Here is a 70,878-nt window from a genome sequence, read left to right as displayed (position 1 = left end):
GGAGGAGACACAACCCCAGTACCATCAGAAGCAATAATATGTCCACTGACCCTATCAGAGTCGTTAGATTTGGCAATGATGGAGGTTGCTTTGGATTTTGATGAGACTGAAGGTATGTAAGCACTACAGAAAGGGGTGATAGTGGGACCCCATTTCAGGGGCACTTAGGTTGCACACTTAGGGTTCTAGCAAGTGACTTAACACATCCTGTTTCCTCAGCTTTGTTAGGCTGCTTAAATTCTCTTATTAGAAATCCCTACCCTTGTTCTGATCACATCATGTCTAGACACAGGATGCCCAGTGTTTCCTCTCTGGAAAGCCACGGGAGCTACTTTGGGTTGAAAGGAACCCTTTTCCATTTTCTTTTATCTGCAGCAAAGCCAATGTTACAAGCTATAAAGCTCAAGTTCAAACCTCCAATGAGAACTAGCAACCTAGTAAGTGAGGGACAGATGCTGCAGTCAATCTTTGAATGACACACTGCAAAGTTGAACTCCATGGGGAGAGCTGCTTAAAACCTGAAGGAGCTCTATGGATTGGCTCCTGCACTAGTGGACTCGAAATGTGTGTCATTGACTTCAACTGCACTAAGATCGATATTCCCCAGTCTAGGTCCTAGACTTACTCACAGGGGCTACAAATCTGTAGGATTGGGTCCACAGTTATGGGTTTGGAAAGAGAAGGCCAGCTCCCTCCCAGACTACTGCACTGGGCAGCACAGAATGGGGAGGAGGTGAGCAGCCCTAAGTGCTGAAAAAACAGGTTCAGGACTATTTATAAAGACTATTTAGAAATGCACAAGTCCATGGGGCCAGATGCAATGCATTCGAGGGTGCTGAGGGAGTTGGCTGTTGTGATTGCAGAGCCTTTAGCCATTAACTTTGAAAACTTGTGGTGATGAGGGGAGGTCCCAGACAATTGGAAAAAAGGCAAATATGGTGCCTATCTTTTAAAAATGGAAGGAGGAGAATCCAGGGAACTACAGACCAGGCAGCCTCATCTCAGTCCTGGGAAAATTCATAGAGCAGGTCCTCAAGGAATCCATTTTGAAGCTCTTGGAGGAGAGGAAGGTGATCAGGAACAGTCAGCATGGATTCATGAAGGGCGAAGTCATACCTGACCAACCTGATTGCCTTCTGTGCCTCTGTGGATGTGGGAAAAGCAGTGGACATGATATACCTTGACTTCAGCAAAGCTTTTGATACAGTCTCCCACAGTATTGCCAGCAAGGTAAAGAAGTATGGGTTGAATGAATGGACTTCAAGGTAGATAGAAAGCTGGCTAGATCATTGGGTTTCCATGCACTGCTGCAGGTGGGGGACCGACTGGCTAAACATTACTTCTGCAGAAAAGAACCTGGGGGATACAGAGAATAAGAAGCTGGACATGTGCCCTTGTTGCCAAGAAGGTTAACGGCATATTGGGCTGTATTAGCAGGAGCATTGCCAGCAGATCGAGGGAGGTGGTTATTCCCCTCTATTTGGCATGGCTGAGGCCACATCTGGAGTATTTATGTCCAGTTTTGGGCTGCCCACTACAGAAAGGTTGTGGAAAATTGGAGAGAGTCCAGCAGAGGGCAACAAAAATGATTTGAGGAGAGGCTGAGGGAACTGGGTTTAATTAGTCTGCAGAAGAGAAGTGAGGGAGGATATGATAGCAGTCCTGAAAGGGGGTTCCAGGGAGGATGGAACTAGGCTGTTCTCAGTGGTGGCAGATGGCAAGGAGGAGCAATGGTCTCAAGTTGCAGTGGGGGAGGTCTAGATTAGATATTAGGGAAAACTTTTTCACTGGGAAGTGGTGAAACACTGGAATGGGTTACCTAGGAAGGTGGTGGAATCTCCATCCTTAAGAGATTTTTAAAGTGAAGTCCTGGCTGGGATGATTTAGTTGGGGTTTATCCTGCTTTGAGCAGGGGGTTGGACTAGAATAGATCATCTCATGAGGTCCCTTCCAACCCCAATCTTTGATTTTATGAAGTAATTGTTAAGAGTTGAAATATCATTCACTTTAATTTGTACTAACAGTTTTGCTTACGGTAAATATAAATGAAGGTAAATAAGTGTTTAGGGAGGATGGGGAACAAATCTAGCCACTGTACAGCTGTTCGAACTCGCAAAGGATGACTTCTTCGCTGTAGCCTGTATGTCAGGGGTGTCTTTTTAATCCGGCTGCCGAAAGTTTCTCTGCATTGCCACTTTAAGAGAGTCTGAAAGCGGCAATACCTTCCTCCGAGCATTGCTCCTAGAAACCCATTAAAGTGGCAAGATGCATGGCCCCTTTGAAGTACAGGTTCTGTGAATTTGGCCCGTCACAATCAGCAAGTTTGACACCCCTGCTCTATGTAATTCACATCAAACTATCCATGTTGAAGAGAAGCAATATATTCTTTACGTGGTTTTACGGCGGGGTGGTGGAGGGAGTCAGTTTGACAGAGAGGAAGCTGGTTGAATTACATCAATTATTTTGTCCTTCTGCCTCAATCCTGCCCTTCCTGGCTTCTTGTTTTCGTCGCGTTTCCCTCCAGCCCGCTAGTGCCCGGTGCTGCAATCCTTGCTTTGCACAACTGGAGGAGTGAAGCTAATCAGCTGCTAGTTAAAACAACAACCCAAAACTCGGATTTCCCTGGCAATCTCGTACAAAAATGTTGCACCTGCCGGCGTCTAATTTAAACACATTTATTTTCAGCGGGAAAAAAACCCCCAGTGTTAAGGTTTTAGCCCTGCTTTCATTTGCGTCTCGGATCCGTTTCCTGCGAGATTTTTTTAACAGCAGTCGTTGAACCACTGAAAGCGAGAGGCTGCAGATAATGACTTCGCCCCTGGTCTTTACAATGCTTTTGGCAGGGCACAGTAAGTTATAGGATCTGCCGGGCTTCAGATCAATGTGTTTCGGCTGCATTTATAGACCAGCGAATTGAACCAGTGCCGTTTATTGCCTGCAGAGATGCCCCCAAAATGCATGAAGCTGGAGAGGTTCCGTGTCCTTGCGTTGGACCTAAAATCCAGGCTAAAAGGTTTAAATGCTGCATTTGATAAACTATCCCTGGGTGTCCAGTAAAAAAATCCCTCTTCTTCATCGTGAGGCGATTTATATTAATGAGTAGCACCGCTGCGTTTCCAGCTGCGAAGAGAGATCCCGCTTGTACTCGTCTGCCTGTTTTTAGCTCAGCTCCCTGCCCCCTCTTAGCTCTGTTCTGAGTCCGTGCAGGGTCCTAGCCAAGAACATATGGAGGCAGGCTTGGCAGAGGCGGTGGCTGCTGCTGTTAAATTCCATGCTCAAAGAGCAAACATGCGATCTGGTCGGGCAGAAAGCACAGCCGCGGGCTAAGCCAAGAAAAACCGCAAACTGCCTGAGAGTTTGCGTGCCTCTCACGGTAAACATCCTGCAGAGCCGCTGCTCTCCACACTGCGGGGGCGGCGGGCTCCTTGCTTTTAAATCCAGGTAGCAGAAAACTGAACCCTAGTATCGTATTAAAGTTACAGAGTCCCAGACACGAGCGCAGTCCTTGGCCTTCCTGTGATGTCCTCAGGCCTGAAGCAGGACCCTGGTTTTTGGTGACCAGAGAGTGTATTTACATGTTTATGACAGACCCGTTGTGCTCGGAGCTGTACAGTAACAGCCAGATATTCAGCGACTTTAGCGCCTTTCATAAATCAGCAGCAGGGGTGCAGAGCGCCGAGGTTAATCCCTCACCTAGCATTTCAGCGACAGTCTAGTTGCCTTACCCCAGGGTGCCCCGATGCTGCTGCTGTGAAGGCTTTTGGCAAAGCTCCCGTGGATTTTAACGGTGCAGATCACTGACTGCAGATCACCGGGATTTTGCCTGTCGTCTGCGATCATCGACAGGCACGCGATGCTGCCAGCTGTGCCCTGCCCCTAAACAATTACTAACTCAACTGGCGTGAGTTCGGGTTTTCAAATCTAAACGTAACCCTTCTGCGTGTAATTAGGGTTCAGAGGTTTTAGCCCTGCGGAGTCTGTATTTCTTTAATTCGCACTTCTGGTGAAATCTGCATTAATCAGTTGGAGGAAAAGCGGCGCATTGGTAATGTGTACTGCATCCGGTTTATGAAAAGGCTCCCTGTACACTTGCTTCGACAATTACGCAATACACATGGGCAGCTTGGTTGCTTGTAGTTAGGTATGTATGAGGACGTAGCTATGCCGGTATAAGGTCCCTAGTATATCACGGCAGCAACCCCATCCAATGGTTACACTTCTTTGCCTATTAGTGCAGTAGGACTTGATCGAATTTTAAAATGATCGGCTGTAAACAGCTATACATCCAGCACGCATCTGGATTTGACTGTGGGATAGGGGTTGTTCGCCCACCCCCCTTCCCTGAATCGCTGTCGAACAAATACATCTAATGTCCCCGTTTCTGTTAATCTGCCCAGTTGCTGTGATTTTCAGAACAAAAGCCCAAATGCAAGGACACTAATCTTTGGACTTGTTGCAAGTGCATTGGAGCTGGGAAAGGAGGTGTGAACATCATGTAACCGTATAGGGCGCTCTCCCTACCTTACTAGCCAGGAATGTCAATGCTTTTCCCCCCAGCTGCCAAGAAAGTTAATCGGATTCTTTCGACTGACTTTGGAGAGAGCTGAATTCGTTCAGATCAGTCACTTAGAACATAAAAACGGCCATACTGGGTCAGACCAATGGTCCATCTAGCCCAGTGTCCTGTCTTCCAACAGTGGCCAATGCCAGGCCAATGCCTTTGCTTCAGAGGGAATGAATAGAACAGGTAATCATGATTGATCCCCTGACCCCCATTCCCAGCTTCTGGCAAACTGAGGCTAGGGATGCTTCAGAGCATGGTTTTGCAACCCTCCCCATCCTGGCCAACAGCCATTGACGGACCTGTTCTCCATGAACTTACCTAGTTCTTTTTTTAACCTGTTATAGTCTTGGCTTTCATAACATCATCTGGCAAAGAGTTCCACAGGTTGATTGTGCCTTGTGTGAAGAAATTCTTCTGTTTGTTTTAAACATGCTGCCTATTAATTTCATTAGGTGACACCCTAGCTCTTGTGTTATGAGGAGTAAATAACACTTATTTACTTTCTCCACATCAATCTATCATATCCCCCCATTAGCTGTCTCTTTTCCAAGATGAAAGATCCTAGTCTTATTAACCTCTTCTCACATGGAAGCTGTTCCACACCCCTAATCATTTTTGTTACCCTTCTCTGTACTTTTCCAATTCCAATCTATCTTTTTTTAGATGGGATGACGAGATCTGCACGCAGTATGCAAGGTGCGGGTGTACCATGGATTTATAAAGAGGCAATAGGATATTTTCTGTCTTATTATCTATCCCTTTCCTAATGATTCCTAACAGTCTGTTATCAATTTTGACTTTCTCCGCAGATTGAGTGGAAGTTTTCAGAGAAGTAGCCACAATGACTCCAAGATCTCTTTCTTGAGTGGTAACAGCTAATTTAGACCCCATCATTGTATATCTATAGTTTAGATTGTTTTTCAATGTGCATTATTTTGCATTTATCAACAGTGACTTTTATCTGCCATTTTGTTTCCCATTCATCCAGTATTGTGAGATCCCTTTGTAACTCTTCCCAATCTGCTTTGGACTTAATTATCTTGAGTAGTTTTGTATCATCTGCAAATTTTGCCACCTCACTGTTTACTCCTTTTCCCAGATCATTTATGAATATGTTGAACAGTGCTGCCCAGTACAGACCCCTGGGTGACACCACTATTTACCTCTCTCCATTCCGAAAACTGACCATTGATTCCTACCCTTTGTTTCCTATCTTTTAACCACTTACTGATCCAGGAAAAGACCTTCCCTCTTATCACATGACAGCTTACTTTGCTTACCAGCCTTGGGTAAGAGACCTTGTCAAAGGCTTTCTGAAAATCTAAGTACACTATATCCACTGGATCGCTCTTGTCCACATGCTTGTTGACCCCCTCAAAGAATTCTAATAGATCAGTGAGGCATGATTTCTCTTCACAAAAACTTCTCCTTTTCTCTTATCATTTGACTCTTTCAAGGTGCTACCCACTGCAGAGGGTCTCCTACACACAGCGCACGTGTGCGGAGAGCGTTCAGAATGTAAAGCACAGCAGTTTCATTAATGTTAGCTATTTCGGTATTGACTTGGTAGGGGAGTGCTAAAGGACTGGGTCCTAGAGAAAGGAACAGTAGCATCCCCAAATGACAGGGATTAAAAAAAATTCGACAACAAATACTTTCCAGCTATACAAACTGTGTTCCCCAGATTGACCCAGATGATAGCTGTTCATTAATCCTTTTGAAGTCATATGAAGCAGTTAGTGCCTGAACCTACTCCCACAGAAACTAGTAAAAAGCAGAATCGGGCCCCTTTTGTCTTTAAGACGTTCCTGCTGCTACTTTGTCTCTGTGAACAGAGCATGACGTGAGAGAATCTCTCCAGGGATGCATAAACCAGTCCCTTTTGGTTAATTTAATCTCGGGCTCCAAAATTTTGCCCAGCTGACAAATGTGTCAATTTCGGGCAAGGAATGTGCCCTGGGAAATGCTTCTTTATTTCTCGTCAAAGGGAGTAGCTGCTGTGGGTAAATATTAACACTACTCCTGCTAGAAACCCTGAACAACCAGAAGCAGTTATGCACATATAAAACACCGGGTGATTCTACACTTTAAACTGACCACAAACACAGAGGGAAGCAGGTGTGTGTGTGTGTGTGTGTGTGTGTTCTACACTTTAAACTGACCACAAACACAGAGGGAAGCAGGTGTGTGTGTGTGTGTGTGTGTGTCGGGGGTGTTCTAAAGATGAAAGCCCTGGCTGTGGATGTAGTTAACTAACTTTTAATAAAATGTTGGTACAATTTCCTAATAAATCTCCAAAATCTGTCAGACTAATAATTTCTTGGGGTATTTTGTTAATGACACATTTACAAAAAAATGAGTATTTGAGGACAATGATATAAAATGTTTTTCGCGCTTTCTGCGATTTTTTGGGGGGTAAACAATGTAAATAATCAATTCATCGCATTGCTACAAATTCTAGATCTCCCCTTGTAAAACGGCCTCTGTTGGGAGTCTGACCAATAGATTTACAACGGTCTTTTAATGTTCAATTTTGTCTCTGAAACGGAATTAATTGATCTATTTAATTTGAATGTCGGTAAGATTATTTTCAGAACGGAAGCAGTGCCATTGCTGAACTGTAGGATTATATTGTTCTCCATGTGTCTGTTAGGGATGAGGTTGCATGGCTGTCTGTCTAAAACAAAGATATTTTTCATGAAACACAAACGTATGCAGATTCATCATGTGGATTGACAAATGTCTGGACTGCGTAGTCTTATTTTTGCATCAGGTCCCAAAATCTGACACTGTGAGATTTCGTTTAGTCTTGACCATCACATAACGCTACCATAATAGATCAATTCAATAGCTTCTGTTGACGCTATTCTGTAGAAGAGGGGCGGCTGTTCTGTTCAGTGTCTGATTGTGATACCATGGAAATGTGCTGCTCATGTCTGGTTTCCTCAGTTAGCTTCTCAGATCTGGCGCTGTCCGTTGTGAATGATGTTTTTTCTGGGAAGGATTGGATCGTGGACTAGGTTAACAAACGCCAGCAGTGAAAGGTTTTGTTGCAGGTTTAGTTTCTTTGTGCGGATGAAGGGAAACAAATGGATTTCTGTTTTACATTTTAAAATGTGCGACCTGGTAAAATGACTCCAACGCAAGTATAAATAATCCTGATCCTCATCTTCTGTTCCAACACCTCGTGAATTTCTGTCAATTTCCTCGCTTTAATGCCCACACTACCAGCTCCTTTCTCAGCTAGAACTGAGACAGAGAGGATAAGTGAGGCGCCCCCAGGCATACAAAGTCTGTGGCAGAGAGGGGACTTGAACCCATCTCAGACCCCAACACCCCGGGCCATCCTCTCCCTCAGATAATCCTATGGCAGGGTGTAGACTATGATCTATGTAATATGGGACTTTCTCTTCTGAGAGGATTAACCTCGGCCCTTTTTGGAGAATAGGACTTTCCTGGTTCCTTTCTAGGAATTAATACAACAGTGCCCGCATGCACCGTCGTTTTTAGTGTGCAAGGCTGGCTTCCAGCTCTTGCCAATTTCTGTGTCATTGGGCATCTTGTGTGTGTGTGTGCGCGCGCGCGCCCGGACTCTCGGAGTTAATGCCATTCTGCTCTCTCCTTGTTCTGGACACGGGTTTCCATCCCGCGAGAGGGTTTGTTTTTCATCTGGGTGACCGCCCCACCCCCTTTTGCCCCACACGCGCCTCCAGGGCCGCTCCGGGGTGTCACGTTCAATCCCTCTGCAGCGAGTCACGCCCGGTCTGCTCACAGCCCGGCTCGGTCACAGCGCAGGCGCAGCAGCACCGAGCTGTGCGAGCTGAGCTGGGCAACGCGGCACCTGCTAGCCCGAGGGAAACGAGTCTGGCTCCTGCTTTGCCGGTGGCGGCGTGGAGCCGAGCCGAGCCAGGACGGCGGGTGGTCGGCTCCTTCCTCCGCCATGCGCTCTGCGGCCGGGCTGCTGGCGGCGCTGCTCTCAGGTGAGGGGCCGGGGCCGCTGGCGGGGCGGCGGGGATGCAGCCGGGGGAAGCCGCGGGAGGGTCCCACCCCTCAGGGGAGGGGCGCGTCGGACGACGAGCCTGGCGCTGGGGCCGGTCACTTTCTCGGCTGCAGTTGCGGAGGCGGAAGCCGGAGGAAGCTGGTTAACGGGACCTGCGCCCCTTCCCCCCTCCCCCCCCCCCGGCTCCCAGAGCTGGAAGTGCCCAGCGCCGAGCCTTCTCCAGGCCTCCAGGGCTCGGCTCGGCACGCCCCGCCAGCCACAGCCGGTAATTGCTGCCGTGCCTAGCACAGGTCAGGGATTGCTCGCCGCCTGTCTCCGGCATCCCCAGAACTTCTCCAAAGAGCTGAGTCTGAGGAAAGCCACCAGTGGCAGGAAAAGGAATGAAGGGAGAAAGGAGACCTGACCCCAGCCGTTCAGACAAGCCAGCCGCAGGCTAGCCAGGTGCCTCATGGCAGTGGGTGCGGGAATGCACGGGCTGCTGTGCTTGCCCAGGCTATACTTCTCGGCCTCTTGCTATTTAGTTTCTTGCAGTGTGGACGATGGTAGAGACTTGCATCTGCTGTGTGTTTGCAGGCCTCCCTCCAGAACTTTCGAAGCAGGGGACTGCTGGTGTAATGGGGGTTGGAGTGAGGCTGTGGGAATCTTTCAGCCTAGCGTCCCATATAAAATATGTGGTGGTGTCTTTCATGTCCTGAGATGTTGTCAAAGTTGCAATATCTGGTACCTTGTAAACACTGTTTTTCTTTAATATGCCAGTTAATAGAATGTTTTAATTTACCAATACCCAGAGAATGCTGGGTATACCATCTTCATCCTCCTTGATATATTGTCACTTTCCTCCTCTTACAAGAGCTCTGGAATAGTTAATTACAGTCAGCCTGTGTGTGTGCGCGCACATGCAGTCTTTACTCCTTTTCTTAGGAACAAGTGGAGAAAATCAGTTATTGAACTAGTTCAAGATTAATCTGCATTTGTACCTGTCTAAAGCTGTTCTTTGTTGAGATGGCTGCACCAAGAGCTCTATCCATCAGTACAGGCATGTCTGAAAATTTGTTATAGCCTCCAGCAAAGAGGGGTGGTGCTTGACAAGCATAGCTCTTTGCTAATTATATCATCGTGATTCAGTGTTAGAAGTTCCAACATGTCTTTGTGAGAAGTTTCTCAATCCTTCCTGACCAGCAATGGTCATGCAGTTACCCAATGTGTAACAGACTTGTATCAGGTCTGTCAGCTTTTTCGATGGGCTTTATGGAATTCTTTAGATGTTGTTCAGCAATTAATAGCTTCTAAAACAGTGGTTCTTAACCTTTCCAAACTACTGTACCCCTGAAGCCTGAGTCCCACCCCCACGGGGCTGAGGCATGTAACTTAGTTTCATGGCGCCCCTGTGGCTCCAGGCAATTGCCTTTCTTGCCACCCCCAATACCAGCTCTGCACTTGCGACCCCTCTAAAACCCCAGGTTAAGAATCTAAAATATGTGATCCTGCTTCATAAAAAAATGGCAAAGGTGTTAATCACACCCAGATATTTTGAATAAACCAAAACTTAAAGTTTCTAGGTCAAACTAACTTTTGAGAAATAGTATTACGACAAAGTAGTGGATTTTCTAAATGTGACTGGACTGCAGAAATTCTTCCAACTCCCCATTCTTCAGAAATGGTACCTAGGAATGGATCCAAAGCCCAATGAAATCAGCAGAATGATTGCCATTGGCATTAGTTGGCTTTGGATCAGGCCCAGAGATACTGTAATAGAGCTGCTTGTATTTCACCAATTTTTTTCTTCTGGCCAAAGACTATGGACATTTTCTTTTATTGCACCACACACATTACTGTTGGTTAAGCACAGTCAATGATTACATGCAAAATGTGATGCAAAAAATATCTTCTGAGGTGGGAAGGGGCATCTGAGGAGGGTTATCATGGAAGGCAGGTTACAACTTTAATTGAGGGGTGGCTTCTACTTCTTCATAGTAATTGAGTCTAAACTTAAATATTGCTATTCTGTTCTTGCAGTGGGGATTGTTTCTGCATGTCAATCTACTGGTCTTGCATCAACCGGAGACAGGATGGTTGGGGCCGTAGGCTGCACTGTGGTGTTCCCTGGACCAGATCACATTGACACCACTGGGACTGTACAATGGGAATATAAACCAAATGGAAATGACTCTCTGCCTGTCATACTTTATTATGTGTCACTATCGACACTGGACATCTTTCCAATATATAAGGATCGTGTTGTTTTTAACAAATCCAGCTGGTCCCTGGAACTGAAATTGCAACTGGGAGATCGAGGTTTGTACAGATTAAAGAGAGAAGATGAGGAGAAGAATGGCAAATGGATCCAGCTGGAGGTTCTAGGTAAGTGCCACATTCATTAATCTTTCCTCCACCTTTGTGCTAATTTCATGTAGGCTTTTCCCTACCTAAGAATGCACAGCAGCCATCCTGCATAGAGGCAATAGGGGTATGTTGTACATACTGACCCTGCACTATCCCTCATTGCATTCTCACACCATCTACATCACTGCAGGAGGTTAGAAGGATCCACAGAATGTGTCAGGTTTGATCTTTCTCCAACCTTTATCTCCCAAAAGGACTTCAGCACAGTATTGCTAGGAGTGGGAGAGGGGGAATTGTTGAACGTGTGAGACAGAGGGGAACTAATTTCTGGGGAATTTTTTGTTGGCTTTGGAACAGGACAAGGTCTAATTTTCACATGGCTACCTTTTTATAGTATCACCCCAAAAGTTCTTGTGAAATTTTGACTCACTAAATCTTGCTTCTAGATCCCAGCTCTGCCCATATTTTCCATTGTATTGATTAGTTTGAGGGGTGACATCAAAATGTGGTAACTGATTTTACTGGCACTTGGGTGTATTGTTTTAGTGCTCAGTGTCTTTCCTCAAAATACAAAGGCAGTTTTCAGATATGTAATTCTGCTTCGTGTTGAAATAGACAATGATCATGTGGCTACCTACTGGGTAAAGGAAGCACTTGGAAAAGTGTTTGCATCACCTCGGCTTTAGTTATTTTTAAACCTCCTCTTTTGATTTATATTTGAGTGTTGACTGTATGGGGAAGAGGGAGGGAGAGATTGGTCTCCTTCCTCTAAAGCATCCAAAATGGCCACATCTGGAGATGAGACGTTGGACTGTGTGGACCAGTGCTCTGAGGCGGCACTGAACATTCTCTCTCTAAGGTGCTTGCTGGTTGGTTCTTGCTCACATGCTGATTGATGGCCATATGTGGGGTCATGAAGGAATTTTCCTGCAGGGCAGATTGGTAGTGAGCTTGGGTGTTTTTCACCTTCCTTTGCAGCCTGTGGGTCACTTGCTAGGATTAACTGGGTATATTTCACTTCATTTTCCTGCCATTGTAGGAGCCTGGGGCACTAGTGGGCCTCGGTCTCTCTTTTTGTCCGTCTGTGGGATGTAACAATCTAGTCTCCTGTGGGCTGGAAATCTTTGGTCTGCTTTTGGTTGTTTGGTTTAGAATGCGGATAGTAGGCTGTGTTGGTGCCCTGTGATAGACAGGAGGTCAGACTAGGTCAACTGGTGGTCCCTTCTGGCCTGAAACTCTAACTCAACTTATTCCTGGAAGCCTATTTATACAAAATGTATAAGTTAGCAACAGCATCACTTATCCCAGAATTCCTGGAGCATTACACAGTTAATCTAAAACCACTATAACAGTGAAGAAGAAATAAACATTCCTTAAAGTGATGCTGTCTACCTTAAAAATCATGTTTCTTTCTTTCATTCCTATAGCAATGGTATAGATAGATTATTAAAAATGAGAATTTTTAAAAACAATGTACTGGTCCCAACTGTGTTTATTCTGTTTACTTTTTGCAATCATCTCAGCTAGGATATTGATATAAAGTTTGGCTTTCTGTTTTTCTAGTGCTGCTGTGTTTGGATTTCACACACTATAGAACAGGGGTGTCAAACATATGGCCCACGGGCCGCATCTGGCCCGCGAACCTTTTTGATCCGGCCGTGTCCGGCCAAAGTGAGGGCACTGGCATTTAAAGAGATTTCTCTGCCTACGGCATTGCCGGTTTAGGAATCCGTGAAATGTCTTAAATCGTTGATGCTGGACGCAGAGAAATCCCTTAAAGCAGCAATGCACTCAGTCCGGCAACACGGCCCCCGTGAAATCCCGCCGCCAAAAAGGGCTGATGTTCTGTGTCCAAATTGTGTCCACTTTAAATTCCCTGAGGTTTTCCTGGTTCTACTTGTAGGTGAGGGCTCTGTAAGAAAGTGTCTGATCAGAGTCAGTCTGCAGACAGACAATTTAGAAAGAGAGAGGGTGAATTGTGCCTTTGTGTTTTTCTAAGAAATAGCCGGCTGTGTGTGTGTCTGTTGTCTCTTGTGTGTTAGCATTCTGAATTCTAAGAAATAACTTAGTTTTAAGTTACACAACCTTCCAGCAAGAGCATTTTTTTTATCTAATTCTGTCTGTATGCAGTGAACATAACACTTGGGAATGTTACTTGTTTAAAATTATTTGTTAGATTTTTAAAAATAATTCTACTCGTTTTAGGCGGTATGCTTATTTTAAACAATGTAAAATATGGGTATAATTTAAATTGACAAGATAAAGAACTTCATAACATTTGACAGTAGCCAGATTTAGCAAATACTTATGAGAAATGTACTTTATTTCCAATAATATGCCTATGTAGGAATCATAGAATCAGAGTTGGAAGGGACCTCAGGAGGTCATGTAGTCCAACCCCCTGCTCAAAGCAGGACTAACCTCAGCTAAATAATCCCAGCCAGGGCTTTGTCAAGCCGCAGCTTAAAACCTCCAAAGATGGAGATTCCACCACCTCCCTAGGTAACCCATTCCAGTGTTTCACCACCCTCCTAGTGAAAATTTTTTCCTAATGTCCAACCTAGACCTCCCCCACTGCTGCTGGAGACCGTTGTTCCTTGTTCTGTCATCTGCCACCACTGAGAACAGCCTAGCTCTATCCTCCCTGGAACCTCCTTTCAGGTAGTTAAAGGCTGCTATCAAATCCCCCCTCATTCTTGTCTTCTGTAGACTAAACAAGCCTAGTTCCCTCAGTCTCTCCTCATAAGTCTTGTGCTCCAGCCCCCTAATAATTTTTGTTGCCCTCCGCTGGACTCTCTCCAACTTGTCCACATTCTTTTTATAGTGGGGGGCCCAAAACTGGACAACACTCCAAATGCGGCCTCACCAATGCCAAATAGAGGGGAATAATCACTTCCCGTGATCTGCTGGCAATGCTCCTCCTAATGCAGCCCAATATGCTATTAGCCTTCTTGGCAACAAGGGCACACTGTCCCCAGTCTGTAGCTGTGCATGGGATTCTTCCGTCCTAGGTGCAGGACTCTGCACTTGTCCTTGTTGAACCTCATCAGATTTCTTTTGGCCCAATCCTCCAGTTTGTTTAGATACTTCTGTATCCTATCCCTACCTTCCATGGGATCTACCACTCCCCCTAGCTTAGTGTCATCTGCAAACTTGCTGAGGGTGCAATCTACCCCATCCTCCAGATCATTAATGAAGATGTTGAACAAAAACAGCACCAGGACCGACCCCTGAGGCACTCCGCTTGTGACCGGCTGCCAGCTAGAGATGGAACCATTGATCACTTGTCGTTGAGCCCGATGATCTAGCCAGCTCTCTATCCATTTTATAGTCCATTCCTCCAACTCATACTTCTTTAACTTGCTGATAAGAATACTGTGAGAGATCGTATCAAAAGCTTTGCTAAAGTCAAGGTATATCAGGTCCACCGCTTTCCCCACATCCACAGAGCCAGTCACCTCTTCATAGAAGGCAATCAGGTTGGTCAGGCATGACTCCCTTGGTGAATCCATGTTGACTGTTCCTGATCACCTTCCTCTATTCCAAGTGCCTTAAAATGGATTCCTTGGACCTGCTCCATGATTTTTCCAGGGATTGAGGTGAGGCTGACCAATCTGTAGTTCCCTGGATCGTCTTTCCTCCCTTTCTTGAAGATTGGAAAAAGGCAAACATAGTGCCCATCATCAGGGACCTCCCCCTATTGCCACGAGCTTTCAAAGATAATAGCCAATGGCTCTGAAATCACATCAGCCAACTTCCTCAGCACCCTCGGGTGCATTGCATCTGGCCCCAAGGACTTGTGTATGTCCAATCTTTCAAAATAGTCTTGGACCTGTTCCTTCAGCACTGCGGGATGTTCACCTCCTTCCCATTCTGTGCCGCCCAGTGCAGCAGTCTGGGAGCTGACTTTGTCTGTGAAGACAAAGGCAAAAAAGGCATTGAGTACCTCAGCTTTCTCCACATTCTCTGTCACTAGGTTACCTCCCCCATTCTGTAAGGGGCCCACACTTTCCCTAATCTTCCTCTTGTTGGTAACATACCTGTAGAAATCATTCTTGTTCCCCTTCACGTCCCTTGCTAGCTGCAATTCTAATTGTGCTTTGGCCTTCCTGATTTCATTTGTAACCTCTTTTAACAAAGCAAACACATTGGTGCCAGGGTGGATAAACATCATGATTGTTAGACAATTTAAAAAATTAAAATAATTATATATTTACATAGTTAGTACCTTTCTTCCCGTTTTATAGTATTAAAATGCTAACATGGATTTTTTAAAACTTTTCTTTAATTAGCTTTGTAGCTGGAATCACTTAATTCCCGTTGAGTTCCTCAACTCGGACATTAATGCAGAAAAAGAGAGAGAGAACTGGGCTCTTTATTCTTCACCTGTTCATTTATCTTCTCAGAGTCTCAAGTGCCGTCTTCTAGCAGTCTCATGGTGGTAGGTGGGAGGAATTTTCTCACAAATGAAATCAAAGTTCTGATTCCTACAGCAAATGACTCCAAGCCACTTAGGAAGACAAAGTTGACATGTTCGGAACTGCAATATAACATACCATACTACAAGACAGGAGCATTGAGTATGGTATGGGAGCCATAATTGGAAAGGACTTGATTTACATTGTTTAAATCTCAATCATAATATTGCATTAGTAGGGATTTATTAATTTAGTGTACACTAATAAAGATTAATACTTTGTGCCATCCAGTGCTATTAAAATGTATTACTTTAAGACTGAAGATAGTTTCTATTAATAATTAACTGATATCTTTGTCATTCTTGGGGAATGCTGCTGCATTTTTAGTGTTTTAGGAATAATGGTAGCAAAATGTTCCCTCTCTTCCAGAGCCCTTATCCAAGCCGGAACTCTGGTGGAACTCTTCCTCGGTGGGCTCCACCATTGAAATGATCTGTAATGTGACAATAGGGATGGTGGATTCCTATCAGTGGGGAAAGGATGGTCAGCCTATCCCTAGGTACGGTCGGTACCAACTCTCTCGGAATAACAGTGTACTTCAGATACTGAATGCAACACTGTCTGACAGCGGCTGGTACTCCTGCAATGTTACCAATGAAATTAGTCAGAATGAAATCTTCAGGAAATTGATCATCAGTGGTAAGTGGGGAATTTCTCTTCGCAATGTTTTAAAATTATTTTAATTATGGGAATTAACTTCATGCTGTTTCGGAGTTTATGAAAGTGTGCGTGCGTGCATCTGTGTGCGCACGCACATGCAGAAAGTGATCAGAGTTTGTTCAATACTTTTGGGCTACACTTTCAAACATACACTGCGAGTTGATCTCAGATGCACATCTGAGTAATTTCAGAGTTTTGATGCCCTTAAGTGACTTTAGCAAATTTAGGAGGGATTGCACTCCTAAACAAGGGCCAACTGGTGCTGTCAGATTTCAGCTTAAAAATGGATGGTATAATATGACTCCAAGTTCCTACAAAAAATAATTGCCCAACAGAGAGCCCGGAAATAAGTGAGTTAAACAAATGGTCCTAGCCCAGGCTAAGAGTATAAATTCATCTCCAACTAGTTTGGCACCAGTAGTGGCCATCTGTACTTAGCTGATGCATTTGCATGTGAAAATAATTTGATATGATTAAAGTAGAAATTAGACCAAACACCCTCAACTATTGGAAAACTTGGATCCAACCCCAAATTTTGGAGTTGGGACTCATTTAAAATCTCAGTCAAGCTTTGTCTTCTATTGCTATAAAAGGAAGGAAGTAGGAAGTTGTCACCCTTCCTACAGGCCACTCTGCATGGCATGTTACCTGAAGACAGTTATACTTTGGCTTGCAAATAGAGAGAGATGCCAGTTTTAGAGAGAGACAGAACACAGCCTGGCTAGAATACAGCAGTAGCAGCACTAAAACAACAATCATAAGCCCTACCTTGGTCGTCGTCATACTAGTGCATTGTACCAGAAGTGAAAGGCACAAAGTGTTGGAAAAGGATGACTGTGGCAGAGCACAGAAGGACAATTGTTGTCCTGTCTGGTTGTACTGAAACTAGGTTAGTCTGGTTTAATGAAAACTACAGGATTCATAGGAAAATTAGGACATCTGGCCTTTCTGAACATGGATGACAGCAGGGTTGGTGGCAGCAAGGTTTACTGGTGTGAGAAAGACAACTTGCAACTCTTAATTAAAAAAAAAAAATTAAAAAAAATTAGAGAACAGCACTTAATATTAAAACTCAAGCTGGCAGATTGCAAAGTTCTTGTTTAAAGGAAAAAAAGCTGTTTCTCTGAGACATTTTCCACAAGTGAGAGTCTGATCTGAAAGTGTTGTTTACAGATTCTTCAGCTATGGTTTCAAATGGAGTCATTATGGGAGTTGCTGTCATAACTGCTGTCATAATTCTAGTAATAGGTAAGTAAAAGGATTGTCTGGTTTTGTAACTTTCTTCCCATTGATCACTGAACTGTATTTGGTTCATGGTGGATCTATGCTGTGGGTTATATAAAAAAGATGGGGGAGGCGTGACCCAAAATAACACTGAAGGTTTGCCTTCTAGAAACTGATCACAGCTGCACATATAAGTTTCTCTGTTTCACATATTTGTACCCAATGGGATTTAAAGCTGAAATCCTTGGAGAATTTTGCCATTGACTTCAGTTGGATCAGGATTTGGTTCTTAGAGTGAAAATGAACCTTCATAAAGGACAAAATTGGGCCTGGACCTCTTGTGGGTGTGCAGAAGGAAAGATGCAAGGAGCTTCCTCCCTCCAAAATAAACGACTGGCACAAGGCCCCCTCCTAAGAGGAGTGCAGGGACTGCTCCCTCCAAGACTGCTCTAGTAGGGGTGGGTAGGAAGCAGATATAAACCTCTCCCTTGCACTGGCCCATGTAGCTGGCTCGAGATCCCAGCACAATCCCTCCTCCAACTGTTCCTGGAACAACATAGCAATGTACCTTGCCCAACAGGGCCCAGTGACTCCAAAGCTGTATTTAGTGCAAAGCATGCTGGTGGTTCTTTATAAATAACATTGAGGTCTGCTGAATTAGCAAGCTGCGTTCTATGCTTGTGTTACAGCATTGGCATTACAGAGATAAAACCACTGAGCAGCTGTAACCACTCAAAGCAGCGATAGCTTGGCAAAGACATTCCAGCCTTCAGCACTTAATATATTTTTATATTTGCAGTCAGAGGTCAAACCAATATTCACTGTTAAGACAAAATATAACAGTGCTTGTTACGTTAAATAGCTGCTGTTACATATTTTATATGGAGAAAAGAACCCATGCTGATTACTGTTCCAGTAGACACTATCTTTACAAATGCTAACATTTCTCCTGCCAGGGCTCATTTTTTGGTAACAACTCCACTCTTCTTCACCTCTCTTCAACTGTCCTTACATATCAAACATTGTTTAAAGGGGCACTGTCAGCTAGAAACCTAGTGAATTTCAAAAGATGAGTTTCAGGTAGTTTCAAGGGCTATTCTTGTCGTAGGTCCCCCTGCCAGTTTGTGGTTTTACAAATATTTCCTTATTTTTTCCCAAATGCATTTCATGCTGCTTTTCCTGCATGAAAGATCCATGCAAAGAAGGGAAAGAGAGATCAATGCTCAGATCCTCAAAGATATTTAGGCAACTAACTCCCATTGAACTCTGGGGATCTGGCCCCAAATGACTAATACAGGAGAAACCATGAAACTGACTAGACACAAATTAATGTCAAAAGCTTAAAATAAACAAGCAAAAATAAGAGAAATTTTTTGCTAATCTCTTTCAGATATAGAATTTTTTTGTTACTTAGAAGTAGATACTTCTGCCTAAACAGGTTTTTTTATGTCCCTTTAATTTTTTTGCATCAATAAAATTTCTGATCAGTAGGTTAAATATTGGGCCGGTTCAGTGAGCTGAATATTTACGAATAAGTATCAGAAAATATATGGTGGCTGGATCATGAAAAGCCAGCATTGAAACCAAGGATTGGATTTGGAGTGAGATGCCTGGCAAAAGTATTCCAACTAATCAGTGGCTGGAATTAGCTCCTCTGTCATGTAATTAGTCACTTGTAATAAATTAAATCTGCCATTTTGTCACTGCTGTGACATTTCCATAGCAGGGTGGGTTCAAAATACTGACCTCCACAAGTATCTTGTGACTCATGGAAATTGTGTAATTATTTCCTCTAAGGTTCTGGTAACTCTCTCTAAATTTGCTGGAACCTCCTCAATAGAATAACCTTACAATCTAAGAACATAAGAACCATGGTTCATCTAGCCCATTATCCTGTCTTCTGACAGTGGCTGGTGCCAGATGCTTCAGAACGAATGAACAGAACAAGGCAATGTATCGAGCGACACATCCCTTATCAAGTCCCAGCTTCTGGTAGTCAGGGGTTTAGAGACACCCAGAGCATGGGGTTGCGTCACTGACCATTTTGGCTAATAGCCATTTTTGGATTTATCCTCTGTGAAAGTATCTAATTATTTTTTGAACCCAGTTATACTTTTGGCCTTCACAATATCTCATCGCAATGAGTTCCTCAAGTTGACTGTGCATTGTGTGAAGTACTTCCTTCTGTGTGTTTTAAATCTGCTACCTATTAATTCCACTGGGTTGACCGTTTGTTCTTGTGTTATGGGAAGGGGTAAATAAAACTTCCTTCTCTTTTTCCACACCAGTCATGATTTTATAGACCTCTATCGTATCCTCCCTTAGTCATCTCTTTCTAAACTGAACAGTCTCAGTCTTTTTAATCTCTCCTCATATGGGATCTATTCCATGCCCCTAATCATTTTTGTTCCCCTTCTCTATCCTTTTTCCAAATTCTAATATCTGTCTTTTGAGATGGGGCAAGCAGAACTGCATGCGGTATTCAAAGTGTGGGCATATATAACGGTATTATGGTATTTTCTGTCTTATCTATTCCTTTCCTAATGCATTATCTATATTAGCCTTTTATTGATTCTGTACCATAATGCACTCATTGCCTCTGGCTAAGGCCCCTTCAGGGAACCATCTGTGAATAATAGTCAGTGTCAAGTGTCAGGACTGTTTGGAACGTGGGCCTGGCATCAGCAACCACCAGAGCCAAAGGCAATGAATAAGTGCTGACTCGCTGATACTAATAGAAGATTTCCTTTCCTTCTCCATTAGCAGATGGGAACCTATACAGTGAATGAAATCTCTTCCGTGCCTTCATCTGAATGAAGAAACAATCCCAGTTTTCATCAGGGACATAAAGGAATGCAGTGTGCTTCTGCCCAGCAACAACCACTTCCTGTGGCAATTCAGTTTTGTTACCTGGCAGCTCTGTGTTCTTGGGGAACCAGGGTGCAAAACCCTGACTCTCTCTCTCTGGCTCACCTGAATCCCCCCCTCCCCAGGCTGCTTGAACCAGAAACCAAAGGCATTTCAATATGAAAAGGCAGTGGAAAACCCTCCCATCCAGCATGATACAACTCCCCATGCCTCATCTACATCAAAGATGTAAAAAGGGGACATACAGAAGCCTCATCTACATCAAAGATGGAACATGCACTGAACTCTGGGATTGGCAAAGCAGGGATGCTCTGAACTCTGGGATTGCTGAAGCAGGGAAGCACTGCATGTTGGGAGATCTCTGCGCTTGATGTAAATGAATTAACACCTGTGCACATCCAGCTCCGCAGTTATCAGACCATTCTAGTTATTGATGTGCAAAACACTGAATCCTGGTTGCATTGGGAGCGCTCCCTCAAGGAAAAATGCCCTTCCAGGAATGATCAGCTCCTTTTGTCCAGACATTGTTTATCCATAAACAAACCTGGCCTTTACAAAATCCCCTATCACAGTTCAAACCCCCGTTCTGATGCTTGGATCCAAAATGCTGCATCAGTTCCACTGTAACTTCCCCTCTTCCTGACTGTTCGTGCTGGGACTCTGCTAGACTAAAAGCACTCCAGACCATAAGCTGACAAGCCTGCTCCTGGGAACTTCTGTGCTGTATGGAGTGGTGAGACTGCACTGCCCTCTTCTTCCCCCAACACACTTTTTGTGTGTCCCTCTCTCTTAGTCCAGGTATAACCTTCTACTTTTGTAATCAAACCTGGGATAGCTTTCTCCAATATCCCAACTGTAATTATGTAGTATTGTAAACATTTGATTGTTTTTCTCTTCTTGTATGGTATTACTTTTAACATCATAAGTTTTATATACCTAGCAATAAAATAACTTATAATCAAGCTGGTTGCCACTTTCTCTCTCTAATTTTACTCCTTTGTGTTCTTGGTCCCTATCTTGCTCTGTAGCAACACTTCTCTTACCAAAGCCAAAGTTCTCTAGAGTGCCCAAAAATCCTATGGGGTTTGCTTATCAAGGGGTTACTGCTAGAACAATTGTGGTGTAAAGGGGCATATGAAGGGTATAGCTGAGAAGTGCTGCTCTGCCTAGTATATGGAGTCCAGGGGCAAATAATGGTGTGGCTGAAGGTGCTGTTTGACCCAGCCTGATTCAGTCCAGGGGCAATCAAGGGGAGTAGCCAAAAAGTGCTGTTTGGACCCAGCCTGTTCAAGAAGTGTGCTCTATTCTGGTGCGTGGTAAAGGGGCATATAAGGGTGGCCACTGAGTGTGGTGTCACCCAGCCTGCTGAGTTCAGGGACGCATAAGGTGTCAGCTGAGAGTGCTGATAGCCTGGTCCACTCAGACACATTTGGCTAATCTGGAATGTGTGTGTACACCTGTGGGGGCTTTATCTGAATCTCATGCTGGAGGAACCCAGCCCTGAAAAGCTTAGGTTCTGCAGGATAGCTCCATTGGGAGGGGGCTTGTAGCCTTATGAACATACAAGTAACACACACACAGTACATTAGTAGAATCACCCCCTCTTCCAGGAAGGTAACGCTAATAAATGAGCATACCCCAAGGTGAAGGGCAAATCTGGTAACAGTTTTGTAAGGCTTAAGACCATCACTCATCAGATCTCTTCCAAATCACCCCTACAATGTTGTATGCCTGAAAATGCTTCTAAAATCATCCACTTTATGGCTTTTGATTCTTTGACATGGTGTTGCCAATCACCTGTCCATGAACTGTACTAGCATTCAGAACTACTTTAAAAAATGCCTGCCCAGAGAAAAGGAGAGAGAGAGAACGGCATCTGAAAATTATAACTTAGCATTTCAAGATATTTAGAAACGTGTCTTAATTGAAACAAACACAATGCACAAAAAAGTAGACTTCTACAGTAGTGTTTAAAGGACAGGACAGCTGTTTCCTATAGAGCCTGGGTCTCAAACTCCTACTGGGCAAAGAGCTAAAGTCTGTTTTTAGTTATGGTCCAGGAAGCAGGGTATAAATATAGATCTCTAGGCATTACTTCTCTGGATCCACAGTAGGAACATGCCTGATGTTAATTGTAGGACTGCCTAAGGGTCAAAGATAAATATGGCTCTGTGTATTGTTGAATTCAGCATAACTCCACGGGAAACTCTGTTCAGACCACTGCTATTATTGCTTTTGTTCCTCCTCCTTTCCCTGTCTTTATGGCTCATTCACATGGCAAAATTGACTAGAATAGTTATTGTGGCATAAGCTCTTCTGCCATAGCTCTTCATGTGGGCACTATTTTGAAATTTATGGGCTCAAATTGCAGAATAAATCACGTTATTCCAGAATAAATATATCCTGGAATCGTGTCCCCCTGGGGAGCTATTTTGGTCTATTTCCCAAAGATTCATCTTTCCTTTCTGCAGCATCTCCCGTTTTCCCTTTTGTGGACTTGACTCCAACCTCTTACCATCTCATCTGCTAAACTGAGCAACAATGAAATAGTTGTCAATGAAGTGCTATAACACTGACAGAAGCAATGTGTGTACCCACTGTAACTCAAGCTTGTCTCTCACCAACAGAAGTTGGTCCAATAAAAGATATTACCCAGCCTGTCTCTAATATCCCAAGGCTGACAGTGTATACAATGTCAGCTTTGCTGTGTCCCCTTCCCTTTTGTATTTGCCATCCTTTCTTAACACTTATGGCAGCCAACAACACTTTTCAGCATAAGTGAAGTGTTGGAGCTGAAGACAAATCATAGACCTCTCTTCCAGGCTCACCTGAAGGAACAATCCAGCTCCTTTATGTAGTAAACACATCTGTAGGCTGTGAGGCTACCATCCAAGGCACCAGGGTGTGTGGCAGATAAATCGGGTGGGTCGAGAGGATTTCCTGGTTGCAGACATGGGCTGGAATATTTGGTTCGCAGTCAGTGTGTATTGGAGGCGGGAGTTGAGAGTGTGATCCGGGGAGGAAGCAGAGGCAGGCTCACTGGAGCAGTAGACTTAGGCAGTTTCCTTGCTCAGAAATCCCCGTTTCTTTGTTTCTACTGTGTTCCGGAAAACAGGACTGGGTACGTGGGATAAGTAAACAAGAATATCCTGGACTTATATAATTGATTTCTCATCCTAGGAGAAACAACCCGGCACGGCTAACAACTCAGGCCAAAGGGGCAACAATATATCTGTAAAAATAATTTGTATAATCAGCAATGTTTTACATTTATTTTTAATAAAAAATCTAGTAATTAAAATGTCACCATTAGGCTTGTTTTCTATGCCATCTCCATCCCCTATTGGTGTTACTGGGATTGAGGCCTTGTACCTGGCACTGTCTATCTTCACCCGTGAGTCTTGGGCCTGATATATATATATATATATATATATATATATAGATATATAAATAAATGGTGCTAGTGGAATCTTCTGTCCTGCTGTAGTGGGTTGCTTTTACTGCTATAACCATGCAAGAGAGAGTGTTTAATGCTTGCAGTTACTGCTTTAAAGTGTCTCTTTCAGCCTCTCAGGGACCATACTTTGCCTTTGAGGCAAAGGCAAGTAGTTTCTCTCCCATCCATTCTCCCATTGCTTCTGTTGCCTCAGACAAGTATTTCAGATTGTGGAACAACGCCTGAGAAGGAGTCAGATTTTGCATGATTGTCTTTATGGTAGGTAACTTAGTCTTCTCATTGACCCAGAATCTCCTTGGCAAGATTTTTGGGCCTAGAAGAGGGATTCCCCCATTGCTGGTTGCATGCCTGCAATGTGGAATAACAACTGCCTTATCATCGTTGGTCCCTTCATGAAGCATAGCATAGGCAGGACTCTGTACACACAAATGCAGGTGTAGTCTCCAGATCCTCTTCTCTGGAGCCTTACTTGAGATATTGCATGTCTTATTTGACAGCATACTCGTTACAGCTAGCCCTGGCTGCATCTTCAGCTCCCTTCCTTTCAGCAGTGAGGTAGTTTGTAGCCAGGGGGTGGCCAGAGGAGCCTGGGGAACAAGCTTTTGGGCCATTCTGGAACAGCAGATATGACACATAAAGGGTGTTTGCCATGGGGTCTTCGAGTGGTGGTTCTTAGAGGCCTTACAACAGGCAAGGGTACAGGATTTTCAGTGTCTATGAGGGACTCAAAAATACTTAGCGCTCTTACGTGCGTGTGCACACCTCCTCCCATACAGCGATGTCTGAATATCAGTGCAACAAGCTGCAAGATCACAGGAGCTTAGGGTATGTCTGCGCTACGGTAACACAGCTGGAGCTATGCTGCTGTAGTGTAGACACTTACTATGGAGGCAGAAGGGGGTTTTTCATCACTGTTGTAAATCCAGAGTGTAGCCTATAGAACTAGCCTGCTTGCTTGCATATATATCTTTTCTTATAGAGAAAAGTATTGTTGTTTTATTATAAGAGTCATAGATTCATATTAAAGTATTATAGCAGTAATGCAAGGTACCTTACAGGCCACATCCTGTATGAAAGCTAAGGCAATTGGCATACATGTGTTTGGGACCTTTGGCCCAGATAAGTAATGATGAGTTAAAGGATAAGACATATATGGGGATAACCTTTACCCTAGATAAGTCAGGAGGCATAAAAGGGAGGCTGTCACAGGTTATGCCCCAGGTAAATGTCACAGATACACCACAGAACCCACAAAAAGGGCCAGGAATAACAAAGGTGAGAAACTGTCTGGAAAGGATGTGGATATGTCATTAATATTCACAAACCTGCCTGCCTATAGAATATGTACCCTAATAATTTGGGGGTGAAGAATCCAAATTTGGACGTAGGAGGACCTCTATTGCTCAGAGTATAAGGGGCAAATCATGTTACGTGGGGCCATCGTCAGCTATTCCTTCTTGAAGCTTCTTTCAGTTAAGGTGTTAAGATTTTTGTTCTTCATTTATACTCAGTATTTATCTGTAGTGTTAGTCCTAGCCTTATAGCTCTTAGCCCTCGAGCATTGCCTACTCCACCCCTCTACTCAAGAGTTGAGCTACTGGATATCTCTCTCAACCAGGTCATCAGGGAAGGGTGAGAGTATATTAATCCAAAGCATACCGTAGATATGTACATATCACATGCGTCTCCACAATAAGACTGTAATCCTATCAATTATCCATGTGATTATTCATTTTCTTTTAATCAGTCATTTGTCTATCATTTTATGTTATCTTAATAAAAGCTTATAAAATTATACAAATTTGGCTATTACTGTAAGCCTTCCTGTAGTGCACCCCAGGGTCCCTATAAAACTCTTCTGGAGCCTGATTCTGGGACAAAAACCTTATCTTCTGATCAGATCAATTGGCATCCCTATAACCCCATTCAAATGACTAAAACACCCAAAATCAGATTACAAAAGCTTAAATTCAGCTAATATTCTGGTAAATATTTTCCCTTGACTCCAGCCTAATGCTGCTGTTTCTCAACCAGGGGCTGGCCCTTCGGGAGGCTGTGAGCCAGTTGCAGGGAGTCCACAGGGCCCCGCGACTTAAGCTTGGAGGGGGATGGGTGTGTCTGTCCATCCCCTCCAGGAAATACTCAATGAGAATTTAAGCCCTGAGTAAATCCAGCCTCTTAAAGGCATAGCTAGGTCAACAGAAGAACTCTTCCATCAGCCTAGGGGTATCTACACCAGGGCTTAGATCAGCTTAACTAAATCTTTCAGGGGTGTGAATCTTTCATACCCATAGCTAAGTCAACCTAAGTTTGAGGTGTAGACCAAGCCTTAGATCAAATACTTTAGTGCTACAATTGTTAATTTAATGTAAACTGTCCTAGGAATGGAAAGACATGGTCATGGTTCTTTGTCATTTTCTTTGTGGTTGATGGGATGATCATGGGGAATTCCTACTGGTACCCCAAAGGGAAACTTCAGAATCCAGGGCTGCAAATGAGAGACCCTACCTCATGACCTGTTTGTTGTCACAGTGGTAAAGCAGTATCTCTAGTCCACCGCACCCTTTCTAGGACCAAAATCATTGATTGCAAGAAAAACAACAAGAGTCCTGTAGCACCTTAAAGACTAACAAATGTCTGCAGTGTGGCAGGTAGCTCTTCCCTAGTGGGTCTCACACTTCAACCCCTTGTAGTGGGCCAGGGAGTCCCCAGGAACCCTGTCTGCCCTTGCAGGTACCTTGCTCCAGCTTCCTTCTGCTGGCTGGGGCCAGGGGTTTTCTCCTTCTGTAGCTGCAGAGAAGCACTGTCTCAGGGGACTGTGTCATAGTCATCTTCTGATAGCTTCCTCCTCCTGTGCTTCTCCCCCTCCCTTTAGGGAAGGCAGGGTTTAAGTACACCTGGACTAGCCCTTCATTGGGTCCAGGTGTCTCTAATTGCCCTGCAATCATCTCTCCCCTGCTTGCAGGAAAAAGTTTTTTTGGCCTTCTGGGGCTCACACTCTGTCCCTGGTATGTCCTTTTGAGGCCCTCTGGCCTGACTTTATCACAGCGGGCATAAGCTTTCATGGGCTGCAACCCACTTTGTCAGATGCATGAAGTGGAAATCACAGATAGGAAGTATATATAAGAAACAACAATGGGGAGGGCAAATGCTAACAAAATCAGTTCAGTTAGAGTAGATGAGGCCTTTTCACAACCGTTGATTAGAATGTGTGAACAGTGACAATTACTTCTTGTAATGAGAGAACCATTCCAAGTTCCTATTCAGACTCAGTCTGATCGTGTCAAGTTTGCATATGAGTTCCAGTTCTGCAGTTTCTCACTGAAGTCTGTTTTTGAAGTTTTTTTGTAGAAGTATGGCAACTTTCAAGTCAGCTATAAAGTGTCCTGGGAGATTGAAGTGCTCTCCTACTGGTTTATGGATGTTACCATTTTTTAGGTCTGATTTGTGTCCATTTATTCTTTTGCGTAGTGACAGTCCGGTTTGGCCAATGTACATGGCAGAGGGGCATGGCTGGCACATGATGGCATATATTACATTACTAGATGTGTAGGTGAATGAGCTCCTGATGGTGCGGCTGATGTGGTTAGGACATGTGATGGTGTCATTAGAGTCGTTGTGCGGGCAGTTGGCAATGGGGTTTGTTGCAGGGATAGGTTCCTGGGTTAGTTTTCTTGTTGTAGGGTGTATGTTTGCTGGTGAGTATTTGCTTCAGGTTGAGGGGCTGACTGTAAGCAAGGATAGATCTGCCTCCTAAGGCTGATATTTACACATCAGCATCTCCCATTAGCAAGCTCAGCAAGGAGCTGCCTAGCCTGCTGGCTTTTGTGAACAGCACTCAGAGGTGCCTATTTTCCCCATTCATTGTACAGGGAGCCTAGGCACCTAACTCAGTTTTGCGGATCACAAGGGATTGTCTAGGCACCTAAACGGTAGCCATTGTGTGGCTGAGCATGCCAACACCTTCAGTCCCTCTGTGAATTCCACCCTTTGTCACTGTGTACATTTCACCAGTTCCGGTGGGAATGGAGGGGGAGGAGGGACAGAGGATGTAAGTTACAACAATTGCAGTGAAGGCAAGAGCAGCAGAGGGTTTACTCGGGAAGAGGATCTGCCCTTGATGATCACATACCAGAACACAGCCATGACAAAACCCCCCAGCAATGCAGCTCTTGCTGAAGCTCAGGGCCTGGCTTTGTAGCGGGGGAGCAGTGTTTTCCTTGCCAACCCTCCCTCCCTCCCCAGACTGATTGGAGCAAACAGCTGTTAATTATGAAGTAGGGAACTCTTGCCATGGGTAACTGGAATGAGCAGAGTTGACCTGTTTATGGATTTCTGCAGGCTCATGTACGTTTGTTCGCTTTTTCTCTTGCCTGTTCTCAACAACGGCATTCCCTTTCTATCCGGAGTGCCCAACCCAGCCTCAAAAAGCCCCAACAAGCAGGAACGGCATGATTTCTTATATGGCATAAGCTCGGTAGGGTTGCTCCCTGTCCAGGTTTTCTCAGGACCATCCCCTTTCAAAGGGAAATCTGTACAAGGGCCAGGTAATGGTTTATGGCCAGAGGACCATACTGGGTGCCCTGGTACTGTACCCTGGCTGTTGTACCTCGGAGGTGGCAGCCCTAAAATTAGGACATGGTGACCTGTCTCCGCCGGGGAGGGGCGGGTCGCTGATTGTGCTTCCTGGGATGAGGGCTCAGCAGGCGAAGAACTTCAGATCCTTCAAATGTGGGCGTACGTGTGGTCGTGGGAGTCGTCGTGGCAATTGTCATACTAGGTAAGTAATGTGGGTTTTCTGACTCTGTGGCTTCCTCTTTGCCATTGTGCCACTGGCCATTCACGTGGCGGATAAATTCCAGGAGGCTTGCCAAATAGCGATGGGCTAAGTGACACAGAAATAATCCTGCAAGTCGTCTTTACACTGGCAAAGCTCACACACAGGCACATGGTGGTCACAGCTGCACGGGTCAGTTTCTGATGGTTACAGATTTGTACACGGTGATGCTGAGAGCCAAAACCTGGCACCATTGAAGTGGACGGGACTTTGCCACTGGATCCACTTAAGGCCAGATCTTTGCAGCAGAAGCGGTGATGACCTTTGTGGCTAGATGGTGCCTAACACTGTCATGGCAATGCGTGGGTGGGACACAAGATGCCTCCCCGCACCATCACTTGCATGTCCTGTATAATGGACAGGTATAACTGCACCCCCTGTGTCTCGGGAAGCTCCAGCAGCCACCTAGAAGAGCTGCGGGAGGCTGTCTCAGAAAAATCCCCATGGACTCTCTGATCTCTTCTGTTTATCCTCTGAAGGAGGGCTGCTCTGCCCACATTGGCTCGCACAGTCTCTCTCACTGCCTTTGTGCATGCTGGATCCACGGAGAGGCCTCTGTCTGTCAGAGCTGGGAGTGGACAGCATCACACAAAAGGTCCCCAGTATGCCCAGATAGGGGAGAGAGAATCTGGGCCATGGGGCCTAATTCAGCAATCTTTACTCATGGGCCTTCAATGGGAGTTTTGCCCAGGAGTTGGCAGGAGTGAGGACTGCAGAATTTGGTGGATGGGACTGAATTAAAGCTGAAGCTGCATTAATACCGTGCATCTTGCCTACGCACATTCCCATCTGTTACATTTTTCATGCCCCAAACTAGAGGCCATGAGTGAAGTCTCTAGAGCCACCCACAGTGCGCTGTCTCATGTCAGAGCAGCCACCTTGAAGTGGAACTGCTTTCCAAAGTGGAAGGGCAGGACCGCAGACTGTAGTGTTACCAGCTGCAAGAGTTCAGAAACCATAAATTAGGATCAAAAGATCAGGAGAGATTTTAAAAAATAATAAATGTGAAAGTGGGATTCTTTCGACTTATTTCTTGTTTTGAGCCTGGGTTTTGTATCACGTTTTCTGGCTTTTCCAGAGGCATAGAAACTTATTCGTGTGTGTGTGAGTGTGAGTGAGATGAAAGCAGATGTTCTCAGCTCCAGGAGCTGGACTTCAAGGAAAACAATAATATCAAAAAACTGAAGATGAAATCATGCAATGCCACCTCTTAGCCTATCAGGGAGACTCCTAGCATTTAAAGTACATATCAGAGAAAACTAAATCCTAACCATGGATTTAAGCCACATAGCCCCCTACACTCATTTGCCCTCCCTGTCATGCTGTGCAAAGAGCTGCTGTATTGCTCTGTAGTGTGAGTAAGGGGGAAATATATGTGTGCACTTTCTCAGCTGCTGGCTCTACACACATCAGGGTCATGGAATTTCTGCAGAGTTTGGAGATTTAAGAAAGCTTGCAGGTCCCATCAGGAGGTGGGTGCTGCAAAGTGCTGGGAAAGTTTCACCGGTGACATTGAAGTATTCATGCAGGAAAACAAGAAACCAAACAAATCAATCAAGTTCTTTTTTTTGCAAGTGACTGCTTTTGATTCCTTTGCTTATATAGTTTCTCCTCTTTCCACCCTCATTGCTTCAAACTGCAACAGAAAGAGGAGCTTGGGATTTTATGGGCTGCTTTTGTCTGGACTGACCTGGACTGCACTTCAACTTCAAAGACAATTACAAGTACTTTTTGTTTTGTTTTAGTTGCTGCTGCTATTACTATTTTATGTGTTTCAAAGAAACCTCTCAAGTGTCCAATACAATTTTTCTGTGGAGACTCTGGTAAGCTGTATTTAGATATCCTAAAATAATCCTTTTGTTTGCTTTGGGGCGGTTGTGTTTTTTTTGCTAACTGATCTGTTTTGTGTTCTCCCCCTTCTTTCTCCCTCCCCATTATATTAACCAGAAATTCTTTCAAGGAAAACCATCAGTTTGAAATTACTAAATTCCAAAAGATGAGTTAAAAGTACGTTGAGGTCCTACTTTTGCTCTGAGTCCCCTGCCAATGTTGGGTTTTTTTACAATCACATTTTCCTGTTTGTGTGTGTTTGTTCTTTTCCTCACCTGGTGTTATGTGACATACAGACAATGACAGGAAGTGCAAACTGCTGGCTACACTGGAAAATGATGAAACTGGGTAGATGCCGAGTTCTGGCAAATACACAAACACCTTGGAAACACAGAGAAATACTTCTACCACTTTAAGTGTTACTTTGACAATAGTAGGGTTAAAAAAAAAAAAGAAAAGGAAAAACTTCCAGCAGAGTGATGTGAGATATATAAATTCTTTTTCTCTCTCCATGATGTCCCTTCCATTTTTTTCTTAATGGAGATGAGAGATGTAAAGGAAATATGCTGTTCAGCATAACTGTTGGCCTGATTGAGGGATATATATAAGAATCAGAAAATATTTGGTTAGTTGGTATTGGGATGCCTGCACTGAAATGAAGGGTCATTGTTACAGGGAGACTTCCAAGCCTGATGAAGTATTCCAAAAAATTAGTGGCTGGATTTAGCTTCTAAAAGGCGCTCCTCCTCTGGAATAAGAGCATGCAATGGGGAATTCCAGGGTAGCTCCAGTACGCTCAATTCAAACCGCACCTTATTCTGAAATAATTTCCTGGTATAGAAAAGCCCTTTGTCAAGTGCACTGACTGGCTCAGAGGAATTTGCTGCTCCGGGGTAAATATTTTCACTGTTTAATCTTGGTTGAGAAATTTTCATACTGTGGGGAAAATGATTGAAATCTAGCTACACAAGCTGCTGCTGGCCCCCTGCCTGGAACTTTCTGCCAGCATGTACTCCTGTCCAAAGTGGATGTTAAATGAGTGGTGTTATTGCATGAATACAGCCTTCTCACATGCAGGCCATGGGAAGAAGTGGGATTGAGGGAGGACACATCCACTTGGCATGCGGGAGGAGAAGGGAATGGGGGGCACAGAAATTGGCGGGAGTGGTAGGGAGTCCCTGAAATGGAGGCAGATGGGAGAATGGCACAGGGGGAATAGAGGGAGCCCTGCTGTGTGCAGCGAGCTTAGTTTATACAAGCTATGACGTGTGTGCCCCTCATATTATCTCCACTTTGCACTGGTGCAAATGGTTTCACAAGGGGTGAGTGTGAGGCTGACAGACTGTGGTTGTTGCTAGGCAGGATGAACCTGGGACCTCTGAAGCTCAGTGTTTGAGCCTCTACTGCATAAGCTAAAAGCTCTTAGCCCAGGCTGTAGCAGACTCCTCAGTCTCTAGCTGGGCTAGGTGACACTAGAGGGGGACAGCGCCACACCAAGCAGGCGTGAGTTACCTGAGGTGAGGGAGAAGCAGCCTCTCAGGCTGGGGCTGTTGTGACAGGGCCGTGTTAGCTGTGGAGTGAGTCTGAGGGGAGACAGGCACTGCTGAGCAGAGGCCTGGACTCTACAGTGTCCAAGGTAACAAAAGCCCAAGGCAGCCAGTTACGGGTATAGCAGCTGGTGGCAGAAGTTAAAGACACACAGACTGGCACTGGGACAAGCTGGATTGTTTAGGTTAAAAAACAACAAACAAGCAATCCTATGGAGGGGCTATAGGGCTTCGGTGAAGTCAGCCATGGGCTGGCGTGACAATGAGCAGAAATGGTTATAGCAGAAACGGACACAATGTGTTTCAATTGGTTTATTTTAAAGCTCTTTGGCACTGTTTGTCTGGGGGTCGGTCAGCTGGACTAGGGGGACACATGGACTGTAGGGGAGGAAACTTCATCATCTCCTGGGATCCCCAGGACTCACTGTGGCACTCTTGGACCTGCGTCGTCTTGAGTCTGAAAGGCATCCTAACCAGCATGGGCACCGATAACATTGCCTACATCGGCTTCAGTGATTTGCTGAACGACACTTGGGCTCTTGCTGTCACACCCTCTCATATGTCCTTTTTCCTTTCCCACCTTAGTAGTTCACTTTCCCATCATTCTCCTTCTTTCTGTTTGTTTAAAAAGCATTTGGCTTAACTGGCCAAGACTCCTTTTTTTGTTGCAAGAACGCCGTGTGAACCCACGATCAGAGGCAACTAAAAGCAATGCCCTCTAAACCCAACACTGGTACAAGTTTGCCAAGTCTTGGAGTGCCATGCTTGTTTTTCCAAGAGCAATTTTGCAAGTAAAGATGTGTCTGCACAATGAAACCCAGTAATTGCCAGCCAGGCAAGCTGAGCCGAGGTGCAAGCCTCCCTCCAGCAAACCCCTACCCATGTGATTGTGTCCTCTCTGCTTCCACACTTGTCAGTGTGTCTGGGGGCATAGTTCTTTGTGTGGAGACACTCTAGGACTCTTTCCTGGACAGCTGTGTGAGTTGTGGGAGAACTTGTCTGTCCTTTGAGGGGAGCTGTGGGAAGCCGTTGGAGGACTGTCACACCCAAGTGATTTATCCTGAGTCCTTGCTGCAAAGTAGATGGATTCCAGCCTGAGTTAAGCATGAGACTGGGTTCCAAGCAACCCACCAACAGGTCAGCTAGCCTGTGCTTAAAGTACCTCCAAACCCAGATCAGAGGCTTTCTTTGTGGATGGTAGGGGATTTAGGCTATACCCCGTGAAGAGCTCAGGCTAACTGTGCAGTGAAGACATCCCTAAGCGTCTGTACCAAAGACCGAAGCTGCCTTTTCTATCTTTGCTCTTCTTTTATTCTTTTCTCTGTGTGTATGTTTTGTTTTGTCTTCAAGTAAACAGGATCTAACAGCCTCTCACAGCAGCCATTCCAAACTACCTCAGCTACCTTTTTTCCCTCTTCCCCGAAAAGGACAGCTTATACTACCTTTAATGCTATTTTAAAAAAACTGTCAGACGTGGGTTTCTCCTTTAAAAAGAACTCTATGCAGCTAAATGAAATAAGGGATATTGTTAAAATGAAAAACTTAATTAATGCTTTATATTTGAAATGATTAACTGGTTTTTTCCATTTTTCTGTATCGCCAAGGAAAGCTTTTTAGTGGTGCTTATTCTAATAGGAGTTGCCTGCAATAACTACACCCACAAACCCTGGCCACCTGTAACTCTTTAATGTTATAATAGTAAACAAAGGTTTCATTAACATTTTAGCCCCTTTTCAACACACATCACTTAATAAATGTAAGTATCTCCTATTGTTTTTGTTATGGTTGGGGTGGATCTTTTATCCTGTTAGTCTGGGTGATCCAAATGTTTTCCCCCTAATAGTAATCTCTCTGCCAGCTTCTGCTTTCATTTTCCAGCCCTATTATTTCTGTTTTCCATTTTTGAGTCCTTCATAATAATCCAAACAGCAGGCCCTTTGTATCATACTTACGTGGGCAGTCCTTGCCTTTGTTACTTAATCTTATAAAGCCTCTTTCATTGCAAAAGAATTCAAAGCAACTTGCAAACTCTTCTCAAGTTTTGCAGAACTCTCCCCCTGCACATAAATGACACTGGTGCTCTCATTGACTGGGACTATGACAAAATAAGCTCTTCACTGATTTCAGTTAAACCCTTCCATAGGGGTGTGTAGCTATAGGAAGCTGTGGATGCCAAGGGTCAAGTTGCCTCCCTTGAGCTGGTACCAGCCACCACCAGAAGCAAGGACTATAAATTACTCAGTTCTGCTAATTGGTACTTTGAGAATAGAAGACTTGCAGATTTTTTCTATGGTTGGCAGACTGGTTCCTTCTGGCCTTTAAAGCTCTGGGAAACTTTTTCCTTCTGGTAGATAGCCAATCTGAAACTAGTTTGGCAATGACTGATCCCACCTTGCCTTCGCTGAGAACAGGATGTAAATGCCACCAGGAGTGCAATGGAACAGAGATTGTATTATCCAATGGGCTTCTGCCCAGTGCAGGCCACCTCCCCCCAGAAGTTCAGCTCTGCACTCTGTGGTCCTTCATGCAGCGTCTCAATGGCCTGCTGCTACTGCTCATTTCACAGCCCAGCCAAGCAGTGCAACCAGGCTTTCTCACCCACAGAGGGGAACAGTAGGATTTGATCCTTAAAAAGTACTGGGTAAATGCATAGTTACCCAAGTGCTATTTCGGGCTGATTGGACACTTTTAGAAGACAGAGACTGTATGGGAGGAGACCTGTATATTCAGTTTGTTCCTTTCTACCCCCCACCGTCCCCCCAATTCATGAGGATTGAGAAAGCATTGAAGGGATTGGTCAAAAAAGTCAGTGTCCAAACTGGGAATAGAATGTATAACTTTGCTTTTTCCAACCCCAGGCTTCTGTCTTGGTTCTAGACCCTGGCTCCTTCCCTTAGAATTTTTCTCTGTTCCATTTATAGGAAGTTTGGTTTAAAATCAAACAGTAACCTAGAAAGGAGTTACGTGTTTTTCAGCTGAACATACACAGCACTGAGGCTGCATTCCTGCTGAAAATAAAGCACCGTGCTAATAATCCTACAGCTGTTTGGGTGCATTTCTATCCTAAGGACACCAGCAAGTGGCCTCAGACTGTCAAACTTTTTGCACAGGTAACAGTGGGTTGTATTCTGTATCTGAGAGGGAGCCATCAAATCTAATGTCCCGGTAATAGTTTTACTGCACTTTTTGCTACTACAACTATCCGAAGTTAAGGTGCTCAAACACACGGTGCGGGGAACTTCATCTGATTCTTGGGACTCATCTATGTGCACTTGCAATAGCCCATGTTCTTGTAGAATGTTCCTTTTTCCATCTCCACCATACAAGAGAGCATATATTGTCTGCAAGCCTATGTTTTTTGTGGATTTCACGCTGCCGCCTCCTGGTGTGTAAACTTTGGTCTTTAGGTAGATAGGTGAGTTCCCCCCAATTCTTCTCCCCCCCCCCCCCCCCCCGTAGCTAGTCACAAGAAACTCTCAGTAAACCTGGTAAAAAGTGCAGCCCTTTGTCTCCTCCAGGCATTTACAGTGAGATATAGCATCTCAATGTAAAAATACCCTTTTTTCCAGTGAAATCAAGCCCTTTCTTTTGGCAGTAAACACAATTTAAATTAGTTGCCTTGGGCTTGTGCATCTCTTACCTGCTCTTCCGTTGCTTTCATGGCTGGCACCAAGCGGCAATGAAACGCCCACTTTCCAGATTAGTACCATATCACTGAGTGGGGGACAGCTAGAAGCTGGCAACATGGGCATTTTAAAAAATATCTCATAAACGAGGGGTTTAAAATGTGTATTGATCATTCACTTCTATGAAAAAAGGGGTCTCGGTTGCTATCATTAACAGTTACATTACATTACTTGAATTCCTTTTTCTATTCTAGGATTATTCCCATTTTGACCTGATATGAAACCAGTACAGCTGGAGAGGCCGAAATTATGTTCTAGGTGGGCGGGGGGGGCGGAGAAGAGTAGTAGTAGTAAAATGTACATCAATTGTAATCCAGATGCCACTGACATTAATGGTAAAAGTCCCCTCAATTTTAGTGGATTGTTAATAAAACCATCAACATTTAAACATCCATACTAAAATTCACAAACAGTTCTAGCATTTAATCTCTTTGAAATTAGAAGAAAATGTGAGTGCATGCATCTTTTACTTGGTAGTTTCAGGCCTGATTCTGAGATCAGTCTGGTTTTATACCACTGTATTTCTACTAACTAGTTATGCACATGGAGTAAGCCAGAACTGCATCAGGTGCTTAGTTGTTCTTTTCAGCACTGGAAAATAACACGTGTTTAAATGCTGGTAATTAAGGTAGAAGGACTCATAAAATCATAGGGTTAGAAGAGGCTATAAGAGTTTTTTAGTCTAACTCCCCTGCCAAGATGCAGGAATTGATGTGTCGAACCCATCTAAGGCAGATGGCTATCCAGCCTCCTTTTGAAAAGCCTCTAGTGAAGGATGTTCCATTGTCCTATTATTCTTACAGTTAGGAAGCTTTTCCTGAGTTTCAAGCTAAATCTGCTGTGCTGTAGTTTGAATCCACGGTCTCTTGTCCTGCTCTGTGGCAAGAGAGAACAACTTTTTCCTCTTGTTGACAGCCTTTCAAATATTTGAAGACCATTATCATAGTCCTGCTTCCCTGCCTGCCCCCTTATCTCCTCTTTTCCAAACTAAACATACCCAGTTCCTTCAGCCTTTGCTGATACAGCTTGCATTCCATTCCTTTGATTATCGTCATCACTCACCTCTAGATCCTTTCCAGTTTCTTTACTTCCTTTCTATATACTGGAGACCAAAACTGAACACAGTACTTCAGCTGAGGCCTAACTAAAGTGGTGCTATCACCTCCCATGATTTGCATGCCATGCTTCTGTTAATGCAACCTAAAATTGCATTTGCTTTTTTTGCAACAGCATGGCATTGCTGGCTCATGTTGAGGTTGTGATCCACCCCAACTCCCAGATCCTTTGCAGCAGTGCTTATTGCCAAGCCAGTCAGCCCCCTTTCTGCATTTGTTTTTTCTTCCCTAAGTGTAGCACCTTACATTTGTCTTCACTGAATTTCATTTTGTTAGCTATAGCCCACTTCTACAATTTGTGTCATCTGCAAATTTAATTGGTATGCTCCTCCATCCAGATAATTAATAACGACCTGGAACAGATTCTCTGTGGAAGCCCACTTGAAGCATCCTGCCAATCTGACATCATTCCCTTAATCGTTACTCTGTGTTTATAGTTGTTTAACCAGTTATGTAGCCACTTAATGGTTGTTCTACAGAGCCTGCATTTCTCCAGCTTACTTACCAAAATGTCATGTGGGGTCATGTCAAAAGCCTTGCTGAAGCCAAGGAATATTATGTCCCACTATCCCCCAAACCAGTTTCTCTGTCTAAGAAGGAAACCAAGCTGGTTTGGCATGAGTAGTTCTTCGTAAATCCATGCTGGCTGCTAGTGATCCCCTGTCATCTTCCAGGTATTCACAAATTGACTGTTTTATACATTGTTTTAGTAACTTATCAAAATCAGGCTGACTGGTCTATAGTTCCCTGGCTCTTCCTTTTCTCGCTTTTTAAAGACGGGCAGTAAGTTAGCCCTTCTCCAGTCTTCCAGAACTTCTCCTATCATCTATGCATTTGAAAGTATTATTTCCAGTGGTCCCAAGATTTCTTCAGTACCCTTCGGTGAATAGCACCCAGCCTCGCTGGTCAGAATATGCAACGTGTTCTTTACTTAGCCCGATCTGCAGCCCTTCCCCTTAACTGTCTGTGGTAACTTTGCTAGTCGGACAGTCAAATACTATTTTTTGTGAGCGGACTGAAGGCATTGAGCTGCTCTGCCTTCCTATCATCTTCTGCTACCAGCTCACCTTCTCCACTGAGCCCCACACTCTTCCTAGAGCTACTTAACACGGTTGCAAATAATGCAATCAAACAAACAATGTTCACTGTGGTGCTACCCTTGAATAGGAAAGGTTCCATGTTGTAAATCAATTAATAAACTAACAAATTGCCCACTGGGGTATAGATGGACACTTGTAGCCAAATAGCTCAGCTTGTATATTGTAAATATATTATATCTTTGGTCAATAATTTTGGAAAACGTGTTTTAAAACTAGTGACTATTTTACTAATCCTCAAATAAAATGCTTTGCTAGTGGGAGCTGTGACTGAAAAAATCTATGCAACCCTTAAGTGGCATGAACCTCAAGCAGACCCCAGGCATAGCAGGCAAGGAACATCTAAGGCAAACCTGGTTTATGATTATGTAAGTGTTTTGTTGTGCATTATATTTGGGGGGGGGGAGGGAGGGCTTTAATTTAAAAATACCTTATCGAGTGTGCTAGAGCTCTATCAGCAGAGAAACTAAAATGCACTATGACCCAATGAAATGTGTTTTATAAAAGTCAGTTTTGACCTGTAATGTACAGGATGATAAATGAGCTGTGGGGCCAGCAGATTCCAGCTCTGAGCGGTGTTTGGGAAAAGCTAATTTCCTGGCACTTGCATGGATTCAGGGGCGTGTGTAAAGTTGTGTCGCAGCTTTCCGGTACTGATGCCTTATGACTGGCTGGCTGATCTAGCTGCAGAACAGGTTAGAAACTGGGTTTAGATGCATGAATACTAGACTTAACTCAAAACCTGATTTTGCCTCTTTCTCCCCCACGCATTTTTCCTGGTCTCCAGGAAGGGAGGGAGTAGCCGTAGGCAGCCCAGGGGAGGAGAGAGGGGTTGGACGCATGCACATTTCCTCTGTTGGCCCTGCAGACTTGCTCTAATGCAGCCTGTTCGATGGATGCAGCCGTGCTGGGGAACTCCCTTTGAAAGGCCTGTTCTAGGTGCACTTGCTGCCTTTCTCTTCTGTGCACCCTGTAAAGGGCCCGGTTGTGACGTGACCTTGGTTATTAATCAGTACAGATGCTGATTAGCTCTCCCGGCCTCCCCAGAGTAGCAATAGCACCCACTGCTAACTGAGGAATGAGACTTGGAGATGGGCATCTCAGTTTATATGCTTTACCAGTTAGACCAGTGGGTCCCAACCTGTGGCCTGGGGGCCAAAAGAGGCCCACAGGGCTTTCAAAGTGGCCCGTGGCTCCCCTCTTGCCGGCTGCAGCAGGGAACCATTGCCTAAGGACCCAGGCAGAGCGTGTTTCTGCGGGGCTGAAAGACCGTGCAGAGTCCTTGCTGCAGCCAAAGGGATGGGAGATCAGTGGTCCATTCCCCCTGGCTGTAGCGGGGCACAGCAAAGTGCTCTACCTAGGTTCATAGGCACTTGGGTCCCTTCTGGAGCCAGAGGGAGGGGAAATCAGCACACTGCCCCCCGGCTCCAGCAGAGAGCAAAGTGCTCTGCGTGGGTCCCTAGGCGCTGGGTCCCTGCTGGAGCCAGAACCAGGGTAGCATTGATCTCACATCCCCCTGGCTGCGGAAGGGAGCCACTGCCTAGGGACCCAGGTGGAGCGCACAGGGCTAGGGTATGCGTGCAGTTTCCCTTCTGTAGCTAGGGAGACAGGAGATCAGTGAGGAGGCAGCCTCCTCCTTCCATCTGGTGGCATTGGGGAGGAAGGGAAGGTAGAGGGGGAAGGGCTGCTGGTGGAGACCAGGTGGCCCTTCACGGTTGTAAAAATGATATCTTTGGCCCTCCAGCCAAAAAGGTTGGGAACCACTGACTTAGATAGTAACCAAAGAAATCATAACACAATTGATTGCCTGGGGCTTGGAGAGGGTGGAAATCCAGCGTAAAGATCAGCGGTTGTGCTGAAATCTGCCTAAAACATCTGCGTCCTTCTCTATAGTGCACGGTGTGCAGTTTATTGCCGGATCACAGCCCCTAATCCTTTGACTGCTCCTGCTGCTGTTCTCAGTGGGAGGAAAATGCCTGTCTGCTTTGCTATTAATGAAATCTAAGGCAGTTCAGATTAAAACAATACGCTTCATGGTTCAGAAACAGCCTGGGCTCGCTGACTTAATCAGCAAACCTCAAAGGGCCTGTTCTAAGGAGGAGACAGTATGTGAATCCTGCAAGTCAATTCTTTGTGATGCAGTTTGTAGGAATTTGCAGTGACGAAAAGTGCTACCTGACTGGAGTGGCATTAAAAAGCTGAGATGGGACATGGGATTTGGCCCTGCCAGTGGTTCATAAAAATCTGTAGTCTGCTTCCCAAAGTGGGTGATGCTTGGTGGTCTTATAAGAAGGCACAAATAAATAAAAACCGAAGTAACTGGCATCTATCCAACTGTATGGTGTTTTGCCAGGTGCCCCAGCTCAGGCAGTGCTCACATAACCAGAGGGGAGAGGCAGAAGAAGGCTGTGCTGCGCCCTCTACTGGGGAAGCAGCAGTGTAGTCAGTAAGGGACAGGACAGTAAAGTGATGACAAATGTGCAGAATAAAAGACCGTTGTGTGTGTGTGTGTCAACATTGGTGTAGGTTCCTCTGCCCAATCCAGACACGTACCAAGGGATAATTTGGCTCACATGCGATGGGGTTTAGGACCAGATCCTGCCGTGTGGCTGCAGCCCTTGAGCCTCAATGAGCACAGGTGCAGGGATCTGTCTATGGCCGTGGCTAGGCCACTCACCGGAGGTGCAGCTGATCACTGTTGAAATCCTTCCTGCCTCCAGGCAGAGGGGGGACTTGAGAGATCTCCCACACCCTGCAGGGGTACCAGGCACCTGTAGGTGCAGCGCCCATTCCAAGAGCTGGGCCTAAAACGGGCCAACAAGGGGCTCATTGCAGGTGGTGTGGGATGCTCCATCCTGCTGGGGGGGGCGCTTTAGCTCTGTGCAGAAGCCATATGTCACAGTTGCATCGCTGGTGCAAAGTGGCCACTGGGTCTCCTGCTAGCAGATCCCCCTGCCTGGCAGAGTTGGCTCTATATCTACCTGGCAGAACCTCTGGTTCATGCAACCTTCTGGGGCAGGCTGAAGGAGGGTGATGGTACAGGAGCCCTGTGTTATACTTATAAAATAAACAGCAGGATCTTATTCAGGGTATAACGCAATATGCCGCGTTTATTATGAATACAAAAAAGAAAAACATTTCAAAAGAAAACATTTGCCGCCCCCCCCCTCCCCACACAGAGAGATCTGCAGGAGGGCTATAATTACCAGTCCCTTGTTGCCCGTGCTGAATCGCTGGCCAGGTAATTCAGGCACGAGATTGGAGCCAGGTCCTTGTCGGTCGTGACATGATGCTCCTTGGGGTTTGCAGAACGAGCTCAAAGTCCAGGTTTCTTCTTCCCATTTTTATATTAATCCATCCCCATTCGGGTCGATGGGGGATTCTGTCATGTCAGATAGTCTCCTTGTGTGATGTAATCGTCAATTACATTTGAAGTTGTAAGTGTGACAGCTTTCTCATCATTTCATTATTCCTGTCTCACGCTTCGGCTGTTCCTGTCTTTGGGTGTTAATTCCCCTGTTTTCCGGGGGTTCTCTTGATCTTTGGCCATCTGGGTTGTAAAGTTCTTTAAATAAAAGTTTCTTCTTGCCCTCCTGTCCTTGAAGCAGTAATTATTTTCTCACTGTTTTATCTGAGCACTCAAATTGCATTCATTCCTCATTCATGCTTACTGAAAATGATTACAATTTTATTTCATTACATTAGTACATTATCTTGTAGTTACTTACTAACATAATGAAATCCTTATACTTACATCAATTTTACTAAAGGAAAATATAAGAATCTTCTTTGCACTCTCACTGGCCCACAATTTACACATCAACCACATTCCTGATACGTATTGAGCACTTCCCTTCACTTGTGAATTATCGCACTTAGATCCCAAGATGCTCCCAAACATTCATTTATAGGTGTATGCAAGCAGGGCATCAATATGTCATAAATGTTAAATCACAAAATATTTAGGCAGGATGTTCCCCCTATATGTTCACAAGCAGTCACAGTGGAGCCTGGGGTGTCATGAACAAACAATCAATGTGTCCGGAACATCCTAGTTCTTATTCTTTTTCTCAGTGTAAGGATTAACCCCTAAGCTTCCATGGTCCAGGCCTGCTTTGGTTCAGACTTACACCACAGTGCTCACAGTGCTGGGGCCTACACCTGGCTTGGCTGGGCCAGTGGCCCAGTACGTTGCCACTGCCACAAGTCCTTAGAAACTACAGAAGGAGGGCAGGCACATTAAGGCAGGCCAGGGGCTAAACCAAGTCCCAGTGGTGCCTCACTAGGGGAGGCTCTGCAGAAGCCCTAGTACTGCTGCAGGGAAGAATTTGCCATGTGCGTACACTTGGTAATTCCGGACCAAACGCCGATTCAAAAGGGGAGGCTAGAATGTCTCGCGCTGTCTGTCCATGAGCACATCAATCACCCCGTCTTCAAATGTGTGAACTACTAAAGGATTATTTTTTAGTCCGATGGAATCCCACCCCTGCGTCTTCAGCCCCTCCACCTTCATGGGGGTCCGGCACGCTCAGCAGGAGTGGGGCATGCCCAGGGCACTGCTGGTTGACTGAAGTTTGTGGCAATGTAGGGCCTAACCAGGGCCACTCCCAGGGCCAACCCTCTAAATCGGGGGTGGCCCTCAAGTAGCAAAAGGCATCTGTATCAGGCTCCTTCTACTCTTTCAGGAGTAGCAGCAATGCCCAGCCCTTTGGAGCAGCAGGACTGCACTGGAGGGCCCCTTGTCTCTCGCCCAGTCCTCACCCATGAGCAACTACTTTCCAAACTGAATTCCCTTAAGAATGTTTGTTTTAAGTCTTTTTCAACTCATCTGTGGACACAAGCTGTGTCATTGACTCCCACTGAGGAGCGCCCTCCCCTCCTTTTTTTTTAAATCTCAAGAAACACTCATGGTCTCTCTGAATACACATTACCTGAGAGACGCTGCATAAACTAAGCCCTTTTAAGCTTATACTCAAGAGTCCTACCCAGTAGAGAAATGTGTCATTTTCAGCCCAGGAAATGGGGTGTGCTCATTTTTTCGCCAGAGAACCAAGGCACTATGTGAAGACTATAAATAAACACGTGGACTTGCAGCAATCAGGATAAATGGAAAGGATTTAGTGTATGAGGTTTTTGAACTGGGTAAGGTCTGCAGTGTTGAGCTAACTTATCATCTAAGCTAATTTACTCTTGTGTACAGATGCTAGTACATGACTTAGTGGCTAGGCCTGTGTGGATTGTAATTCTCAATAACATAGAGCTGTGCAAAAACATCCTGTTGAACTTGAGCAGCTGAGAAAACAGCCAGCAGCTGTGGCAGAAATTGCCATCAACTCTTATGATCATGCTCATTATTTGTTACCCAAGTATATAAATGGAGAGGAGGGGGATGGATGTTGGTTGAATTCACAGTTGTGTTTAAGTGATTAAGCAGTGGTTGTTGCCAGGGAGGCTTTTTTTTATTTGCTATCTTGGCTGGAAGAGTGCAGCCTCTTCTTTTAGATGAGGATTATGCCACCAGCATCACAGCCTTTAGCACCTCATGCACTAACTCCTGCAATGTCTCTGCTTCTTAAGACTCTTCAGAAGCTGGAACCGATGCATAACAAGGCTGCAGGCTTCAGCTCCAATTTAGCAGAACCTTCACTTGCTGTGCTGAAATATATTAAGAATGTTGAAGCAGGGATGCCATATGCTCTGGTTGGCTTCTGCATGGAATTTAGGTTGTTGGCTAAACAACAAACAAATCTGACAGTACAGTGCAGGAGCTGCATAAAAATGAAACTGGAGTTATGTTCCGTGACTGTCATTTTAGAAGCTACATTAAAGTTGCAGACTCCAGCACTGAAGAGTTAGAAAATGCACAAATTCACTTACATTAGCCACCGTCCCCCACTACCCTGTAGGAAGCTCTGGGGGCCAGCAAGTACGCTCAGAACAGTTATCACATTCAGAGCTTTTAGCAGCAAACCACCGAGTTCCACTGAGTACATACAAATGGAGACTTCCCCAAGCTCCTTCCTCTAAGTGTGTTTTCATCAGAAGCAAAAAGGCACCTCTGATCCCCTGACCCATTGCTTTGCCCAACTCCAAATCCCTGCTTCAAAAACACAGAGGAACTAAAGTGCCCCAAAGAAATAGGTGGATAAGAAACCCTGTTAACATTAGCAGGGAAAGTTCCTATTTTCCTTTAACCGTGCTCTCATGGTTAAAGCAACAGCGGAACCCTTTTTTACTAAAATTCTGGGGTGGCAGGAGGGATTGAGCCTGAAGCAGACACCTGACTGAAAATTTCAGCCCAGGTGGTTACATTTCAGCAAAGTTTATAAGCAACTAGCTACAGAGGCTTGCAACAGAGAGATTGCCAGACTGCAGTCTGGGTGTTACTAAGAGTCAGTCATAATGGTGACAGGTTTCCAAATTTGACTGGAGCTTCTTCCGAATTATTCTTGGTGGCATAAGACTAGGGAATTCTCTTCCAGCTACTGCAACATTATTTCCTCTGGCTCCGGTTGCACCTGCACAACAATGGGATTATGATCATTATTATTAGATAAATTTGACAGTCTAAAGATGCCCTAAAATCAGGGTTCCCTCCACAAATGAATTCATGCTTCTTGCTTTCCCCTCTTCTAAAAGGTGAGAATATAAAACTCCTCTCTCTAAAACTAGGGGGCACGATGTATGTTTATAAAATGATATGCGATCTGCATATGCTGTGGCAGCACCGTAGTTGAATGAGTGGCTATTTCAGCTTCCAGCTTGTTGAAAAAGGTCTGTAGTTAGCTCGTGGCTAGAAACATTCTGCTTCAGAACAGTCAGAGACACCCAATATTACAATGCTCAGATTGTAATCTGTTTCCATGGCTATATAATTGGATGAAAACAACATTCCAAGATTAAAATACTCGAGGTCTCTTAGTTTTTGTAGCATAGTGAAGCCCCATAGCTGTTGGTGACAATGGGTGTCAACTCAAACTGAAAGTAAGTTAAGGTCCAGCATCCTTAACGTTCTTTGGCAGGTGGGAAAGAAAGCCCAACTAAAAACCCTGGTATGGATTATATGATTAGCCAAAAGCACAACTGCCAGGCTTTCCAGCTCTGACTCCAAGTCTTCTGCCGTCTGTGACTTAAAGCCAGTTCCCCCCATTGTATATGTTGGAAGTTAAATAATAATAACCACAATAATTTGCAACTGAAGGGGCAGAGGAAACTCAAAATATAGACAATTAATAGAAAGTGAGTTACAAGGCCTGTTACCTCCTCTTTTGCTTCCTCTTTGGAATGTTGTTTTATTTCTCTTTGGTCTCCTTGTCTCCTGTGATCTGCAAAGCAGTGGAAGGCTGGTTAGCTCCTGTGTTGTGTTTTGTATAAGTCACGCTTTGCGTACAGGGTGACTGCATCTCTGTGCGGCATTTTAAGGGAGCCCAGCTGCAGAGTGGAGTGGAAATCAGAGCTTTTTGTAGAGCATGAGTTGTCAGGTACTCCCTTCCATCACAAGAAGGACGCCCTTGTAATTTTGGGATTTTAGAGTCAAGGGCAGGAAAGTGATCGGGAAAATGAAATTTCATGTATAATATTCCCAATTACCTGGTTCTAATCTGATTTCCTAGAATCTCCAGCAGCATTTGCTCTTGCTGCTACTGCAGGAGGAAGAGTTATAGATACTGTACAGAATAACATCCATAAAATATACTTTCAGAGTCTCTTCCCCAGGGCAGCGATAGCTTTTGGAAGAACTCACAGATGTTAATGCATGTGTTACAAAGTGCTCTAAGACAAACTATGTCAGATAGGCAAACTATGAGAAAAAGGCACAAGAAGTTGCATATCATCTCAAAAACAACATCCCAAGAGCATTGGTAGATGGGGTAGGAAAAGAAACAAACTGAGCCTGCTCGAGGGCGTTATAACTGAGACATACCTTTATCTGTTCACAGAACTAAACACACTAATCTCACGAGTGACAGGGTTTCAAACCAAATGCCCCAGAATCCATTTCCACAATCCACAGAATCCAAGAACTATAAACACACAGGGTTGGAGGGAGAAATGTAAGAGACATGCACAAACTAACCTGGGGGAAAGACACATGGCATTTAAGATGCAACTGTTAATCACTTTTAATACAGGACAGCTGAACAATTTGCCCCAGCTACTGAAAGAAAATAATTGTCTGCTTGACCACAGTTACTTCATTTTAGTTCTTTTTAGTGGTCTGCTTTCTTGTAGAGATCGCCTGCCCCCTCCTTTTTTGTTCTTACAGTGTTTGTCTTGTACCAGAGTCAGAGAAAGCGTTCCTAGAAGAATCAAGGAGATAGCCTCAACTGGTTCTAACTAGTTATATAGCCTTGAGAGAGACCAAGCAGCCCAGAGAGATAAGCTGAAATCTTCTGTTAGCATGTTTTTTGTTATGAATACCTTTAGAAGAAGTAGGCCAATAGTAATAGGGATAATTTGAATGTACCTATAAGCATTAAGTATTAAGAATTTATGCATATATAATTTCTTTGTCTATGTTTGTGTAAATATGCAAAAGAGCATGCCTTCGGGGTCTCACACTGACCACTTGCTGGGAAGTGTCTGACCTCTGCAGAAATAAAACTTGGAGACTGCCCAACTACCTGCGTGGATCTCTTTTCTATCTGGTGCAGGGTAAACGAACCTCATTTGGAATCTTTTTCCAACACTAACAAGCTGTTACTCAGACCTTAGACTAAATTTATTTTGTTTAACATTTAGTCCAATTTAACTTTTGTAATTTCTATGCCAAATAAAAACCTTGCTTTTATGTACAGGTAACTGGATGGGTAATTGTAGTTAGGCACAATTCCTGATGGGCTGGTCTTGAGGGAAGGAGATCAACTGCCATGTGGATATAAATTTGGAGGTGTGACTTCAGTATGTGCAGAAATGCCTGAACTACCTTTAATCTAGTTATCCTGGATTCCAACAACACTGAAACTGCAGCAGCAGCAACTGCAGTGCAGGCTAGCCACTCGCGTAGGCACACTAAGTCTTGGGCTGGCTTGCACAGCTAGTGATGTAGCCTGTGCTATAGCAGCTTCATCTCTGTACCCAAATTAGTGAGATTAAAGCTAGTGTAGCAGTATTCCAGTTACCACTGCCGCCTAACTACAGTGTATGTTCAGTCCAGGGGGACAGCGGTACCAGCTTGAACACTTAATTTATGGCTAGATTGTTAAATGTATTTAGGTGCATAACAACAAAACTAGGTACCCTGGGTGTTTCTGAATGTGAATTGTTAGGTGCCTAAATACCTTTAACAATCTGTCCCTTAGTCAAATACATCTTTCCCAGGTCAGTTGGAGCATGCGGGAGTGAGTGAGCCACACACAAAGTTACCAGGAAAGAGAGAGGCAATAAATGACAACACACAGCGTTTGGAACGAAACCCCCCAGGATACTTACACCAAACGAAGAGGGCTAGAAGGCCAAGGACGGGTATGATGGCTGAGGTGACTGCGCTGCTTGTCAGATATACAGCCTGTGAGCAGCCTCTCTCTGCATGGGTTTTGTTGTTTTTTTTTATATAAAGAGAAAGTTACAACTTGTCAGTAGCTTGCTCATTTGTCCGAAGAAATCATAAGGGAGCTGAAATTTAACTCAGAAACCTAGATGTAATCCAGACCCTTACAGGGCTCAGAAGTATCTGTAGGAAAAGAGAACTGGAACATCTATATTTTATATAGTAAATGAGATTCAAGGGTGGCATCCCCTCCAATCCCTGACCAGGACTTTCAAATGACCAGAGGTGAGACAGACCTCCAGAAAATCCTTTCTAGGTTTTCTGCTGATCCAAGAGCCTGATGGGATGAGGCTTTGGAGGTTTAGTTAGTGTTGTGTGGATACTCATGCAGCACAGATACATTCAGAGTTCATGTGCAGTATCTCCACGTTGTGATGCAATCAGCTCCCAGTGATGGGACGGTGGGCCGGGGGTCGTCACAACACCAGGCTCTGCAGCAAGGAATGCCAGCTCTCAAAGGTGAGGGAAACATGCAGTGTAAACATAGGAACCGGAGGATCTGTTCTCACCTTGGAGTTGGGAGATTTTCTGGAGTAGGAGACTGCTAAACAACACCACCAATATCACTGCTCCAGGGGCTGCTGAGTCCAGGATGACACACTGCCCTGGGAGAGAGAGGGAAACAGGGAAAGGTTTTCAGAGGCGGAGGCAGCCAAGTTCCCATGTAGGGACACTTCTGCTATGTACATGAGCATAAATCCAGGGAGATCCTCATGGAGTAAACGGGTCAGATCATGGGGCTTTGGAGTCTATTACAAACCAGAGTTACTGGAAAGAGACAGCCAGAAAGTCTGGAAACAATTCTCTTCTAATGACAGCTGACATTTTAAAAAGCCAGTGCAAATACCACAGCTAAGCAGACGGACAAGCTGTCCTACAACTATGCTGGTCATCATCCAGCTGCTGAGGGTCACCTGATTATAACTCAGGTCTCTCACTCATCCCTTCCACATACCTAGTGTTAGCTCACTGTAAAGCGACTCACACATCAGACATGCTGACTCATGACCCAGCGGTCTCAGAAGCAAATCCCACATGCTGCCCTTTCCTCTTCTCTTTTTGCTACCTTTTAAAGTCACGTGTTTGGGACATGGCAGATTAAGAGCTAGATGTCACATAGGCCTTGCAGTGACTCTGAAGGAGATGGCCTGCAGAGTGTGTGTGCATATTAGTACCAGTAAAGGCCCCCCAATACAGCCCTTTCTCTAGTGAGTGAGGCCTGTCAAGGGGTTTTCCTCAATCCCATTTAGGAAATAAATCAGTTCACCACCTGCCCCCCAAAAGCTAAACCATAAAACAGAACAACTCACATGTTTTAGTCTTACATGCCCTGAGCCTTGCAGGCTCCCATACCAACGTTGCTGATATCAGGGCCGTTACTATTATCGCATACGTAAGAAAAATCTCCAGCAATATGAAGGCAGCCAAGGGACCTGGGAGAATTAAATCAGAATTAGAGAGACTGACATGGTTTTTCTGGCTTACTAAAGCCAAATGCCATCTAGAGGTCATTATTCAGGTCTGGGTGCTATTAGATGGGGCTACCGTCTGGCCCCAGTTACATCAATGGCACCCCATTGAGGTCAGTGAGTAGCAGATGGCAGAGTCTGGCTCTCTGGCTGGAGGTGAAGTTTATAGTGGGGAAACAGCTGCCCCTGTGGACTGGAAAAGTGACTGATAAAGGGACAGTGCTGAATGCTGCAGGCTGAGTTATTAAGGCTTAAAGGAGGTCGCAGTTTCATCCCAAGAGGCAACACTGGGTAGGATTCACTATAAACCCAAAACCTCAGTCAACATATAGATCACACCCTTATTATATACATCAACTATTCCCTGCTACTCCTTCTTCTCCCACCCTAAAGCTACTCTGATCTTCTCTATTTAATTTACTCCACTGCACATTGTAGTAAGAAGTGAGAGCTTCAGGCCTGCAACCTAGCACAACAGGCTAAGACATAAAGCCTAAGTGGAAAAAGCCATGAACAGGAGCCAGGCTGTAAACTTACGACCTCACTGAAACTGACACGGAGAAAAAGCTGATACTGCAAGCACACATATTTCCAAAATATTACTAATATCAAAACATTACTAAAAATATATAGCAGGTGCAGAGAGTACCAAGACAGCCTAACACCAAAGAGATAACAAGGGCCATCTGACCCCCTGAAATGACACTTTGATGGACAGAAATGTCTGATAAGATGACAAAGAGCGTTGTTTTGCCCGAACCACCCAGTACAAGGTGAGGGGTGGTATCAGACTACGTCAAGAAGGAGGCAACTACCTATGTCAAAGGGGGCAGAACGAAATTGTCTGTAACAGGGTATAAAAGAGGGTGTCAGAGGGACCAAAGTTGTCCGGCTTAGAGGATAACGGAAAGTCCTGCCGTTAAGTTGTGCCGAGTCCATTGTAACGGAGCACTCCTTTGTGAAGTGTACCGATAGATACTCTATAGGTCGCTTCTCATTGTGCTTTAACTGCAATAAACCTGGCCCGGGTGCCTTCGTTGCTCAGCGGATCCGTGGTCATGTCAATTCATTCGATCGTGAGTGCCGGCTCGGTTATCTGTGCAGAGCTGGGACATCACCTACATGGGGGGACACACGCGCAGCCTACACTAACAACTGACAACACACATCTACAAGATGGGCTGTTTCCTGCTGGACTATGGCAACCGGTGTCTACAATCTCAGATACATAGCAATTTTCAAGAGTTTGCTGCTAAAACAGTTTTACTTACACAACCTTGTCTCAGCCAACTGGATGGTGTGGGCCCATTCAAGGTTCCAGTTCTGGTTGCATAGGAAGATTCAAGCTTTCCTCCATTTTTCACACAACCTATTTCTCAGTCAGGCAGATTTGGCATTCAGGCATGTCTCGGGAAGGGTTTTGAAATGTGGCGTAATATCTTGATTTTTGTAGCTGTTGGCCACTGGATAAGGCCACTAGCTAGGTCAGCCTGTGAGACTGACAACAGGGTGGCTGAAAGTCCACCCCAGTCAAGCCTGCCCCATGTAGCTGCACTACCTTCCTTGTCCTGCAATGAGGCCTCCCTGTGAGCCCCCACTTCCCCTCCACCCCGAGTCCTCCACCATCCCCAAATGCTCAAACACCTCTTTGAAAACCCACTAAAATCACTGCTGGTGCTACCTTTCCTTCCCCCTCCAAGCTACAGGTGTCCTGGTTTTTCACTGAGGGCCAGATCCCCAGCTGGAGTAAATCTGCGTAGTTCCACTGGAGCCATGTCAATTTACACTAGCCCCAGATGTGGCTCTGAATCTGGTCACCCTCCCTTTGATTAACTGTAGGGTTTTCTTCTATCTTCATAGACTCATTAAATTCACCTCATTCATCTCCTTACAATCTGAAGCATCCACATTGGTTAGTATCAGAGCCAGTGGCACTGTACCTTCCTCCTGCATCCAGAGGACAGTGGCAGCGAACAGCAAAATGGAAGAGACACACGCCAGCCCCTGAATGAATATGACCATCCATCTCCAGGTCTCCCCCTCTAGGAAAGCAACAGAGACACCCACAGTGAGTTTCCAGAGCTGCACAAGACCTCAGGCTTAGCAGATTTAGTGTGCAAGGGGTGATGCAAACTTGTTCTCAGTTTTGGTTTGCAGGAGGTTTATTCCCCCGAGCTTCAAACAAACCTCCAAATCCCAAAGCAAAAGTTGGCCAAAGCAACAAAGATTTTTCTAGTTTCAGGTGAAAACATGAGAAACCACCTGGTGTCCTCCTGAACCAGACAACAACTAAGGTTTGCACCAAACTCAGCCCAGGTTCAGAAACCTGGACCAAATTCTGGGTTTGTAACAGAATCCAGGGGAAAGGCATCCATTTCATGTTCTGTTATGAAAGTTTCACAGAACTCTAAAGTTTGTCCACAAACAACAGATTGGGCAACCTTACCTTCTCTCAAAGGGGAAAGCAGAAAAGCTTCATTACCAAGAGTTAACACTGCAAAGCTTCCAGCCTCCCAGCACAGTAGTTAAAAGACAATCACACACTGAAGACCTTTCCATTCAGTTGTGGGACTTCACCTTGGTTACCCAGGCCTTTATCACACTGAGATGGCATTGCCATAGCAGGCTCTGCATGGGGGGGGGGAAGGGGAAGGAGGAGGTGCACCTGGAGAAACCTTGGGTGTGAGGCTCAAGCAGACATTCCCAAGCTAGCTTTAAATTCAGTAGCTCGGATCCTGGAATAGTGCGCTTCAGGAAAGCCCGCGCACAACTCCGGGTAATTACTCCTGGGGCTAGCCCACGTTGAAGCACGCTGCTGCACCTTCACTGCTACTGATACCTGAGCTAGCTAGAGTAAAGCTAGCCTGGAGATGCCTACAGGAGCTCCAATCACACCTTGCAGGTGCGGAATGCATCAGCTCACTTGCTTAGCGGTGCCTCTGTCAGGGGCGACACTGCATCCACTGTATATCCTGGGTGTAATTCACAGAATCAGTTTTCACCTGTAAAGCCCTACGTGGTTAGGGTCCTGTCTACCTTAGACAGCTACTCTCTTTGTCCTTTCTCAGCAGCTTCTTGGCTTAAAAGAGACAGGACGGTTTTCAGTACAGGGCTGCCAACTCTGTCCTTGGACAGTGCAATTTACAATTTGTGATGTTTTCTAAACTGTATGCTCCTAGAGCATGGGACATGACATGACACATTTTGTGTCATAGTAAACAGTTAACCATAATCTGTTCAGCACCTTGTCAGTGAGTGGTGAAAGAAGTACTACTCTCCATGAGTAAGGGTGGAGAATATGGCCCTAAATGGAGGGAATGGTTCGAAATCAAGACAGAACAGGAATTGAGGAGTTGCAGTACGGTTAGTTGTGCTGCATATGAGGAGTGGAGCTGGGAGCTGCAGCTGCTGTTTAGGTTGGGTAAAGGTCCACAGGATTTCCACATGAGGTGGATCAGAACCAATCGTCAGATCTTGCTCCACTGGTGAGACCCTCATCTGGGTTCATTGAACCCAGAGTTCATTGAAGTTGATGGAAATACTCCTACTGATTTCAGTGGCCTTTGAACCAGTACCATGGTGAGCAATTTACTAGGCGTATATCTACGCTGCGATTAAAAACCCGCAGCACCAAGTCTCAGAGCCTGGACTGCTGGACCAAAAATTGCAATGTAGACAATCAGGCTCAGGCTGGAGCCTGCACTCTGAGACCTTCTCCCAAGCCCAGATGTCTACACTGCAATTTTATAGTCCTGCAGTCTGACCCTAAGTTGTCCCAGGCCAGCCACGGCCGTGCTGTGGGTCTTGTATTGCAGTGTAGACATCCCATGGGAGGCTAAGGGGGAAAGCAATCAGCCAATGCTGCCTGCCGTTATCTGCTTTGATCTCAAAGAAAGATGAGCAGAGGGTTTAGTCTGGTGTACAACAGATACTAACCAACACCCACAGGCAGATAAAATACTTACTGATTCTTTGCTTCCCTGATTGACAGCACAAGGCCAAGAAGCCCGTCCCAGAGACCAGAGCAAACGCCAAAGCAACAGCAGACATTTTCAAAGCATATTCAAGAGGCAGTGAGATACCTGTTATGTGGAGAGAATAAATCCCAGTCTCATGGGGAAGCTGAAGAAAAATAATCAATGAAAAACAGAACAAAGAGGCAGTGGGCAGCCCAGGATATCGAAAGCTACTGAGAAAGCTATTGGAGGCTGGGATTTTTTCTGCTCGGGAATGTGTATTAGAGGACTGTTACCTTCTGCTAGCGATGGGACAACGTCCTAAAGTTGAACCCTTTCAGCCGGGATCTAGCCTCTTCTGCAGAGGCTCACTGACAACGGGAAGAAGCGAGATCTTCACTGTGTTAATTCAAGTAAAGGCACTCAAATAGCACACCAATAGGTAGGAGAGTTCAGGGTGTTTTACTGCTCACCTTTGACCTGACACTACACATCAACCAACCCTAGGGAAACTACAAAGTCAGTTCATAAATTGCTGTTTAGTGGCCAAAGTAGAAATGTATTCAGACAAGCTCCATATCTTAGTGTGTAACAGCTATTATAAGACAGGGCAACTACAGAGCTACCCATGATATTCTGAAGCCCAGGAGTAACCTAACACTTACCTACAATGATCAAACTCAGGGAGGATTCCTTCCAGCTGATCTCATTGCTGACGTTGCAGGAATAGGAGCCACAGTCTAATTTTTCCCCTTTCCTGATGTGCAATGCACTGCGATTTTCAGAAAGAAAGTAACATCTCTCCGGGGGGAGGGGGCCTCCTTCCTTCTCCCAATCAATGTTGTCCACTGTTCCCTCCAGCACGTCACAGCCCAACTCAATCGGTGAACCTGCAAGGCTAGAACTGCTCCACATCTGAGGCTGGGACACGGGCCCTGAAAAACATACAACATTGTTGTAGTACCAGTCTTAACACATCTTCCCTGGCGTTACAGGCCTTCAGGATCACACTGCAGCGAACGTGAACAAGGATATGCCCCTGCCAGAAACTGGGGAGCACTGGGGAGTTTGGACTGGGTGGAAGTACCCAGGAGAAGGGGTTACACTGTTATTGTTTATAATACAGTAGTAATCAAGTAAATCAGTGGTTGGTCTCCAAACTTTGGGGGTTGCACACCCCACCCAGTTACCTGATCTGCACCCCTCACGGGAGCAGGGCCAAAGCCGCGGTCAGGGGCCATAAGCGGGGCTAGGGCCGCGACTGGGTCTGGAGCTGCAGCCGTGGGGCCACAGGGACAGGCCCAGGAATGGGCCTGGGAGCTGGGACCTGGGGCCAGGAATGGGCCTGGGAGTCCAGGCCATGGTAGGAGTAAGGCATGGGGGCCAGGCACAGGCCGAGGCCAGGAGCAGGCTGCAGGATGTGCGTGGGCCTGGGGCCACAGCCGGGAGCTGAGGCTGGGGATGCCCCCAGGGCATGGGACTGGAGGAGGGATGGGGGCTAGGTGGCACTTCTGCTCCACCCCCGGGGGGGCTGGCCCAAGTTTGGGGACCTCTGAAGAAAATGAACTAAGAGCTAGCTATTCAATTTAAATATAATCTAAAAAGCTTTAGCTTCCAATTTAAGGATTAAACCCTAGGCCAGCCTAATTCCCCATCAGAGCAACCCCCAGTTTAACCATGGAAGGAGAAGAGCAGCAGCAGATGAATCAGGGTGACTGCACAGTGTACGGAATGTCCAACTACCTGCTTTGTGGCCAAGTGGAATGTCTACACTTGGAGCAAGCACTTCCTGGCTTGCGAATAGCTAGTTCTGCAGTGCACAAGACCAGAGTCTGTCTCAGCTAAGTCTTAACTACCACACACGAGTTGGTTCAAGCTTCAGTTGTGCTACCATGCAATAGTGACCACGATAGATTTACGTTCAACATACCTGAGTGGGTATCATGACATCATCTAGCACAGTATCCCTGACTTCTAGAAAAGGGGATTTCAAAAGTAAACAATGGGATGGAGAAGGTAAATTGGGAGCCAGGAAATGGATTTAAAAAAAAAAAAATCCCAAAACAATGTTAGCCTGTGGAACTCACTGCCACCACATATTAGTTAGGCCAAGATCTTAGTAAGAGTGACAAAAGGATTAGACATTTTCATTGGTAATGAGAACAGTGACATTAGACAGATATTAGATAGGCTAAAACAAACATTTTCTATATATTTTCTAAAAAGAAGGAATATAAACCCTCATGGCCAGAGGTTAGACAGCCACTAACTGAGAAGGTTAGGAAGAAACCCTATGGCCTCTATGGACAGGGTATTCCATAAATGTTCTCTAAGGAGTTTCTTGCACTTCCTCTGAAACTTTTGGTACTGGCCACAGCCAGAGACAGGATAAGATGGGGTACTGGTCTGAGCTGGTGTGGTGATTCCTATGTTCCCAATATTATTGCTATGCTATTTCTCTTGTGCAATACATACGGAAAGAGAATAGTCCTAGAAGAGGACTTCCTGATGGGGAATTTTAATATACCAAGGTATTATAACTTCTAGGTATTTATTTTAACTTTATTTATACTGCTCTGTTTTTAAACAAATTGCCGATAGAATATCTGACACTTGTGATATGTTTACAAAAACCAAAACTTTATATATAGATGTATAGGCCGCTCATGCATTAATACAACATTAACATTATAGATAATACGCATCTGTGACCAGTTCAAAGGAAATCTAACCATACCGACCCTCTGTCATAAATAGCTACTGTACACAGACAAAGCAAAAAATAAACTATGGAAAGAAGCATAAAGCTCGGAGTGAGATTTTGTTCAGAGAGAAATGTACTGAGCTATTGTATCCGTGGGTGAGATCTATCCGGGGTTTTCTGCTAGTACATTTTTCTTCCTCCCTCAGCTCTGTCCTAATTGGTGCTCTGTGCTTAGAGAGCTGGCCATTAAGGAGTGTGGGTATTCAACCCTGGAGCATTATTAATAATAGGAATCATTCAGATGATTCCCTGTGTAGCATGCTGAACATTCACTTCCAAGTGATTTCCCCTACAAGGGGCATCGAAGCTGTTCTATGCATAGGCAGCAAGGGACACTGTATCACCAGCAGAGAGCAGTGTCACAGAGCACATTCAGACTGAACACAGCACCTCACTGACACATCCAGTCTCCATCATTCTGGGGGTTCAGAGCCCATTCCATATATGCACATTTCCCAGTGCAGGGTCAGATACAGCCTTCCCCATTAAGAGGATCACAGACCTCCCTGACATTTCCCAATGCATGACTCAGCATCCCACCTGGTTTCTTTGTGGCTCACTGAAACAAGAAAATCCTCTTCCATTATGACTATTCCCATCCCCAAGATTTAACTGACCCTTCCAATGTACTGATCTGTAAATATTTGAAGGATAAGACCATTTCCTCAGTGTTTCTCACTTACTGAGAACTTTCAGAAGGGTTCTTCTGGCTTCACTCTCAAATAGATTGATACTGGCTTTGTAGACTCCGCTGTCTGTCTCTTGTAGGTTTTTCAGCAAGAGGGAGCCGTTGGATAAATAGAAAACTACTTTGTTTTCATAGGGGACATAGATAGTTGGCTCCTGTGATTCCTTATAATACTGAACAATGAAGCGGGGTATGAGGCCATTTTCATATTCCCACTGGATGAAGTTGATGTCTTTTATGTTGTCTGGTGCAGGCAGCAGCACTGAGGATCCCACCGCTGCGGTTTTCCTTTCCAGAGGTTTTGCTGCTTCTGAAGTCCATTGGAAAACCAGCAGCAGCTCTAGCCAGATAGGGAAGAAAAGTGGAAAAATGGGGGGAAAAAAGTCAGTAATAAAGCAAAGCCTAAAGGGTATTTTTGATTCCATGCTATTCAAGTGCTTATCCTCATCACTTTAGCATCAGAGCACCATTACACAACAGGACTAGCATTTGTCAAGGGTTTCTCTCTCACTCCCTTTTCCTCTTGAAGAAAATTATCTGCGAGTTTTATAGTTGTTTATTTTTAATTTTACGTCCGCTGTGCTAGGTGTGTTAGTGAAGGAAAGGTCAAAGAAGCACGCCTGGCGTTTGGGATGGAAGTGATGACATTTGAGTCAAGTCTTAGATCCTGCGGGAGTTCATTCCACAGACTTGGATTGCCCCTGTGAACACTCCATCTCCTGCACAGACAAGTTTTACTGTTGCAGTGGACAGCTCTATTATGGAGGTTTTATGCCTCTAACATCATCCTGTAAGAAAAGCTGTACTGTATCGCCAGCTTATGATTAAACTTTATGTCCTGGTGTGAGGGACAAGGAATAAATATACTGATGTGTTTTCCCACTGAAATAAAAATGTTCTCTCATAGCCAAGAAGGGGCAGCATCTCTTGGGAAAACAAACTTCTGTGAAGCTACACTTTGTGGGTAATGTTAAGAACTTGCTCCTGAAAAATATACTGAGTATGGTGATAGCATCAGACAGATGGTGACAGCATCACAATGCGCGTGAATGGGGCTGCATTATCTTTCAAGGAAATTGTCTGAAAATGCCTCCTATCACTGCAGTCTGGTCCTTTGCAAAGACAAAACAATTGCTCCGCAGAACATTTTTTATGAACTCCTCTCCGACACAGCAGAGTTTGCAATTTAGTTTCTATCTTTTATGCAATTCAGAGCCCAAGAGCTGAGAAATCAGGCTCCTTACTGAATCACCTAAATACTTTGGCCTATTTGAATGCTTCCTAATTTTCCTAATCCCCAAGTAGGGATGAAAGTACTTACCTTCCTCACATGGTTGCTGTTGGTGTTCATTAGTTCTGTTAGAATGGTAATTTGAATTATTATGGAGCAATAGTGACTCTTTGGTTAATGCTGAGAAGAGATTTCTGTTTAAGAGCCAATTTTTCAAAATTCTTTAAGATTGCCATGCCTCATCAGGACCAGAGCTAGTGGGGAAAATATGGAGTCATTTGGCCAATGGGTTCCCCAGCCACATTCTTCTTCCCCCCCTTCAAAACACAGATGAGCTGCTTTTCATATTCAAAGAACTTGACAATTCTCCTGTATGGGGAGATGGTCTTGAAGAGGTATGCCACGAGAAGGATTGAGTAGACTGGCGTAAATGTGAGGTCATTTGGTCAAGGTGTTTCTGAAATACAGTTGTCCCCCTACCACCCTTCCAAGAAAGAGGGCTGGTTTCAGAAAGTTTCAGCGTTTTGTAGCTCTTTTGCACAGAGTTAGGGGAAGAAAAACCAAAAGAACTAGGGCTCTGATTCTGACATGACATCAGAGCACTGCCCGAGCTGAGCTATTCAGTGGCAGTAAGGAGAAAGGGGCCAGAGGCACATTTCTGAGTGTTCTGTGCTGCTGCATCCCAGATCAACATCTTGCTTAGAATGGTGCAGATTTTGGTCCACTTGTGGAATGATGCAGGAAAATCTTTCATTCTACAGGAACTCCAGACAGTCAGACAGGTTTCTGGGCAAGACAAACTCCCCATGCCCCACACCCTGTAGCTCATTAGTTGCCTCTAGTAATTAATCTTCCCATCAGTCAGCAGCTGATTAAATGGTTCCATGGCATACAGGGATGGTTTTCTGTCCTCTGTTCTCAGTTCTACCAAAGAACTGTTCTCTTTTCCAGTCAGAGATCTTCAGCAGGTTCACATCAGCCAATGCCACCAGAGCCTGAAAAAACTGCAAGACCATCACCAGTAATCTACCTCCATGGCCTTCCCCTCACATCCCTTCATCCTTTGCCATACCCAGCTAATGAGCCAAAGCTACACACAAATACCAAAGCTTTTGTGGAAATAAATAGAAAGCAATTGCCATTTTCAGGTTAGGAAGAAGGAACCCTGGCACACAGCAGGCAATAAGCAGAGAAACGTAGGGATGAATGGGGTGGGATGCTGAGGGAGATGAAGTTGCAACTTCCGTCTTGTTATGATGCACAGAGGTATTTCTCATGCTCTCCTGAACCCAGTCCCAGTTTCCAGAGGTGCACTTTCTGGTTGCCTGGAGAAGGTCTGTAAAACAGCACAGGCGACCCATTCCTGGCCAAAGTACTCCCACTTATCCTTGTGCAGTGCACAGCCACGTCTCTTCCCATCAACATGTCAGCAGGTAAATTCTTAAGATCTGCCATGTTTAAAATAGCTCTTAAACCTTCCCACTCTAATTCAATGCAGGCTAAAGGCACCATGGTTCTAAACTGCCCCATGGCCAGGAGTTTTGCCATCTCTTCTGGGAGCGTATCAACCTCCTTAATCACATCTTTCCTGACTAGGCAAACCTGGGCTCCCGTGTCTCTCCGCCCCAGCACACTTTGCCATTTACCTTGGCCTCTTTAATAAACTCCTTGCCTACCTGCAGGAGGTCAGATCTGACCAAATTAACTAGATCTCCCTCTGCCATCACTGAAGTCTCTGACTCGAAGGTAGTTGTGTTAACATGGACAGATCTGGCATTGTTTCTCCATTTATTCAAGCATTCCACCTGAGAAGCACCTCCTTGCACCTTCCTCTTGAGTTGGGTTCCAATCATTAGATCTGCCAGGAGGGGGACTGGTGCTTGGGTGATGGGTGTTTAGTCCCCTCCTCTTCCTCCTTTTTCCCAGGAACAAGCCAGCCCCTTCCCCCCTTTTATTACTGGCTTCTGCCCATCTCTTTGGGACCTGTGCTCTATGAACAGTGCATGTATGAGCCCCTATTACAGTTGCTGGGGATTTTCCCCTTGCTAACCTTACCTCATCAGAGCAGACATCACAGAAGTGCTCCTGAGCAAACAGATCTACCAACCTGTCATAAGTTTCTGCCCCTGCACTTTTTATACATTTTCTCAAATAATCCCTCATTTCCTGAACCTATTCCCTGTAACTTAACTTTCCAAGTTGTCCGAGGTGTCTAAAAGTTAGGCAATATGCCTCTGGAATCATCTGAAAGCTTTTTAACATGGACCCCCTTAAACTGATTGTACAACATTGCATCATTTATGTCCATGTCATTCAAAATTTGTAAGGCTTTACCAGGCAGTCTGGGGAGTAAGATAGACATTCTGTCCAAATCAGGGATTTTGTGTACTCCACGTCTTTTTGAAGGTGGTCAAATCTTCCTTGATGCAACCAGTCTCCCTGTAACTCAGGTGCAGTTTGTCCCGGCTGCATGATCCCTGGGGAGGATTACCCATGGGCGGGGGGTTCCCATGCTGCCTTTCCATATCCCTTTCTTGGGCTGCTGCCACCCGCTGTTGCTTCTCAGCTTCCAGCTCCTTTTCTTGGGCTTCACATTTCCTGTCCTCCAGCTCCATGAGTTTCCGGTGGGTCTCCTCCAGTGCTGCCTCCTGCTGATGCTTGTCTGTCTCCCTCTGTCAAGCTCTTTCTGTTAATTCCAGCCTTCTTGGCTAATGCTTTTGGACCTCCATCTTGGCCAGTTCTAACTTCAGGGCTGCTTCACTGGGACCTGGGCCAGGCAGGGTTCCTAAGCCTTTACTCCCTCACCAACATTTCTTTTGAGGAGTCTGGCTTCTCTGCATATCACTTACCTTCCATGAGCAGCAAGCTCATTTCTTCGAGGGTTTTCCCTGTAGCGACTACTATACACTGAAATGTAAATGCTATATTTATATTTCAACTGATTTGTTTTATAATTAAATGGTAAAAATGAGAAAGTAACAGTGGGCTGTGACACTTTTGTGATTTTATGCCTGATTTTGTAAGCAAATAGTTTTTAAGTGAGGTGAAACTTGGGGGTGCGCAAGACAAATCACTCCTGAAAGAGGTCCAAAAGTCTGGAAAGGTTGAGACCATTGGCCTAGGTGAAAGATCCAGGGTGTATCTCTGCATCCCCAATTATACCCAAACAGTCAAGTTTCTTTACCCATATATGAAATTCCCCTCCTGCTCTTTATTTCTCCCTGGAAATTCCCTCTCATGAAGACATTGCACTCTCTTCATTAGCATCAGGTTTAGCATATAAACAGACCTTCACTGTGAAGCGGACAATACACAATGACCAGACAGAGAGATAAGTGTCTGTTATCTTGCCTGTAAGGAATATGTTTGAAGTTTGTCACCTCCTGGTTACCTGCCCTAAGAATATAATTTTCAGCATAGAAACATAACTCCTTAAATATTCTCTGTCCAGACATAATGCCATGATTAAGATGCCCAGTGGGCTACTGGCTCTCAATAGAGATCTCACATGCCACTCTTTAGTGAATTATGTATATATCCAACTCAGGGGATCCTTGTAAAATCCTATGCAGCCTTTGTGCCCTCTGCCAGTTGACACCAAGAGGTCCATGAGTCACAATGAATCACTGGAACAACTATTGAGGGAAGTGGTGGATTCTCCATCTCTTGAATTCTTAAGATCAAGACTGGATGCTTTTCTGGAAGATCTACTTTAGCCAAACAGAAGCATTTGGGCTCAACCCAGCAGTAACTAGGTGAAATCCTTCAGCCTGTGTTACACAGGATGACACAACCATAATTTCTGGCTTCAATCTATAAAACACCCCCAGGAGTGTCACCACCACACGACACACATACACCACACATACCAGTGTGGATACAGCAGCTCAAGTGTTATTTTGCAGTGTGCCTGATCTCAGTCATGCTAGCTCACTTGAGAGAAGTAATCTGAATATCTATAACTCATGTTAACCCTGCCGTGATGACACAGCCTCAGTGGCTAAGGGGGACAGGTTCTTCAACACAAAGAGCATAAGTTGAAGTCCTCTCCTCAAGACAGATGTGGTGGGCTGTGCACATTGGTGCTTTCAGATGTTTTAGAAGTGCAGTAGGGCTCCTTTAGGACATATGAATGGTGTGTGCAATTCTGAGGAAGTTCAGCACCACATGAGTGGATCCCCAATGCATTCTACCTGTCTGCCCAAGTCCTGCCCTGGGACAGATGGTGGGCAATACTGTGTGTGTTATGATGCCAGGTGTAGTGGTGTGGGGGCTGGGCTAATATGGAAAGTACTTGCTGGCACATTAAAAATGATAACAAAGAAGCCAGTGCAAGAATCCTGGACAGGAAAGATCTTACTCTTGGACAGCACTTGACATAGTGGACTGGGTCTGTATCAAGTACAAAGAATAATCTGGGGGACCTTTTCCGTCCCCAGCTGGTAGATGTACTCCTCACACCCCTCAGCTACACCTTTCCTTTTCCCCACAACCCCTGCAGCCTTATCACAAACATGGAGAAAGCAGAGCTGATAGCTGAAGGGCGGTGAGGTGTGCCCAGGAAGCTCCCCTGTAGTCCTCCACAATTGCCCCTTAATCATGCTCCCACTCAAAAAAAAAAAAAATTCACTGCTAAAAGAAGTTGCTGCTGAGTCAAGGTTGCCTAGTGCTGCCTAGTGCCCTTTAACCCAGGAAGGTGCCTAAACTTAACCCTCTGAAAATCAGGAATTACAAAGATAAGGTTATGTCTTCCACGCACAACCTCAACTCCATCCTGACCCCTTTGGGCAATGCCCCGCCCCTTCCTATCACACACCCGAGGATCCCAGCCTTCCTGAGCATCTAGAGGACAAGGGGGAAGTGCACAGGAAGCTCTTAGGCCTTGTCTTGACTAGGAAAAAGGTTGAGCTGTTGAGGTCAGTCTCAGTGAACATAAGCCACATAAGCATGACTAAAACTCCCCTAAAGACTCAGTAGGTATTAACACCCTTTTATCCTGTTCTAAGGAATCCCTCTGGCATATCACCTCAGTTAGTCCTGACTGAACCTGGCAGTCCCCAGTGATGTGTGCCCACACACTGCTAGTCATCCCTGGAGCAATCGTGCAGAATGGAGACAGAGGCTGCATGGGAGTGTGTGAAAGCGAGAGCAGATGGGACGTTTCGGTAGGCACTGAGGTGGTTAGGCTGGGGCAATGGGGACGCCAGCGGTTGTTAGGATGTACTCAAGTTCTCTTACATTCCCTTCTCTTCTTGCCATCCCCAGGGGCATGCCAGTGTCTAAAGGTGGCACTAAGAGCCTCCTGACGTGCAACAGCTCTGATTAGAGCGATGAAGCAGAGTTGTGCTGAGGGCACAAAGACTTTGATTACTGCTTTCTCCTCAGGCACAGAGTTAAAGTTGTTGTTGGGGGCTGGTGGTGTGATTGTACCTTAACTCTCTACTTCCAGCTGTGCAGAGGTTTAAGTTTAGCCACCCTCCATGCTCTAGAAGGTTAAGCAACCTTAACTGTGTGTTTAAGTTCTTGTTAGTGAATTATTAACTCACATAGATATCACCTATGGGGAGGGAGAGAAGAACCCAACCAAATCATAATGTAAGTTGGCTATGCCATAGTTTCAAAAGGAATCGCTTAGTTGTACACTTTCCCCTGACTTTTTTTCCCTTCCCCTGAATCAGCATCAAGCATTCGTGAGTGATATAGTCCCTTGTGCTGATGGCAAGAATAGTTATACCATTAGTGATTGAGTGAAATTTTACTTTGTCAGCAATATTCCAGCCTGTTCCCATCTTGACTTCTGTTTAACATGGCCTGTTATCACATGGGGAAGCAAGAATTCAAAACATTCCCCAGAGGCCTAAGAATAATAACCTCTGGAAATTATGGGGCCCTCTCCATAAGGGAAAAAATGGCATCATCCAATCACCTACCACTACAAACCCCTGCTCACCTCTATTTTAGCTGTTCTCAGGTTAATATATTAGTTATACTCTGCCTGCCTCAGTCATTCACCTGGAGGTTTACGCTCCACTTTAAAAACAACATTTGCTGCAGTAGAATATCCGTGCCATTTTTCTCTGAAATGTAGCTAAGTGAAGATCTCCTTTGGAACAAGAAGTGACCTCTAAATATAGAGTTAAAGGTTTTCAGTTCACCTATATTATTATTAGTTAAGAACCAATGATGCACTCAGCATTGAACCATACAGAAAAATGGAGAATCCCTGCTGCAGGGAGTTTTCTGTCTGGCTTTGGTTTAGAACAGAGGTTCTCAAACTGGGGGTTACGCAGAATGTATTCTGGGGGAGTGTGAGCAGCTTGAGGGCAAACAATAACGTACTGCGCACATTTTACCCACAGCAATGAATAGGGGTCTACTTATTCCATGCCACCCTTATTTCTCTGTTGCTGCTGGCGGTGGCACAGTCTTCAGAGCTGGGCACCTGACCAGCAGCTGCCACTCTCCGCTCTGCCTTCAGAACTGGGTGGCTGGGACCTAAACTACTACAGTCACCAAGAAGAAGGGGAGGAGGGGGGACACAATGAAATAAGTTTGAGAATCACTAGTTTAGAATATGGAAAAGTTACAATGAGAAACATCAATGTTCTCAAACACAAAACCTTAACAGTGACCGCCTATGCTTTTACAGCAACAGATCAGCATCTTATTGTCACGCATTCCGTGCACTTGGGACTTCATTCTGCCTTAATGCTGTTGATAAAGCTGGGTTATGTATTGATTTTGAGTGACTGCTGGAGAAAGAAATGAAAGCCTTATGGAGTGTTGGAGTCTGTTTTCAACAGCACTGTAGGCAATATGCAACTGGAAAGGAATGCACAGGCCTTTTCCCTTCTTGCGTCCATGCTTTTAGATTTTGGATATATGGGGTATGGCCTGATGCAACCAGCACCGTCGTTAAATATACTTGTAGGGGTTCATACAGCTTTGGTGTGAGCTCCTCCCAGTCAGGTAGAGGGGGACTTGCACCTGCCTGGGAATCAGAGGGAGAAGCTGTGGTGCTGAAGCTGCTGCCAACTAATGTTGGCCCTTCTGAAGAGCGTGAGACTGTAACATGATGCTGTCAGTTGTGTGTGTCTACATCTTATTCTCATTTAAAAGTTACTGAAAGTATGTACACCAAGAACAGCGCTCCATGTTTAGCACTAATGACACTGCCTGGCAGATAGAGGGAGCCTTCACAAGAGGTCTGTGTAATCACTAACTTCCAAAAACACTCCACTGACTCTCTCAGGGACTTCTGTAAACTGAATACACCGCATCCACATGCCAATATTTCACCAGCAGGTCTTCCTGCTCCACTCATCTTTCCTCTGGCTCTCTAGTCCTTGGCAGCATGTCACACACCTTTCAAATACCACACTGCCAATGCACGACACTTACCCGTGTAAATCACCACCACTCTGGCCAACACCAGGGACTGAACTGATGACCTCCAAAGCTAAATGCATAAGTCTTTATAGTCTATGTTAAAGAGGCAGGCACTCAAGAGAAGAAATGTCACAGCTTCACATTCTCTGTGGACTGGGCACAGGGCAGGACAACAATAGGTTGATCAGTGGGTTACATCACCAAAGTGTGACAAATGACTGAATGGTGAAACACGTAGTTTGCCAGTTCACACCATAATTACAGGTTACCATAGTTTAAGTACAGAAATTGCTTCAAAGAGGCACAGTCACAGTGTGAATCACATGCAACCATCATATCCCTTAGAGATAGGCTTGGAAGAATTCTATTTTTTTAAATAGTTTCAACAGATAATATCAATGTTTATTTTTAAGCCTTTGTTTTTTAAATTTTTTTATGGATTTACATTTTCACAATAGCAGGAAAATTATGGTGGGGGAGTTAGACAATTTTTTAATGGCAATAGATGTTGAGATTCAAAAAGTTAAAACTTTGTAGCCACTAAAACACAAATTGTCAACATCACATGCCAAAAAATACAAAGTAAATATCTTTCAACAAATAAATTCTCCAACAGAATATTTCTGCCTAGCTGTAAGTTTATATCATCATCAATGGGCATTTTTTTCCCATTGGTTTGTGTGTGTACAATGGAATCAATGTTTATCAACAAAAATCTAATTCTGTCAAGCCCATTTATAGATCAGCAACAGGGCATGAACACCTTGATCCTCAGAGCCGTAGCATAAACTCCTAATACTTAGCTACAGGAGTAATTGCTAGCCTAGCATCTGTGTAGATCAGCCACTAGAGGAAGCCTTGACACATACTTTCCCCATAGGTTACACAACCATGTATTAGGTAGCAGCAGAATATTAATGATCAGGAATCCTGGATTCTCTCTCTGGCTCTGAAAGACAAGTGTGGTTTAGAGCGGTTAGAGACAGGCAAACCAAAACTGGCTTATTCAGTCTGAAAGGTAATGTGGTTCACTCGATAAGATTGGAATGTGTCATATCAGAAATCTGGTTTCTGTTCCTGTGACCTACCGTAAGATCTCTAACATTTTCAAAGGTGAGGTGTTCAGTAGCATTTCCCTGTCTTCTAGGGCTGGGGGCTTTTAGCCTTTGCTAATACAGTGGGAAAACAGTGGTTAGAAGAGTTGAGATTTGAACTTCTACTCTTTTACCCACCTCAGGGATATTTTCCCTAGACAACAGGGGCATTTGGTGAGGTAATCTGTTGGTAATTTTGTTGTCCCCTAGAATTTAGTGAGAGAATTGACACCACAGCAGGTATTCTTGAGGGTTTGGCTTGTGCCACAAATTTGCCATTATGAATATGAAGTTATAAAACGTTCTACAGACAAACACTACTGAGGTGTAACTGACAGAATCAGCACTTGAAGAACAACAGTGTCAACAAATGACACACCCCAGAGTGGCTTAGATTTCTCACCGAAAGGGAGAGTTTTTAACTTTATGATTTTCTCTTTATCCATGCATTTTTTATCATTTGATAACTAAGTTTTCAAAATTTACACTCTCTGTTATGTTTGGCTGGTGTCATTTCAATTAGATTTCTACAAACCAAACAAACTCAAATCTGTAATGCAAGCTTTAACTGTAGAGGAGCTACAGCTCCACCATAATGTTATTTTGTTAGTGACTATTAGCATCTCTCAGGTCCATTGTAATTTGTGGAGTTCTTTAGGCACTGAAGTTGGGGAACTTTCACTGTGACATAAAGGGGAACACAAAATATTGAGCCAAGTTCTCCACTAGAGTGGATTTCAACTCAGGAGTCTGCTCTACCTACCTGTATGCAGAGGATGTCTTTGTTTTCTGTTGTAATAATAGATAATCATGAAACAAAACAATTAACACAAAATTGTTAATTACATATGTTAACTTACCATGTAACATCCAAGATGCATTATAATATAGACACATTATAATACAGTCACTATATGGTACTTCTAAACAATTGTTTTCACCAACATACAATTTTTTTTAAAATCTCTGTTTAGTCGGGCAGACTTCCAGAGTTAAGAACAAAGAGGCTGATCACTTTAACACATTTTAAAATACAGACACTTATAAAATATAGCTCAAAGCTCACTAAAGCTGCTTCCAGGATAAATCTAGTTTAGAGGCACATTACCGGCAATGAAGGTACAGCCTTTGCCCAGAGCCGCCAAGCAGCAGCAGCAGATCAGCATCTGTGAAAGGAAAACTGTTTAATCCTCTAGTGACTTTAGAGCTGTAATCCATACATTAAAGAAATCACAGTAACTTCCAAGAAACACACACCATTATATTTTTCTGTGATATACAGAAGGCGGTTTACCCAGATTCTCAAGTATTTTTAGGGCCTAATTCCCATTGACTGATATCTTTGAGGATCTGGGCCTTAGATACTAATCCACATAGTAAAAGGCTAGACTAGGGGAGGGACACAATTACAAAAGTTCAAACACAATTGCTGACAAGTCCTTCTCATCTAACTGTTGCTTGAATATACTGGCCTAGAGGCTACTGTCTGCTTTGGTTTCTTAAAATAATCCAAGAAAATCATCTAACCCAAGAAGCCAAAATAGCAATTGTGAGATGAGGGCAGATCCTTGGCTTGGGTAAACTATTACAGTTCCATTGACTTAATTGGAGCAATACTAGTTTACATCAGCTGAGTAGTTCGCTCAAGATCAGTAAGCAGACCAATGGGAAAACCACAACACCTTGGGAACTAAGCTTATTGGCAGGTTGAAAATTTTGAAGTCCTGACTTCTGTCTGGAAATCAATTAACTTGAGGTACTTAACATGTTGAAAAGGGCTAGTGTTCTTTCTTGGTTACAAATGTTTGTTCTTGACCTTATGCATCAGCGCATGAAAGACACCTACTAAGTCATGTATAGTTTGTTCCTTACAGGCCACTGCAGCAAGTTTTCTAGTTCTTCATCCAACCTAGTTTTAACGTTTCAAATGTTTACATGAACGAAAATGGGCAGAAGTGCTATTTTGGCTTTTGTATTTTAAGGAAGCAGGCTGTAGTTAGAATAGCAGCAAGCCACTGATATGATTGCATCTACACATGGAGCTACATAAGAATTGCGATTGTGCATTAAAAATTTACACCTTATCTTATCCTAGAATTATTTTCGTGTGTAGATATGCCAAACCTAACCTTAATAAACATGTGTTGTTATTGTTACTCATTCCCAATTCCCTCTTTCTTGCTGATATGATCACTTGTTGCATCCTGCAGACACATACACCCACTGACTTTACTTACACAGTCCTATTAACTTTCAATTGGGCTGCTCATGTGAGTAAGGTTACTCATACCATGTTTGCAGAATGCAGGCTCTTCAAAGGACTAGAACAATTACACAGTTCCTAGCACAGTGGAGTCTGACCCTGATCAAAGCCTTTGGGTGCTACTAGAATATTTGTTATTAGAACTCAGAGCACATTCATTGTTATTCAGCTACAGAAGTCAGTATTCCCTACTGCAATCCTTCATTTGGAGGGGCAGTGGAATCCCGTGAGCCCAGTTAACAATGAAAAAGATGCCCAGACACCTTGGATTATACTTGCAATGCCAGGTGCCTTTGTAACCAATAGGGCAGTGACTTTACATTTCAGTAACCTTCTGAACATGATTCATGCAGACCATCTTCACAGTGGTTTGTCATTCCTAGGGATTGTCAGGGGGAAGGGAAGGGGGCAGCAAAGGGTGTTGCCATTCAATATAGGGGGAGAAAACAGGAATACAAAAATAACTTCCCCCTATATTTTCCCCAAGAGGCTTGAGAGAACCTGATGCAGGATCTCAGGGGAAGGAATTGCTTTGCAGACACGTCCCCTGCCCGGCCCCCAGTTTAGCTAAAAACATTTCCCATCCCCTGGGGCCCCTTCTGCCGCTAAAGGCGACTTCTTCCCGAAAACGTGAACTCTTCCTAGCCCACCCCCTCCTCTGCAAGCCGGGCGGGTCCCACACACCGAGCCCTGCCAAGGGGAAGTTTCAGAAAGCTGCGTCCTAGCTTGCGCTGCTAGGTGTGTTTGGGGAGGGGAAAGGAAACTGATTTGTGCCTCTGACTGCCCAGTGCTGGCCACCCCCGGGATCCGACCTCTCCTGCCAAGGATCGGCTGCACCCCCCGCTCAGTGGCCATTTGCACAAGGGTCGCTGGTGCAGATCACCAGTGAAATGGCAGGAGGCTCGGCCCGCAAAGAATGATAGCGAATTCCCTCCGCTCTCCCTTGGCTCCGGGAAGGGCGGGGCAGGAGAAGAAAAGCACAAAAGAAACCTAAACATCTCCTGGTCCGACGCGGGGCGGGGTGGGGTGGGGCAGGCCCCGGCACCGGTACAAAAGATCACATCAGCGGGTGCAAAGCAGACCGCGATTGCGACAATCGGAGTGAAACCGAAAGCGAAAAGAAGTCCGCGACAAGAACAACAGCTGCTGGCAGCTGGGGCAAGAAGGTGCCAGAGTGTCAACAGCGGATCCCTCCCTCACCTGTACATAGAGCAAACCGCACTTACCCTGACTAACAGCGGCCAGGGCTGCTAGCCACAGCGGTGAGTCATTTCCTCGCCTGCTCTGCGCTTCCGCTCGCCCGGCTGAGCGGCTTTTTGCCGGCTCCGCCCATCTACATACACTACGCATGGTTAATCCCCCTTCCACGCCCAGCAGAGGCAGTGGATCTGGGTCTAATGTCTACGCCTTAGCTCGGCCCTCAGGCAGGGGATGTGGATTGTTCCCACCCCAGAGTGAGGTAGTTATACCCAGGTACCTTTATAGTGTCACCCCGGCAGGGGAGTTTGGTGGGTGTAAGATCATGTCTACATTACCACTTATGTCAATATAATTTAGGTCACGCAGGGTGTGAATAGTCCATGCCCTAAGCAACATCAGTTACACCAACCCGCATGGACAGCTGTATGTTGGCAGGAGAGTTTCTCCCGCTGGGATAATTTATGCTGCTCATGGAGGTGGGTTTTTTTATACCAACAGGAGAGCTCTCCTCTGTTTCCATGGAGCCTCTTCACCCCTGCAGCGCAGGCGCGGTACCAGGAGGGCTGTGGCGCTGTACATGTAGACATGCCCTAACTGCGTGGCTCAAGGGTGTCCACAGACCCCAGCGATCTACCTATGCTGACATAAATTTGTACCGTGGGCCCAGGTCCACGCTGTAAACTCGCAGGGGTATGACTGTGGCACTCAGAGATGTGAAAAATCCATACCCCGGAGCAATGCAGTTCTAGTGACATAAGCCCTGGTGTAAACAGCAGTCTGTTGGCGGAAGAGCTTCTCCTGTTGACAGAGCTACCTCCTCTCGCACAGGTGGATTAACTCTTCCAACAGGAGCAGCTCTCCTGTCCGTGTAGTAGCATCTTCACTGATACGCTACAGCTGTGCTGCTGCAACATTTTAAGTGTAGACCTGCTCCTGGTGTGAACAGCACTATATTGTTTGGAGGCATTTTTCTCTCTGTCTCATACTTTCTGACCTTTTGAATAAATGGCATGCCTGTGATAGAGGAGCTATTTCTTTAATCCAAGTGAATTATTTCCTAGTAGCTTTGTGCAAACCATCAGCTCATTAAGCCATCCAGCTAGCTTCTCTACCCTGTGCTGATGGGCTGTTTGCTCCAGTCCTCCCTTTCCTTACAGTTTCATCCCTCCACATGTACTACTTTTATCCCCTTCTCTCCTGCCCTGTCCCTCTGAACCCCTTCCCTTTTCTTTGCAGTTAGGTGATTCCCTCTCACGTAAGCTCCCTCCCCCTCCTCAATGATGGCAGTAACGTGCCATTTGGTGCAATCACCTTGTTCACTCTGCTTGTGTTTCACCTCTTCCTCCCCACCCTGGGTCTGTCTTGTATAGTTAGATTGTAACCTCTTCAGGGCAGGGACTGTCTACTCTGTATCTGTACAGCACCCACCATGGGGCCCCTAGGCATCACTGTAATAAACATGGTTAATAATGATAATGGAGTGCACCCTTCTTTGTGTAATGAATAAGTCACTTGGTACACCAGAGCTGTGTGAATTGATTCTTGTCATCAGTGCATCTGTATGCTTT

At 44.9% G+C, this 70,878-nt stretch overlaps 2 protein-coding genes across 8 annotated transcripts; one reads left to right on the top strand and one right to left on the bottom strand.

Moving 5' to 3' along the window:
• Positions 1-8,410: 8,410 nt before the first annotated feature.
• Positions 8,411-21,093, top strand: LOC137153290 (hepatic and glial cell adhesion molecule-like). Of its 4 annotated transcripts, none has more exons than XM_067548454.1 (5): positions 8,411-8,544; positions 10,581-10,925; positions 15,755-16,024; positions 17,219-17,293; positions 20,036-21,093. In XM_067548454.1, exons 1-5 carry the CDS (start codon positions 8,505-8,507, stop codon positions 20,056-20,058), a joined length of 753 nt encoding a protein of 250 aa, XP_067404555.1. In that variant the 5' UTR covers positions 8,411-8,504; the 3' UTR covers positions 20,059-21,093. The 4 variants fall into 4 exon arrangements, with proteins under 4 accessions (XP_067404555.1, XP_067404553.1, XP_067404557.1 ...); XM_067548452.1 differs by having other exon boundaries at positions 20,033-21,093; XM_067548456.1 differs by lacking the exon at positions 17,219-17,293.
• A 20,921-nt stretch (positions 21,094-42,014) lies between these two features.
• Positions 42,015-69,472, bottom strand: LOC137153288 (hepatic and glial cell adhesion molecule-like). 4 transcript variants are annotated; one of them, XM_067548449.1, is made up of 11 exons: positions 69,337-69,472; positions 66,956-67,013; positions 56,129-56,473; positions 53,347-53,616; positions 52,691-52,807; positions 50,666-50,767; positions 48,567-48,689; positions 47,766-47,861; positions 47,139-47,231; positions 44,967-45,031; positions 42,015-44,224 (listed from the first exon to the last, which is right to left on the bottom strand). In XM_067548449.1, the coding sequence occupies exons 2-11, from the start codon at positions 67,011-67,013 to the stop codon at positions 44,189-44,191; spliced, it is 1,305 nt and encodes a 434-aa protein (XP_067404550.1). In that variant the 5' UTR covers positions 69,337-69,472; the 3' UTR covers positions 42,015-44,188. The 4 variants fall into 4 exon arrangements, with proteins under 4 accessions (XP_067404550.1, XP_067404549.1, XP_067404551.1 ...); XM_067548448.1 differs by lacking the exons at positions 66,956-67,013; positions 69,337-69,472 and having other exon boundaries at positions 56,129-62,226; XM_067548450.1 differs by lacking the exons at positions 47,139-47,231; positions 66,956-67,013; positions 69,337-69,472 and having other exon boundaries at positions 56,129-62,226.
• Between the last annotated feature and the right edge of the window lie 1,406 nt (positions 69,473-70,878).

This window comes from Emydura macquarii, unplaced genomic scaffold (assembly GCF_026122565.2).
Source record: "Emydura macquarii macquarii isolate MOO-44397 ecotype Brisbane River unplaced genomic scaffold, CSIRO-AGI_Emac_v2 contig_1253, whole genome shotgun sequence".
Classification (NCBI taxonomy): Eukaryota; Metazoa; Chordata; order Testudines; family Chelidae; genus Emydura; species Emydura macquarii.
The sequence above is the reverse complement of the archived record's forward strand: the minus strand, read 5'-3'. Positions and strand labels throughout refer to the sequence as shown.

Bases quoted from the DNA above. Each gene is read 5' to 3' on its own strand.
- LOC137153290 (XM_067548452.1), top strand. From the start codon at position 8,505: ATGCGCTCTGCGGCCGGGCTGCTGGCGGCGCTGCTCTCAG. The intron at 8,545-10,580 runs GTGAGGGGCCGG...CTGTTCTTGCAG, and splicing joins GCTGGCGGCGCTGCTCTCAG to TGGGGATTGTTTCTGCATGT. The intron at 16,025-17,218 runs GTAAGTGGGGAA...TGTTGTTTACAG, and splicing joins CAGGAAATTGATCATCAGTG to ATTCTTCAGCTATGGTTTCA.
- LOC137153288 (XM_067548448.1), bottom strand. From the start codon at position 56,558: ATGGAATCAAAAATACCCTTTAGGCTTTGCTTTATTACTGACTTTTTT. The intron at 48,690-50,665 runs GTACAGTGCCAC...TAATTCTCCCAG, and splicing joins CCTCTGGATGCAGGAGGAAG to GTCCCTTGGCTGCCTTCATA. The intron at 45,032-47,138 runs GTAAGTATCCTG...ACTGCTTTGCAG, and splicing joins TCTAGCCCTCTTCGTTTGGT to ATCACAGGAGACAAGGAGAC.